Genomic DNA, 72,089 nt, shown 5'->3' on the forward strand with positions numbered 1-72,089 from the left:
TCTTCTTCATTCAAGATCACAAGAAGATCTGCCTACCCTTCTTCCTATCCTCTTACCTCAAGGAGTGTATCAGGAAATCGAGAACAACTGCTTCTCTAAAGTCTGCCATCAGGTATATTCCTTTTGGAAGACTGCTCTCAGACCTCTTCATTGAGAGCAAGCTAATAGAAGATCTGACGAAGGCAGGCTACACAGAGGATCTGACCACGGTCGTTGGTGATGTCTGTAAGACCCGGTTTTAGGGCATATTATTTTAATAATAATATTAAATAATATTCTGTGAATTGCTTGTGCTATATGTGATATTATGTCTTTTAAAAAGGTGATTAATTTTTAGAAGAAATATTAAGTCCTAGAAACCTCTAGAAGTTGATGAGCGCGACGATACGAGCATTTTGACTATAATATTGCTAGGGTTCGGCGACGACGACTTTTAGGTCAAAATCGACCCGACGGCAGCGATGAGTTGGCGAATCGAGTCGTGGGCCGCACCTTATGGGGAGGTGCTGGGAATGATTTTAAGAATATTCTAGGAGAGAATATTCATTGGTTTTATTTTTGAAGGTTTTATTTAAATAAAATGGGGTTTTATTTAAATAAAATGCATTAAAATAATTTTAACCTATGGTTTAATATCAAAATTAATTCTGAAAATATTTTTGAGGCATCATGGAGCTGGAGCACGAATTTTTGGAGCCAAAAATTATTGATGAGGATTTTTGATTTTAAAATTGAAGTTTTGATGCATTTAGGAGGGAAATGGTACATTTAATGCATTAATTATTTTGGGGTTTTTATTTAAATTATTTAAAAATTTTTGGTGAAAATCTGAGCAAGGAGAGGGTGTGGTCGGCCAAGACTTGTGGAGGAAGAAAAAAGAAGACTTTTGCAAGAATTTCCTTTTCTAGCTAGGTTTTATGATGGAGAAAAATTAGGGATGTGATTCCTTGATTTTCAATTTAATGGGGGATTGATTTCTAAAGTTTTAAAACTTCCAAGGATCCCTCCAAATCTGATTTAAAACTCTTGTGACTCAGATTTTATTTCTTCAAATAATTAGGGATTTAAATGCTATTTTTTGTGGGGTTTAATTTAGGAAATAAACCTAAATTTGAGGGCTAAAAGTGGGGAGTTTTGGAAAGTTCTAGAAAACCTAGAATGGGCTGAAGGAGGGGCGGTTTTGGGCCTCACTTGGGGAGGAAGTAAAGCAATTAATGCCTTGCTCTCACCTCTCACTATAAATAGAGAGCTCCTCCTCCTCATTTTTCACACAAGCTCACTTGCTCTCCTCTCTCCCTAGCCGTGAGCCCTCTCTCTCTTGCCTTCTTTTATTTATTTTTTTATTGCTTTAGTTTCTAAGCCTTGAGCAAGGTCATTCTCAATATGCTCTGTGGTTGCAGCTTAAGCTGATCTGCCAAAAACCAGAAGAGAATGATCTTGATCGAGTTGCTTAGGAATACTTATGATTTTGGGGGTTTTTCTTAAGAAAATTCATGATGTTCTTAAAGTGTTCTTATGATCTTCAAACAATTATTTTAGAAAAGAGGTTTTGATCTTGGGAGGATTGAATCTATGCGAAACTTATGTTTTTCTTCGAAAGTTCTTCAAGTGTTCTTACGATCTTCAAGCAAAATGTTTTAGAAAAGAATGTATGATCCTATGAAAGAAATGATTTTGGCTTTTCAAGGTTTTTGGGGGGAATTTCGTGATCAGCAAGGGGATATGCTTATGATTGATTCGATTGTCCGATTAGTAACGTTACTCTGCCCGTTCGTTGGTAGGAAATTTCCAAGTGTAGATCTAGCTTCAAGGAGCAACCCCAGACTTCTAGGAAAGCCTACCTTTGAGGTAAGGGCACTTCGGCCTCGGCCTAGATAAATTGTTTGTGATTGTGATTGTTAGCAAGCATGATGCTAGGACTATTGATGATGTATGTGCTAGATATGTTATATGATGATGATGCAATAAATGCTAGCTAGTGTTATTATGAACATACCTATATGCCTAGGGTGTTAGATATATTTATTGTTATGCATGCAAGTTATTATGCGATGATATGTTGTTCATAGGAGATGAACGTGATGGGCTTAGGGCCTAGTGATGATGACTGACTTGCATGGCATGCATTGTGGACCAAGTGACCTGGATTGGGCTTGGTTGGCCACAACTAGTGACCTGGATTGGGCTAGTTGATGGTGACGTTCAGGGGATGGACCTGAACAAAGGACGAACGTGAAACAGCAGTGCGTTGGAGAGGTCCAACCCCGATCATCAAGTTGTTGGGTAGCGGTGCGTTGGAGGTGTCCAACCCCGATTGTGGAGTCGTGTTCGTCCTGCCTTTCCATGAGGGATTGGCTTATGGATATCCAAAGCGTCTGCATGCATGTGCACGAGCATTGACTAACAATAAACTATGAGATAGTACCCTACACTTGTTAAAACTTAGAATTATGAGATAGTTCCCCATACTTGTGCAACTTAGAGCTTGATATAGTTCCCCTATTTGTGAATGTTATCTTAGAGAAGAACTTGTGATTGATAGGGTAGTATACCCTACTTATGATATGTGTGTGTTAGAAGTTGACCCTTGCTTGTTTGCTGTTTGTTGTTTGGGGCGCTTAACGCCTAGACAACAAGCATGCGTGTGATCAGTCGAGATGCGGTCATGCACCTGCTTGATGTGGACGACGGCAAGGCTCGAGACATCGACCGCGCGACCGATGGTTCAGCTATGGGATTGGCGAGAGCAGAGGATGCGAGACGATATGATGCGAGCGTTGGAGGCCTTGGAGGGCACGCGGCCTATGAGTCGGGTATTGAGTGGGATAATTGAGTCTGTACTGGGGGTGAGGTCGAGTGTTGTTTTAGGGCTCGATACCTTCTTAAAGCCATCGTGTATGTGGATGAGCTTAACAAAGGTTGAAAGCACTAGTTTCCTTCATTGAGTCCTGATGTAATAAAGAAAAAGCCTTGGTCTATTTAATAAAATAAAGTTTATTCAGCATTCAGTCTACCTTTTATTTATTATCATTCAAAGGTTTTATTTTGACAAAAATTTACTCACGTTTTTGGAAAAAGTTACTAAAGTGACCCTCGAGAAATCGGGGCGTTACAATGTCTTCACCACCACGTCCATGAAGAAGATGGGCTTGATCAAGACAAAGGTTGCACCTGCTCATGAAGACACCTCTGATGAAGTCAGACAGAGAAGAGTCCCTCTGATTGATTATCCTCTATGGTCTCAAGCAGATGATCCAACTGCTATTTTGTGCTATATAGATTATTTGAGGCAACAAGGTTATGAGATAGATGTGGACGAGTTCTTCAAAACCCTGCCACCAGCTCCAGAGTTTGACTCTCCTCCTAAGAAGAAGAAGACAAGAAGAATGCTAGTGGAGGAATCCTCTGAAGAGTCTGATGATGTTGATCAGAAGAAGAAGAAGGCTAACAAGCCCAAGAGAAAGCATGAGGAACCCACCAAGCCAGATGCTCCATCTGATGGTGATGATGATGTTCCTCCTCCACCAAAGAAGAAAAGGAAGCAAGTGAGAATAGTGGTGAAGCCTACTCGTGTGGAATCAGCTGCTGTAGGCACCAGAGTTGAGGCTCCTGCCAGAGTGACTAGGTCTGCAGTGCGATCATCAAGTAAGTATGCTGTTATAGATTCTGATGATGATTTAAATTCACTTGATGCACTCCCTATTTCTGCACTTATTACTCGACCTGCTATCCCACTCACTCCTATTCTAGAGTCCCAACCAGCTGAACAAACCACTTCTCCAACCACTTCACCTAGATCTTCATTTTTCCAACCTTCTAATGAAGAAGCTCCTCTTTGGAACATGCTTCAGACGCCAAGACCCTCTGAACCTACCTCACCCATAACCATTCAGTACAACCCACAAGCTTCTGAAACCATAATCCTAGAACACTCTGAACCTGAACCCAGAACCTCTGATCACTCTGTCCCCAGAGCATCAGAACGTAAGGGTCGCAAAACAACTGATACAGAAACCACAACTCTCTGTCCCTCTGTATCATTTCCCACAAATGTTGCTGACTCCTCACCCTCAAACAACTCCGTATCTCTCCGTAAACTTGACCAAGTTAGGAAAGAAAAAGAGTCTGTCATTCCTGAGTACTACCATACTGTGCCAAGTCCAAGGAGATACTCTGGACCTAGACCTGAACGTCTAAGTGACCCAGATCATCCTATCCAAGTTGTACCTCTGAATGCAGCTGACCCTTCATCTCAACCCATCCAACCTAACCCTGTTCAACCAGAACCATAAAACTGTATCTAACCATTCCTCGGTTAGATCTCCAATTCCTGAGGTTGAAACCTCTCAGCCTAACCTTGAGCCCAACACTTCAAATGTCCAAACTTTAGATGTTGGCTCTCCTCAAGGTGCTTCTGAAGCCAATAGCAGCAACCACCCCACTTCTCCTGAAACCAATCTCTCCATTGTTCCCTATACCTATCTCAAGCCAAACTCCTTTCTTGAGAGCATCAGTGTGTTTAATCATGAAGCATCATTGATGGTTCGCAACGTGCAAGGTCACTCTGACCTCTTTGAGGACCCAGACTCTGTTGCTGAAGAATGGGATCAACTGTGTGCTTGGATGATAGCTCAAGTTCCGACGATGATGAGTCATCTCACAGCTGAAAGGGATCAGAGGATTGAAGCTGCTAGGTAGCGTTTCAACAGAAGATTAGCTTTATGTGAACAACAGTTAAGGGTTGAATTGTTTGAAGCTATTGAAGAAGCAAGGAAAAAAAAAGAACAAGCAGAAGAAGCTGCTCGTCTTAAAGCTGAACACATTGAAAATGCTAAGTTAGAAGCTCTGAGAGAAGCTGGAAGACTACAGGCTGAAGCTGATGCTCTCAGAAGTCAAGCACTTGCACCAGTGCTTTTCACAAATGCTGCTTCACAGTCTGCTCAAGTTCCTCACTCTGATCAAGCTACAACGTCTGCTCCATCTCAGTCAGACTCAAGGATTGACATCATTGAACAAAGGCTTGATTCGCATGAAGTTCTCCTTCAGAGTTTGAAAGAGATGTGCATGGAACTTCTAAGGAGGACACCTAAACCCTAGCTTTAGGAACTCTTTTCTTGTTTTTATATTTCTTTATCTATATACTTTTTTCTCTTTGAACTATTTTCCTCTCTTCAGTTATCGTTTTATTATGTGTTGCATAATATTTGTTCATCATCAAATTTATTTTCAATCATACACATTAATTAACAAACAACTTCTTTTTATTAATGAATAAGCTACTTCATACATTGCTTTGCTTAAATTAAAATGGAGGATTTTTCCTCAAATCTCTACATTTCCTACGCATTGATGCCTTTTCAAGCTCCAGACGATGCTGACTATGCTCTAAGAGGACTAAGCTTTGGCGCAACTCCTGCCTCTCAGGACCCTCCGTCACCGTCTCCAGTGCCGCCTATATTGCTCTGATCTCCTCATACAGCTCATGCTCCCTCTGGAAGCAAATTTGCATTTCTTCCATGAACCTAAGGAAGCTTCTGAGGATGTTGTCCAACTCTGGACTCAGGCTCATGCCTAGTAGCCGGTTTGTCAAGCTATAGACGCTCGGTTCTTCTGGATCGCGAACATTGATGAAGAGATCTTCATCGAAGGCTTTCTTCCTCAACTACTCGATGCATGCTATGAAGGATGCCATTGCTCTCTTATGATCAAGGAAATGAGATGTGAAGACTATTATGGATTAACCGCTTTTTATAAGCTACGTTAGGTCTACAGAAGTTAATGCCGAAGCTGTTTCTCAAGGATAAGTTATTGGTAACTGAAGCTTCTCTTTACTCCCATGGCCGGTGGTAAATGTTCTGCATATGCATTAACTCATGTCATTCATTCACTAATTTCGTTTTAATCATTTATTTTTTTAATTCTTTCTCCATCCTTTTAAAACTTAGACCTTCTCTAAGGGGGAGTACCTTGTACTTCAAACTAAGTTTTTCACACCCCAAGCTTTTTGCTTATGACAAAAAGGGGGAGTATAACCCAGTTTTTGATGTGTAAGCTGTGTTAGTGTGATTTCTTTTTATTTTGGAGAATTTAAGAGTTCCACCTTTATGACCATAGATGTGTCACTGGGCAAATACAAGGAATACATTTCACTTCTTCTGAAGTGATATTAATTTGACTCTGATACCCTATTCGTGACTCTGAATACTTATGCGCTCTGACTATTCCAATTCATCTATGTCATGCGTTTTCACTCTGAACTCTTATATTTTTTTTTTAGCTCAGAATCTAGACATTACTAACGTTTTCATTAAGTCTTAGATTCAGGGGGAGCTAAGCTCAGAATCAAGCAGTGACTTGAATTCAGAATGAGCAAAATAAACCATTCACATCAGGATAAGTCTAATTCTATTTCTCTAAACTCTGAGTGAATTCAGTTTATTGTTTAAGAATTGTTCATCAAAATACTTGGTTTTGTCATCATCAAAAAGGGGGAGATTGTAAGATCAAATTTTGATCTAGTAGTACAACTCTATGTTTTGATGATTACAAGTTAACCTTTTAGTATGAACAATTATGGTACTCTAACGTGTTTTCTGAGTGTGCTCTTAACAGGCTCTGACCTTGACACAATCTCACACAAATCAGAAGCACTCTGCTAAACGATTGACCCTAGCAACGCTTTCGCAATCTCTATGTTCAGTCTGAACAGTAGAAAAGCTTCAGAAGATCTGAAGTAAATCAAGCTCTGATAAGGACTCAGCTCACTTGAAGTTCTGATGATCCAGACGTTCTGACAACCCAGACATTCTGAAGGCTTAGAAGTTCTGATGGTGTAGAAGACTCTGAAGATCCAGTAGCTGAAGAGTGAAGACTCTGAAGTCCAGAAGCAACTGGCTCTGAAGACCAAGTACTGATCCTCTGAGTTGAGAATCAGAAGGTACAACGGTCAAAGGATCCATGCTTCCCTCTGACTATGATCAACAAGCTTCACAAGTTCCAACACGAAGCGCTCCTCTGTTCAGAAGTCAAACGAGGTTAAAGGTCAAGTCACTATCCAAAGTACAAAAGCAATTGTACTATCCTGACGACTTAACCTAACATTCTCAGCCATAGCAGAAGCTGGAAATTCCAGAACTGCCCTCCAACGGTAGCATTCCCATGCAACGTTCAAACCCTAATCCTTGGAGTATAAATAGAGGCTGAAGATTGAAAGATGCGGCTAGGAGAATTACACACGCGCAAGCTATATTCAAACCTTCTAAGCATTCTTTCTTCATTGAATTCATTGTGTTTACTACAAGCTTTTTAGAAGCAATCTTTAGTTACCTTTAGGAGATCAAGGTTGATCGGATCCTAGAGAAGACTAAGAGAGTGAATCTTAGTGTGAGCTAAGTCAGTGTATTGTTAGTCACTTGTAGGTTTCAAGTGCAGTTGTAACAACTATCTGATTAGTGGATTGCCTTCATTCTAAGAAGGAAGAAATCACCTTAACGGGTGGACTGGATTAGCTTGAGTGATTCATCAAGTGAACCAGGATAAAATCCTTGTGTGCTTTTCTATCTCTTATCTTAAGCACCTCTTGTGTCTCAAAAGATTTGTTAAAATCTTAAGGTGGAAGTTTTATTCTGAAAACGTTATTCAAACCCCCCCCCCCTTTCTACCGTTTTTCATACCTTCACGGCCCAGTGAAGATCCAAGCCTCGTTTGAATGTCTATATAAAGGAGCTTATAAACCCTAGCCATACGCGGATTCTGAGAGAAATATATTGATCTTAGGGTTTATTATTTGTGAGTCCTGTTGTGAGTATTGTAACAACTTAGTGCTTCCTGTGCTATTGTAAGTACTAAGTTGATGTGTTTAGTTGAGTGCTAGTCTCATCAAACTTGTTATTTCTTTTGACAAGTGTGATCACTGAGGGCAGTGATTGAGAGAAAGAGAGAAGGTGTTCTCATACTTAGGGGGAGACTTAAGTATTAAGCCACTGGTAGCAATAGGTAGAAAGGTTAGAACTGTGGTTGTTCTTGGTGAACCTTTTGTACGTGCTTGACTATTATAGTGGATTATCTTTCTCGGGCTGTAGCCCTCCAGACGTAGGTGATGTACACCGAACTGGGTTAACAACTCCTTGTGTTCGTTTGTTTATTTGTTTGTTTATTTTTGATACTCTGATTGTGTTTTGTTGTGTTACACATTGTTGCAACATTGTGTATCACTTCTGTCCTAGGTGAATACGAATTTCACATAGAATAGGTAATCCCAAAACAAGTCCCTAATCTACAACTTAACTTTCGTTCTGATTGTAGAAAAGCATAAAGAAAGCTTGCATTCAAGGATAAACTCATAAACACATCAATATAAATAGGAATTATAACTTAAACTTCATAAGGCTTACAAAAACCCAAAGCATAAAGAACTTAGCCAAACATGGATATGGAATGCATACAAGTAATGAAAAGGAACCAGAGTTACAAAGTCGGCCTAGAAACCTCACACAAGCACCAGAAGGTATCTCATTTTCTAAGTTATTGAAAATGACAAAAGTTACTAACATAAAACAAATAAAAGTTATTTATATCAAAAACTAACGAGGCTGGTCGCTCAAGCGCTAGATGTGGACGCTTAAGCGTCAACCCTTAAACCAAACCTCCTAGAGTATCTGCCATGAGGGCGCTCGAGCGCTAGTAGTGGGCGCTCTAGCACCAATTGCCAAAATTATGCCTCTGAAGCTACTGTAGGTCAGGGCGCTCGAGCGCTAATAGTGGGCGCTCGAGCTCCAATTGCACGCAACCGCTCTTCATTCCAGCCTTCTTCATTGGTCCCTTTAAGCCTCCAAGCCCTTGATTTTCCCTCTTCCATCAGTTTTCCTGAACTTACACCATCAAAGCACTTGGGAAAAATATCAAAATATCAAGCAACTTATTCACAAATAGGACCCAAACATGTGACAATTACTAAGAGACCCAAACTTTTACTAAAATGAGAAAAAGGTCCCTTAAGAACCACCAAATTACCCAAAATATGCAAATGCACAAATAATGGGAAAATTGCATGAAAAAGCATGAAACACTACATGAGACAAGGAAAAATGCTAGAAAGAAACAAAGAAAAGACCCGAAAAAAAGTAGGACTTGTTCTTACCTTGAACATTAAGATAGGGTATAGTACCTATAGTAGAGAGAGATTGCACTAAGAGAGAGAATCTAAAGAGAGAGAATAACCGCTCAAGAGAGAGAAAATAACTAAATCTCAAGTGTGTATTGATCAAATGAGCCAAAAGTCTCTTACAAATGGTAACCGCTCCCTATTTATAGTAGGGGAGCTGGGCCTAGTGTATTGTGACTGCCTCAGATGGGCCGGTTGGGCCTCGCGGGAGGAGGCCCAATTCCCAGCCTGGGCGACCGCCACTTGGCGAGTAACCCCTGGGCGTAGGCCCCCTAGGGGCTCGCCCAGTCCACAAGTCACCGAGCACGAAGCATGAGGGCTAAGTGTGTCTTGATCAAAAAATTACTAACTACGAATTCTATTGTGCAAAGGTATTAAAATCACCGACATGGCGCTCAAAGCAGTAAAATTTTACATGTCTATAAGTCAACGAGCGGCGGTCGTGGAGTGCTTGGTCGCCACGCTTGAAAGGCGATCGTGGTGAGTTTTGTCGCATAGTGCATTGACACGTTAGCGAAGCAGAAAGGTCAGTGTATCTTTGAAATCAAAACTGCCATCTTCGAAGCGTCACTTCACGTCATAAAGGCAGAATTTGAACCAACCACATGCCCGCACCACCTCCCAAGATTGCGACGTTTGCTTTCTTCTAGGTAACCGTACCCTCTCGTCATCATGAGGCACGACCCCCCCCATTACCCACACGCAATGAAACGGCAACTCAAACCCTACACGCGTCATGTGCCGTCATCAGTCCCTTGCCTATAAAGACCCTCATTCTCCACTACTTACCACTTTCGAAACCTCCACTTTTCTCATCCCTAATTTCCTCCAGAAGATCTCTGAGCAACCACCGCTCCAGCTCTGTTACCTTCCACCCCTTTGGTTATCCCTTGTTCACCTCCTTCCCTGGTGAATCTTCTACTCTATCTACCCCGTCTTGTTTTGACAACCCCCATTCCTTCCTATTTTCTTCAATGGCTTCCAAACGCCAAACCAGGAGCTCCTCTCGCTGGGACACCCCAACTTCTCCTCCGCGGTGGGCACCGACACCCAGGATGCCAATTTGGCCTTCCTCTCTTGGCAGGGTCCCCCTTGCTCCGTTGGAGATAACTGCCTTTCGGCTTAAAACCTTCACTACCCTTCCTCTTGCCGCCAAAACGGCCCCTCCTCCAGAGGCCATCGACCAGCCTTCCGAGTAAGAGAACCTCCATTCCGTTTCGGATCTCTCCTGGGAGATCGGGGGCTTTTGTCATGAGGTCTCTTTAGACAATATTTTTGTTTACAGTGGTTGTGCGAATGACAATCGCCCCTGGCAACATTGACCAACAGGCGACTACCGGAGTTTCCATTTCTTCTTCGTCTTTGACTACCTGTTTACCGAATTGGGGATAAGACTCCCCTTTTCTCCCTTTTACTGCTCTATTCTTCACGACATCAACATCGCCCCTTGTCAGCTGCACCCCAATGCATGGACGTTTATGAGGTGCTACGAAATCCTCTGTGATGCCATCCAATGCGAGCCATCGCCCACTCACTTTTTCTACTTATACGATGTAGACACCAAGTCCTTGCAGTCACGTGGCTGGATTTATCTGAAGGCCAGGCCGGGTCGTAAGCGACTCAACCCTTTTAAGTCCAACGCCAAGTCCAACTTCGCCCGGAGGTATTTCGAAATTGGGGTGACCCACTACTACCCCGAGGCCTTTACCCGGAGATACGGGTCCGCCCTCTTTCCTTTCTACTGGATAGAGGAGCCCAACAACATCGTTGACCCGCCGGAGGACTCTCTGATTGATCATGACAAGATAACCATCAACTTCTTCGCCAAAATTCCCATTCTCGACTGTAGCGGTGTTATTCATGCCGCCAAGAGGTCGCTGACTCCTCAGTACCTAGGTTGCTAACCCCTCGCCTTTGGATTTCTTACTTTTTGTATTCATTATTTGTTTTGACCCCTTTTGTCATACTTTCTTTCAGAGGACTTGAAGTTAACAAACGCTGAACTTTCGAGTGCCTTCGCCCGTAAGAGAGTCGTTCAATTCCCTCTCCGGTTCAACATTGTAGGCGGGAAAAAGAAGCCCAGACCAAAAAAGTGCCCTGTGCCAGATCTTGACAACAAGATTCCTCGCCCTCTGTCGAAAAAGAAGTCTCCGCTCACTACTGGCTAGTCCTCGGCAGGTACTAAGCCCCTTTCGTCGTCCGCGCCTGGGTCTGTTGTCACCGTCTCTGCCCCACAATGGGTCAAGATTCTTACCCAGGCCTCTCACCCTACAAAGAAAGGGAGAACCATTCTCTCCCAAGATGAGGTGAAAGTTTTGTCGGTCTCCCTTCTCCGACAAGCCGGTCCATCATCTCAAGAGAACCATCGGCCCCCGCCACCTCCTTGGAATGCAGACAATTCCCAACAAGCCTCTCACTCTGAAGGCGAGCAGGAAAATCATTCTCGCCTCCCTGTCCACCAAGACATTGTAGATCCCATCGCCTTCATTCTCTCGCAGGTTCGCCACGAGAAGTTGGAAGAAGAGGTACTGAGCAAGGGTTTGGACCACATGGCTGATGAAGCCATGGTGAGTATCCTCTATGCTGGAAGCATATTTGCCCATACGTTCAAAACGTAAAAATCTGCAGCCAAGGATGCTGGAGAGCTTCAACGAGATGTAACCCAACTCCGCGCTGCCCATTCCAAGCGTGAGGAGAGGTGCAAGGTGCTGGAGACCCAAGTGTCAGCCCAGAAGGTCGCCTTTGAAGAGAAGCTGACCAAGATGGGCCTAGAAGCCACCCATGCCAAAAAAAACTAGAGGCACAAAAACAAAAGGCATTGTTGGAGGTGGCAGCTAAGGAGGAGGTAATTTTTGCCAAAGACTTAGAGCTGGCGGCGAAGGACAAGGCGATCGCCGCCCTCAAGACCCAAATGGAGACCGCCCTGGCGGCGAAGGATGAGATCATCACTGCAACGAGGGCCCAGGCTAAAGTTGACGCTGAAAATCTTGAAAGCAGGTTGAAGGACGATGCCGCCCTCGCCGTTGCTGTGCAACGCGACTATGGATTCTTCCTCGCCAAGGCTCAAGTCCGCCATCTCTTCAGCGATCTTGACCTGCGTCCAATGGGCATGTTCAAGGCAATCACCCCCGACCGACTTGGTTGGTCCGGATGATCCTTCGGGGGTTGTTGATATCGACTTTCTGAACGCTGGGAACCAAGAAAATGTTAATAACAACGCTAACGTTTATATAGAGTTGAGAGTGATTAATCCATGAAATCATGGTTAGCTCTTAAACTTGTTGCACCACCAATGGAGCTCCATGCATGGAGATTAGTTTGCTAATTAGTGCTGATGGGATGGGCTACATGCATGGAGATTAGTTTGCTAACTAGGGCTCATGGTCAGACATAGGACTTAGCTACATAGGTTTCCTGGTTAAGGTTAATCATATTGATGAATAATAATCTAGCAATGAAGCATATTGTTTCGTCTTTCCGGCTTGGTCATACTTCGAAATGAGCTTTAATTATATCTTCAGAAAATAACGAGGGTGTCATTATCCTTAATTAATTTGACACAGTTCAAGGAAATGAGATTGTATTCATCTCTTGGACTTCTGAGTCAATTGATAAGAGTTTTTACAGGTCTCAGTCCACCGACTCGTCTCAAGTTATGTATCTATGAGACAATGTTTTCCATTATCATGAGAGTTAATCAAATTACACCTCAGAACATTGGGGATTCATATTTAGTCGTCATGGCTAAGTCTCTAGAACTTGTTATCATTATTGTTTCCCTCCTGGTCACATTCAATTTCATTGTTCATGAACCAATATATATATATATATATAGGGGATGTATCTTATGAGAAAGGTAATCTTAAGTGAGAAAATGAGAATAAATCACGACCGTTAGATCTAACAATCAACGGTTAAGATTAAAAGAATTTAATGGTCATGTGATTGTCACATGATCACTTAAAAAAGTCACATGACTTAATGATTTAATCTTAACCGTTGATGGTTAGATCTAGCGGTCGTGATTTATTCTCATTTTCTCACATAAGATTACCTTTCTCATAAGATACATCCTCTATATATATATATATATATATATCACATCACATATTGTAAATAGATATTTTTACAATACTAATACTGAGGTAACAAGCATAAGGTAGTTACCCGATCGGTGAGAGTGCGAGATGTGTGTAAGAAGTGGATGAATTAAATAAATAAAATAATATTTTTGATTCACTTAAAATGGATTTATAATTCACGTCATAAATTCTTTACAACTGGTGACCCGAGGGTTCATTGGGGTTTTTGTCAGTCTTTCTTGTGTTTCTTGCGTCTCAAGTAGAATTTTTAGTCTTTTTAGAGCATGTTATGCATTTGCACTCTCTTTTGTGTTTTTATTGATTTTTTTATGATTTTTAGTCTTATTTCCTTCTTTATTTTTATCTTGGTCAATTGTGATGTGTGCTTGAGTGTTGATCTTTTAAGGTTTTACGTCAAGCGTGGATGTTAATTAAGTTGCTTTGAAAGCTATAAGGAATGGAGGATTGACTCAAGAATGCTGATGGATGATAAAAAAGGATGAAGATGTTCTAAATAAAGGAAGGAGCAAAATAAAGGACTGCTACAAAAAGACTCAGCGCATATGCGCTAGGATTGTTGCGCAGCTTCTCCAGCCCACTAGAATCCAACATATATGCTCTCGCTGGAGAGCGCTAATGCACCAACATACTGTAGCCCAGCGTACATGCGCTGGTTAGTCATTACAGCTGAGGTGCGAGCTTTTATTTTCACGTTTATTTCTAGGTTTTTTGATACTTTTTACTTATGCTTTCAATTGAGAGGGGTTGCAGTTTTGGAGACCTTTAAGGAGATTCAAGAGAACCTTTCTAGAACCATAGGATTTATTATTTCTCTTGTATTTTCCATATATATATAAATATATATAGATTAAGTTTCAGTTCATAAATTCCTTTTCTATTTTGTTTGTATCTATTTGCACATAGGATTTTTCGCTAGTTTCTATTCAATTGAGAAATTGGTAGATTTTAGGGATTTAGGGAGGAATAAGAAGGGTATTTGCACCTTATGGATAAGGGTAACGAATTGTCTGTGTTAGCTTGAAACTGAATGAATCTTTAGTTAATTAGGATTAGGTATTAAGGAATTAGCTATCACTATTTTTTATTTCAAAAACATAATTATATTAATAGAAAAATGACAAAGAAATACATTCTTCCTCATAGGAATCGAAAGCTAGCAGCTCTAGAGGGAAAAACCTCAAAACAAAAACCAACCAATAAAAGCACCAGGAAAGAACCAAAAACCTCCCCAAAGACAAAGAAAAAACCAAAAGCACGAACCAGCAGCCCTCAAAGCCCCTAAAACCCAAAACCCCTAAAAACCAAAACAACACCAAAACCCCCCTAAGCTACCCTAAGGAATCCTGCGAGCATTGATTTGAGTTGCAATCTAGAACTGGGCGTCATCATCTGAGAAGTCATATACCGTGCTCGATGTCTTGTGGAATGGTGGGTTGGGCGAGCCCCTAGGGGGCCTACACCTAGGGGTTACCAGCCAAGCGGTGGTCGCCCAGCCTGGTAATTGGGTCGTCCTTAGCAAGGCCCAACCGGCCCAACAAGGGTAGTTACACTCACAAGGCCCAACTCCCACACTATAAATAGGGAGCGGTTACCATTTGTAGGGGACTCTTGGCTCATTTGATCAATACACACTTGTGATTCAGTTAATTTTTTCTCTTGAGCGGTGTTCCGGTCTAGAACTTCCGGTCAGGGCTAAGCAATTAGAAGACAATAGCAAAATATGACAAAGTATCAAATGAGTAAAAAAGTGTTGGATCCCCTGCCGCTTGGGCAGTGTCCTCTTTATATATCATAAGGTTTAGACCCGTTCATGTCATGGGTCGCCTGGCCCAATAGTACAAAGTTGGTAAGCCCACGAAATTACAAAGATCGTAAGCCCAATACCAGTACACAATCCCACAAGACACCTAATCTTAATAGGGGTTAAGATGTAGCGTGTCTTATAACATAGCCCACAATACAACTCATTCACCCTATAAGGTACAAAAGTAACAATGCTAAATCTAGACAAACTCATTAGCTTCAACACAGTGACTCCATAACTGTTACAATGAACTCTTGTAACAAGTAAAAAATAACTCATAACAAGTAAAGAAAGCTTCGCCCATGGCATCATTGTCACGCCCTTGTCAATTGCCGAAGTTACTTTGTTTGCTTTCTTTTCCAAGACTCTGACCAGAATCTTTACCTGTCGTTACAATGCCATGTCCCTGTCATAATTACAAATAGGATACGCAAATATTTTGAAACTTGAATCTATCCACTCTAACACGTGATGGAACAAAGCTTGATAATTCAGCATTTAAAACCCACTAACTTACTTTTTGCCAAACGACACCTATGAAACGGTAATTATTAGACCTAACCCCTTAAAACACATGACCGCTTACTCCCAAGAGACGTTTCAATGGTAAATTTCACCGGTTCACCAAAGGACACGTTTCTTCACCTAAAGCCTCAAAACATATGTGAACCGACGCGACTGTTCCTAGTTATGACTATAAAAACACCACCTATCCTCTTTTCTTACCATTTTCAACTCTCAAGTAATTTTCTTTAAAACTTTAAAGAGCGTTCACTGTCCAATTCTAAGAGCCTGAAGAGCTTTTGGGATTTTTACAAGAAGTGTCTCACATCTTCTTCAAAGCTTTGCAATCTTTACTCCTGGTAATTCCTCTTCCCCTTCAAATGTTTACTTATTACTTCTATTCTTCACACCCCATCTACTCATGCTTCTTCCCTTAAACTTGAAATCACATCAAAGCTTTTCTGCAACTTTTCTGCAATCAACCCATTTTGCCCAAAATTTAAAACCTACCTGCCGAACATACCTCACTGTGCGTGCCATAAACAAATTATTCGTAGAAATTTCCACCTTGATGACCCCCATTTCCTCTTAATTTCAGGAAGTTTTCCTCTCAAAATGGTTGCGAAAAATCCTCGTAAAGCACCTAGGAATCGTAAGAATGCGACAGTTTTCGACCCGATAATTTTTCTGAGAGTTTCCCTGGCCTAGATATCGCCTAAGAATACTTAGGAATTGATTTAGATCGAAGAAAAAGTTCGAAAACCCTATTTTTGAAAGTGGCCGAAACCTATTTGTTAGGGTACCGTGTCCAAAAATAATTTTTGGGTCTCTATGACCTGAGCCATTGCGTAGCTCTTTCAATTTTCGAAATTTTGGCTCCGGTTTCGTGTCATTCCGAGTTCTGTAGCTCGAGTTATGCTCGTTTTAGCGAACGAAGTCTCCGCTGTCAATTTGTGCTTAAATAGGAACTCTGAAGCTTTAAAAGCTTTCTTTACGATTTCGATTAGTGTTATTAGATAGTGTTGTTTCTAGTGAGGCTTGTGTTGATGATTGTGTTTCCTTGTTCTAGGTTCACAACTTCCATGCACAACTTCTACTCACGAAGGTAAGGGTAACTCAGTTTTAGCGTGTCTTTGAGTCTTGCCTTCTTTTATCGCACTGCCTGCGTTTGAGATGAAGATGTTTATATTGATTGGCATTGGATTATGATTATTATGCTTGCAATGTTGTATGCTTGCTTATATTGACTGTTTCTGAGGCTTGTGCCAAATGTTTTCTGAAGGCTTCGGCCGAGTAAACTTATTGAGACGTGTGTCTCCGTTTTCTGAGAGGCTTCGGCCATTTACTGGTTTCTGTCATTGAACTGAGTTGGTATGCAATTGAGTTGATTTATGTTTGTTGATAATAGGAATAACATGTGGTTACTCTGAATTGATCATTTGCTGGGCATTGTTGTTGACTGACTTGGCATATAGGCTTTGGTCCTTAAGTGGCAATGAGGTAGGTGTGGTCCCGCGTGATTGTCCCGTCTTTCGGGGCGTTATCAAGTGGTAGTGGAGTGGATATTTTCACATGACTATCCCGTCCTTCGAGGCGTTACTTAGTGACAGTGGAGTGGATATTTTCACAGGACTGTCCCGTCTTGCGAGACATTATCAAGTGGCAGTGGAGTGGATGTTTTCACATGACTGTCCCGTCTTGCGAGACGTTATCAAGTGGCAGTGGAGTGGATGTTTTCACATGACTATCCCGTCCTTCGAGGCGTTATCAAGTGGTAGTGGAGTGAATATTTTCACATGACTATCCCGTCTTTTGAGGCGTTACTTAGTGACAGTAGAGTGGATATTTTCACAGGACTGTCCCGTCTTGCGAGACGTTATTGTTTGATTGATATTGTTGAGGATTATTGATAGCTGATTTGTGTTTATATTGTTGAGGATTATTGATATCTGATGTGCCGTTATATTGTTGAGGATCATTGATATCTGATTAGTTGTTATATTGTTGAGGATTGATGATATCTGATTTGATGTTATGTTGTTGAAGTTATTGTTATCTGAATTAACCTATGCTGTTAAGTTATTGATTTCTGAGTTAGGTTATGTTGTAAGGTTTTGTTGGTATCTGTTTTAAAACCATATCGTTGATTTTGCTGATATGCTGATAGGTTTAATTCTGTTAAATATATGATTCGATTTCATGATCGTTAGGATGAGTTGTCATCTAACCTGAATTAAATTGGTAGCTTACTTACCATGGCATGTATTACATTTGAATAACATGTTTTTCTCTTTATTATGTGGTAATTGCATGGAGTTAACCCTTTCTGTTTGTTATTTGTTGTCTGGGCGCTTAACGCTATTAGGCGATGGAGAGCCTTCCGCTGAAGCTTAGCTGTTCGAGTTGGAGACCGTGACTGAGGGCGGTTGAGTAAAGGTGGATGAAACAGTTGCTTCTCCCTTTTTGGGGGACTATGTCTGAGTTTCTTCCTCCATCTGAAAACTCTGTTGTTTAAACCTTATTTTCGCCACTTGTCTAAGTGAGCGTACTAATTTTGGAACCCCGTTTATGGTGTCGTGAACTACTCTATGTTATGTATACTATTATGTCGGGAAACAGGTTATTTAAATAAAGTTATGTAACGTTTCCAACCCTATGGTATTTAGTCTTTTCATTTTCAAAAAAAATACCCTTGGATTTTAGGGATTGCAGAATAGTCCTTAGACTTTGTTAGGTTACTAATGTGACTCCTCAATTGAGAAATTGGGGCGTTACAGTGGTGGCGCAACCAGATGTGCTGCGGTTCGAAACAATCATCTGTTGTTTCCACTGCCAAAATCAACACTACATGATGTGTTTAATCTCGATCCAATCTTGATCATCTTCCTTCCTTCATTACATGAACACCGTGAAAAGGCAATTATCCAAGATGTGTTTGCGATGGTGTTTGTTAGAGGTTTGTATTTTGTGATGAAGTAGACAGAATATTAGGCTCATATTCAGATGGGTGTTTGTTTCAAGATTAAGGGCCCGTTTGATGGTCAGGACAGGATAGGATAGGACAGGATAATAATCATATCATGTTGTTATCTGTTGTTTATTGCGTTAGCATGATAGGATAACACTATCTTGTCTCCTATCCTATCCTGTCAATCATGTGTAAAAGTTATCCTGAAGGGGGAGCTAGGATAGAACAAGATAGGATATCAGTTATATTTTTTCTTTCAGTATCCTAACTCCAAATTAATTTATTTTAATATTATATAATTTATAATTTATAATAATATTAATTATTAAATATAAAAATATTAATTTAACTAAAATAAATAAAATTATGAATCATAAATAGTAAAATAGACTACTCACTTATAAATATCGATTTATTAATAATAATAGACTAATTTAATATTTTCATCTCCTATTATTTAAAAATTATTTATCTACTTATATAATAATTTAAATATAAATTATTTTTGAAATAATACTATATTTAATTTAGTTAATTTTTATTGTTTATCACGTGTCACAACTAAGTAAAAACCATTGATTACAAATATTGATTTTTTAATAATAATAGATTAATTTTCTATTTTCATCTCCTATTATTTAAAAATACTTATCTACTTATATAATAATTTATAATTTAAATATAAAGTAATTTTGGAATAATAATATTCTTAATTTAGTTAACTTGTATTAATTGTGAATTATCGCGTGTCACAACTAAGTGTAAACCAATTGGTTAACTACATAATTTTATGTAAAATATAGGCTATCTTCAAAACAATTAAATAGGTTATAGTTAATAAAATTTAAATTAATTTTTTTATTTCAAAATATAGACTCATTCATGTAAATGTAAAGAAATTAAATTTAATAGAATGATCAATTTTAAATGTATTTTTTATTCAAATATAAATTTGATACATTTTTCTTATCATATCATGTCCTTATCATGTGCACCTCAAACACAGGATATAATAAAAGTTTATCCTGCTCTTATCCTATCATGTTGCTATCCTGTTCACATATCATATCCTATCATATCCTATCTTGACCACCAAACGGGCCCTAAATTTCTTACAATTGTGGTGGTGGCGGCACAGTGGTAGCTAGGTGTGGTTTTGTGTGCGAAAATTGGGGGATAGGAAGGGGAAGAAGTGGATGGGTTTATGGGTGGTGTTGTTGTTGTTGGGTTTTCAGTGGTGGTGGTGGTGTTAGGTTCTAGGGAAAGGATGAAGAAGGGGAAGAGAAGGAAGGGGGTGGTGATTGATGGGTGTTCCGGGATGAACATAGGGAGCCAACTAGGTCAGGCCCTAACGGAGGTAGGAAACCCTTAAGACCTAGAATCTCTAGTGTATAGATGAACATGTGGATTACAAGAGGTCTCTCTCACTTTTTTTTGTCAAATCTCTCCCTTTTATAGGAATGGGACATGGAATTGGGCCATCGTGGTTAAAATGCTATTGGAAGGACTGTCCATATGAATCCTCTCTTTTCCTATCAAATTTCACCAGCATAAAAATAGGGAGACCAATTAATCCTCCAAGGGTAGTTGTATAGCAACCTCCTTCTTACGGTTTGCTCAAGTTTAATGTTGACGGAGTCTCAGAGGGAAATCCAGAACCAAGCGGGATAGGAGGGTTGATATGTAACCATGCTAATGGAATTCTGGGCTATTTTTCAAAGAATGCAGGGAACAGTCTTTGCTGCTGAGGTAAAAGCAATTCTCCACACCCTTCTCTTCTGTCAACAATTCGTGCTTAGCAATGTCCTCATCGATAGCGATTCAACGATGACACTAGGGTGGGCTCTCGTCTCCGAAGGATAGCTCAAGTGGTAAAGAGTTAGGGACATAAGGGTTGGGTGAGATAAAGGGAGAAAGGTCCAGGGTTCGAACCCTGAGGATGACTAATTTACTAACATTACTAACAACTAACATTTGTCTATCAAAAAAAAAAACTAGGTGGGCTCTCTCTCCAGATAGACGTCCTCTTGCTCTTCTAAATGAGTAAAACCATATTGATTTTCTAGCCAAACAAGTTAACTGTGTGGGATTCCAAGTTCCAACATGTTTTTCGAGAAGCAAATGTGAGGGCCGACAAGCTAGCAAAAGAATTGACACTCTTTGGGTTTGCTTGGACAGTGCAACACCTTAATGCCTCTACTGTTTTCTCCTTTTCTGTCATTTGAACTCATCGTTGCATCGTGCTGTTTCAGAGGCGGAAACCTTTGCTGTATCTTTCTCCTGTTTTTCCTTTCAATCCTAAGCTCCTAATTTCTACCGTTGCTCTTAGCCTTTATCTTTTCAATTGTTGGTTTGTTTTCTCTTTTTTTTTAGGCCCTTTCTGTTATTTTTCTGTTTTTGCTACTCTCAGCTTGTATCTGAAGCTTTGTATTTTGGTTTATCTGGTTCATCATTAATATGAGTTTGGTTTTTCTAAGAAAAGATATATGGATGACCTGAGGACCTATAAATGTAAGTAAAAATTAGTTTTGTGCAAGGCCCATGATAAAGTTTGGGTTAAATAACCCATCATCCAATATTGTTCAAACAATATTATATGCTTAATAATACATTAAACAGGAAGGGGTACTTAAAGTCATGGTATGTCTAACAAGCATAAAAAACAGAATAAAATATAATGAAGTTGTTCTGTTCAATAATTACCAACCACACGATACACAAACAGTTATTGTTTTATTCCATTATGTTTTGTTTTGTTATCTTTTGTTACCAAACCAGCTTTGTTCCCACATACTCCACATGAGTCTTCAATTTCCTAATTTCTTCCCTTTTGATATGTAAAATCATATGCCTTCCGCTGCCCTCTATCATGTAGATTTGATGCTTCATTTTGTGTGGAATCCATATATTCTTGCATTGTCATGGGTGATTAGATGGCTAGAACCAAGCTGTCATAAGAAGTTTACCATCAGAATTGTGTAATATATATGGTTCAGTTTTGTAAATTAAGTGGTAAAATTAAATCAATTCCAAGGTATCCAAAACCACCCTACAGGAAACAATGTCAAAATATGTGAATGGCCAAAAGTTACAAATAAACCCTTTTTCCACTTGATTTTTGGATTTGTCATTGAATTGAAGTATATTATGGTTAGCTCTACTGAAATCTTTAGCCTATGCTTACTAATCAATGAACTTGGGAAAAACACAACATCAACGAAAAAGCACTAGTGAGTGGAGGTAAATATCTAAATGCTAAATAGAAGTAACTTCATCTTATCTCTGAACCACCTATCAATTGAGCAAGATTGAGTCGTAAACAAACCTGCAAACAAATTATTTTCATAGTACTTCTTTTATATCTTATAATCTTATAGATCAGCTAAATAATAATGATATAAAATACATCTTAAGAAATACTCAAATTCTTAGAATTATTCTCACGGAATGCTTGCACAATATTTCATGTTATAGGCTACTTCTTTCAGGGTGATACTTTGAAACATCAGATTGAAAAACTAGTACCCATTCCAATAATAAAGCTGCAGAAAGACACATTTATAATAATAGGAAGAAAAAGGCCTACAATGGAAATTCACACTTACTTGACAATTAAAATATGAAGTGCTTGCAACAGCTGCAAGCCAGGCTCTGTCTTAAATATTAAAAGCAGAAAAACTCCCAAAGGTTTTTGCAAGCCAATAGCACTATCAATAGAAACTTGTAACAGTGGTTGCATTAGAAGAGAGCAAGTCCCTTTAGGCCAGATCCTGAAAAATTCATCAAACTTTCAACTTATTTGAACAGAAGAACAAAACCCAACAATGTTCACAGTGAAGTGCAAGTCATGCCAGAAAGGAGTAGATTTAGTTAATAAAATATGACCTTTGTTGCAAATATTAATTGCAACCTTATCACAGGAGGGAAGGAACAATATAATTGAGAAATCTTCTTTAGACTCAGTTCGGTCAGCTAATATATTCTCCAACCAACCAGAGGCATAGAGAAATTCTTATACAACCTTGTGACCAGTTGCTGCCATGTGACTACTACTAGGAGGTCATAAGTTCAAGTTGTGGACTGATCCTCTCGCAAATGCAAGGTAAGGAAACCAATAATAGACCCTTTTTTCAACACGCAAGGGTTCAATGCACAACATGATCATAATTAAGTTTCAACCATTGATCAAATATCTTTTAGGAAAAGCAACACTTCATGAAACAAAATGTTAGTTCCAAACTCAGTGCTTGTGATCCAGTCTTGAGTGAAAACTTGTTCAACCACGTATTTTAGTCTGAAATAATGAAATCTGACTAAAATATGAAGACGTTTTTCAAGCTTCTAGCATATTTAACAAGACAGAACTACTTTAATAATTAAGTTTCCAATGATTATTACCTGCATCTGGAGGAAAATATAGAGTATCTCTCACATAATAGAGACCACCATTTTCAACTTCATTCTCAAACCAACCAAGAAGAATTTCTTTTGGTGAATCATCTATTATGTTCCAGTTCAAGTATCCCCTTGCACATATATCTCATTGACTAAAAATTAGCTTTATTAATGGAAATTGGAAATCACTCCAGAGTACGGGGTAAATGAAGAAAAGCAAAAGAATAAGAAAAAAAAAACGGGATTGAGAGAATGAATTGTAATACTGAATCAAACAGAGTTCAATATTTATATGATAAACTTCATATTTAAGCTCCATATATATACAAACATGTATAATCTAACCAAATCATAACTGCCTCTACCAGGTCAGTAGGATGAGAGTAGTGCATATACTCCAGCACAATTCACATGCATTTTACACTTCGATTACTAGAAAATTTTATTTACTGAACTAGTAGTTTCAAATTTACATCATAGACAAAGAGAGTCTAATGTGGTACTTACAGGTGACCTATAAATGAAGGAGGCCCCAGCACCAATCAATCAACCAAACATGGGTTTCTTTTAGTTAACAATGACTGAGGACCAACACCATATATGAAAAACTTCATATTTAAGCTCCATATATACAAACAAAAATGGTTCTATTCTATGATAGAGAGCAGTTGAATTAATTACCAAAGCATGAGGCAAGCATGAAGCGAACATAAGATATCTATCTTTATAGCAGAGCTTCTGAAATTCAAAACAATACATTATACAAGAAACAGAGCACATAAATATTGTAATAGTAATCATTGGATTAGTTACCAATGGCTAGAGATTTAAGAGCATTTCTCGGTAAGACCCTTCTTTTTTTAGAACGAATGCTGTCAATCCATGCAATAATAAGCCGGCCGGGCCCTCCAAATCAAGAACTTAAATTTACTTGCTAATTAGCATAAGTATAGTGGAAGCATCAAGCAAGGAAGCTTCAGCCATTGATTCTGATATACTGTTATGGAGCTTAGTAAAAAAATAGCAAGTTTAAAACAGGTAAAAAAATAACAGGGACAAAAAGCACAATGCTAGAAATTATGATTCAGATACCGTCCGATATCAGGTTTGGTCTTAAAGAAAACCTGATATCGGACGTATTTTATGGATATAATAAATTAATTAGAACCTCACCCTAAGTTAATTTTACCATTGAGTTGTGTGATTTGAATGAACAATCTATATGCACCATATGAGAGCTGAGCTGGTATAGCCGCATCAGGATTTACATCAGATGATGGCAGCACTTTTTTCATCAGACAACAGTCGACACTATTACTAAAACAATAAACTTCATGTTTACTTTTCTGTTCCCATTCTATAAAATATATACAAGAAATATACTGCAAAAGAAATATCAAGTTCTAACTTCTAATATCCAATTTGGGGAATAAAATCAACTTAATCATGTCTGGTTTCAAATAATGATGCTTCTTTAAGCTTTGTAGATGAAGCACATTGACAGTACATTGAGAAAAAACAACGATGGTTATCTGTGCGTCTATATAGGCATCCTCCTTACATTGAATTTGGGATTGATTGGTTCTATTGAATATAAGGCCTCCTAGTCACACTAAAACAACTCCAACCGCTGCAACGAAGCTTCTCTTACCAAAAGGATAGTTATGTCAATACTCATAATGAACAAATCAATCATTGTTATTGTTACAATATCAAATATCAAAATGAACCTAACAAGTAAGAACACATGACTTTTAGCTATGGAGAAAGTGAGCCCATTGTGTAGTCCATCATCCTTTTCCGTGTGTATCTAAATTTTTTCCAGTAGACCTCTAGCAATGATTTCACGAAGAAGTTTCTCAGCCTTGTCATTCTCACCTTTTTCAAAGAGTGAATGAATAATTGTTTCAAAAGTTATAGCATTTGGAATACATCCCTCATTTTCCATTTTTGACAGTAAGGCCAACGCTTCATCAAACAAGCCTTCTTTACAAAGCCCATTGATCATAACAGTATAAGTATGGACATTTATATGATAGCCTTTAGTCACAAGAACCTGAAAAATCTCTTGCGCATTCCTAAGTCTTCCAGCTTTGCATAGTCCATCCAGAAGTATAGTGTATGTGCACATATCTGGCTGAATACCCTTGTCTATAATTTTATTGATTAAAGCAATTCCCTTATCAACATGGTGGCTTTTGCATAAAGCATCCAAGAAAGAATTGTAAGTGATTACATCAGGTGGTGTACCTCTAGCATGCATCTCATCAAGGAGCTCCCAAGCATGAGAGATTCTCCCTGATTTGCATAAACCATCAATAAGAGAACTGTAGGTAACTGTATCAGGAACAACCTTTTTGTAATCCATTTCTGCAAGGAGATTCAAGGCTTCATCCACCATTTTAATCTTACATAATCCATTAATCATAATAGAGTAGCTCTGAACATTAGGAGTCACTCCCCTCCGAGCCATAGCATTGAATACATCTTGGGCTTTATTCACTTCATTAACCAGGCAATACCCATCCATCAAGGAATTATAAGTAACAACATCAGGTTTCACACCTTGTTTCAACATCACAGCTAACACATTTTTAGCTTCTTTCACCTTCCCTTCCTTACATAGAGCATCGACCAATGTATTATAAGTATAAACATCTGAGTCGATGTTTTTTGTTGTCATTTCATCTAACAAACCAACTGCTTGCTTCACTTGACCAACAATGCAAAAGCCATATATTAAAGCATTGTAAGTGAAAACATCAGGAGGAATTCTCTTTGCAAGCATTTCGGAATATAAATTGCAAGCATCACTTACAAGTTTATCTTTACACAGGCTATCGATGATGGTGTTGTACATTACCACATCAGGTTTAATCCCTCGCCCTTCAATCCGCCTAAGCAACTCCAAAGCAGCTCTTGTTTCCCTAATTTTACATAGCCCATTGATCAAGGTCGCGTAACTGACTTGATTCAACAGAAATCCCTTTGCCAGCACGTCATCATGAAATTGCAGTGCTTTGGGGACCTTGCCATGAAGACAGAGACCTTTGATGAGAGTATTCAAAGTGATGGTATCAGGCTGATAACCTCTCTTGAGAATGTTGGCCAGTACAGAAAAGGCTGAAGTAATTTGACCTAGGTAGCAGTAGCAATTGATGAGGATGTTGAGAGTAACAATGTCTGGCATAATTCCAGTGAACTCCATTTGGTGAGAAAGTGAAATGGCGGTGGAGTAATGCTTCGTCTTAACAAGTGAAGTTAAAACCTTGTTGAATTCGAAGATGGGTGGGGTAGAAGGCATTTGAAGCATGCGATTGAAGTGTGAGATGGCATCACCAGGATTGTGAAAGGAAGAATGAAAGCGAGAGTGAGAGTGAAAGGAACGAAGGAAAGTGGGGTTGGAAAGAAAGGGAAACCTCCTAAACCTTAAACAAGCCATTGTTGTACCACTGGAAGAAAGGAAGTAGCGGCGGAAATGGAGTTCGGATGTGTTGTTCGCAGACTTAGAACAACGCTACTCTTCCGTTTTATGACCATTTGATTTATGAGTAGTTGAACCACTTGAATGAATAAATTTAGATTTTGATTATGGGATAAACTTTATTATTTTCTAAACATTTTTCTACAAGATTCAGCTTCTTTATTACTTCCACGTTAAAAAAAAAAGCTTCTTTATTACTTTAAAAAAGGCCTCTTTATTTTGGTGCCTCTATTGCTTTACGAATTTTATTTTATTTTATAATTTGGAGGGTCAGAGACCCTAAAAAACAACTAAGACAATCTAAGGGAAGATTTCCTAATTACATCATCTTGCAACAGACTAATAAGGAATTGCCGAACAGTTTGATCATTAAAAGTCACCTTTGTTACTCTATGACCAAGTCTAGAAATAGCATTTGCACTATCATTTGCTTCCCTATAAATCAGGTTGAATAAGCCTGGCCAATCTAGGAAAGTCAGTTCAAAAATCTCACTAATTAAATGAGCATTCGGGTGGGCGGAGGGACATCTGTTAGTGATTAACTCAAAAGCCTCGGAATCTAGTTCGACTTCTACTCAGTTGAGATTGAGATCCTTGGCCAGCTTTAAGCCTTTGATAACTCCCCCAATTTCTGCAGTGAGGGGGTTTCCCTCACAAAGTATGCTTGCAAATCCCTTAATCACTTTACCTTCATGGTTTCGAATCAATCCACCACAAGCTGAGAACTGAGAACTGGTTTCGAATCAGTTTCCCTTTATGAAAATCTTTTAGTTCGATGAGTGAGAACTGAGAAATGATGCAAAGAATGAAAAGTATTACATGTGATATATGAGTTATGTTTGTCCCGTTGGTAAATTAATTAGATGAAAACTTAAAAGCTACATAAATGATAAAAATGTTTGGTAAAAGTAGCGATTGCACAAATTTGAAAAATTGACATCAATGAACATACTTGTGCAATTCTTTTTATATTTAACATTTACTTTTTTTTTACACATCAATACATATATGATATTAATACTAAAATAATTATCACTTCAAATATTTTAAATTAGTTCAAATTATTTATCATCTCAAAAATATAATAATCTTTTTATTTTTTGTATTCATATTTTTATTATTTTAAGCTTATATTTTAATTTATTGAATTAAGAAGAAGGATCTTGAGAGTTTAACTTCCATGGATCTAGAGTCATCTGATTTATCCGATGCTACACCTGTGGAATATAATGTTGATTGTGTGATATCGAGAGCGACAAATGTATGGAAATTAGGCAAACATTGCGGCCTTGTCTTCCCTGACACGGATGAAAAGGCAATTGGGGCATGTGTGAAACATCTTAAATCTTCTAAGTCGGAGAGATATGGAGATGGTTAAGGCTCTTTTGAGATTGTTGGTCGAGGTGTGTGATGTTTCATTTTCCTAGTCTTGGGAGATGTCTTCGTAGTAGGTTTTTGGTCGCATCATGGCTTATGTCGTAGCATTTTCTCTTATGTTTTTCATTTTTCTTCGCTTTTCGTTTATCACTTTCTTGTTTTGTGAGTATGTTTTCGGGAGGTCCTATATCTCGACTTTGCTCTATTTTAAATAATCTTCTGTTTTAGAAAAAAATTAAGCTTGTATTAATCTAAATTAACAAAATAGTTTTATAATTTTATATTAAAAATTGAAAAGTAATTATTTCAAAATAAAAATAATTAGGATAAAAATGAGAATCCTAGAAAAGATGAAATTTTAAAATGGTAATGATGAAATTTTATTAAAATGATAAGGATAAAAATGAGAATCTATATCTATCTATCTATATATATATATAAAGGAGCTATTTTGGCAGCCTTAAAGGCAATTCCATAATTCTATAATTCATTGCACTACAATTTATTATCTTGCATGAGTATTTTAGTAAAGTTAGATATTATTTTCTAAAGATGCAATTTCAGCCGTCTATTCATCTGCAATCACATTTTCTCTCTTTCTTTGGCTTACTTTTTTATTTCTCACGAGACAACAAGACAACCTTCGTATTTTCAATCAATCACACAGAGTGAATCACCAAATTGGTCCTTAAAATTGTAGTCACCGTTCAAATTGGTCCCTGAACTACAAAAATGGCTTGAAGAGCCCTCCAAATTGCAAGCACCTTTCACGTTCGTCCTTTTCCTCCTTTCCTGTTGGTCCCTAGGATGGAATCGACGATGTGTCACGTTAAGTGACACATAGGCTCACACATGTGGCTTCCAATATTTTTACCCCAAAAACCTCTTTCAAACAAGTCCCTAATGACGTGGCAAGTTCCTGTTGGACCATTAATCAGGCAAATTAGTCCTTGCCACCTTTATGATCATAAGACGTTGGTTAGGTGAGGTTAAACGCCAGTCTTCTTCTTTACCTCATACGCTTCTAGGACATCACTCTTTGCATGAGATTGGTCGCATTCGCCATGATATTGTAATAAGTGATAGCATCTTGATCACCTTGGTATGACTGTTATAACTAAGTTTTTAGCTCATGAGACTAATGAGTATCATTCTCAGACAGCTTCCTAAACACCCTTGGTTGGGGACATAACATGTATGGTTTGCCAATTATCTACTGCATGGAATTGATTAACCATGCCATGATGAGAGAACTTTCTGCCTTTCATTTTGCCCGAGAAGGAAGAGCTATCCTTCTCTAGTTTTATAGCTTCCCCAATCAAGTATCTCATCGTGCATCTTCCCTCCATCATGAGTTTTACGAATTAGGCATAAGAGAAATAATATTTTCCATTTACTCTTTATTCACAATTATAAGACCCTTTAGAGACATATTTGTTGTTCCTTTATATACAACCCCCCTACTAAATTTTAAAAATGTTAATTATCATTTTCCTTATATGCCCTTGAATCTATTGAACTTTTGTAATTTCAAGAATTTAATTATCACTACTAATTAATTCTCTTCAATATTACCCAATACATTAACAATGAGTAATTATGAAAGAGTATATAAACTTTTCTAAAATCAATACACTAATTAACTTCATTGCATATTTTTTTAATTACCATAATTGTCTGAACAGAGTTTTATAATTAGGAAAGGAGGCAATAGTTTGTATACAAAGAGTAAGAGGTTTAGGTTCTAATGGGCGATCAATGCAATGGAAGCTCCTGATACCATATTAGTTTGGAAGAGAGAATAATAATTCCACTTTGATTCACCAATTCATACAAGCACCAATTTAAACACACAATGTCCTTCTATAAAGAAATAAATCTTCTGCTATAGATCTAATTCAAATATAGATTTATTACATAATAGGAAATGACTCATTTAGAAAATAAATCAAATCTTGTGACAGATTCAAATGAGTATTCAACTCACCCACTTTTCCAAAATTTGCTAGAAAGAAATTTTAAGCCTCATCCAAATGCTTGCAAACCAGTTTTGTCCTAACATACTCCACAAGAGTATTCAATTTCCTAATTGCTTCCCTTAAGATGACCAATAAAACCCTAATTTTGATATGTAAAATCACATGCCTTCAGTTGCCGCTTATCAAAAAAATAATATGCCTTCCGTTTCCCTCTATCATGTAGATGCCATGCTTCATTTTGTTTGGACTCCATATATTCTTGAATTGACATAGGTGAGTAGATGGCTAGACCCATGTTGTATCATAAAAAAATTAGCATCAGAATTGTGTATAATGTATAGTTCAGTTTTCTAAATTAAGTGGTAAAATTAAATCAAATATAAGGTAACAAAAATCTCAAAACAGGAAAAAAAAATGTCAAAATATGTGAAATGGTAAAAAAAAGTGTCAAAATACAATTTTTTTTAGAGAACAAAAGAATTTATTAAAAATCAAGAGAAAAGAACAACCCCACAACAATTACAAACAAACCACTTTCTCCTCATAAGTTTTTTAGTTGCAATTGAAGTATATTTGGTTAGCTCTATTGCACTCTTCCACAAATAGCAACCTGTCCTAATCAATAAACTCTGTCACAAGATTGAATTGTAAACAAACCTGTATAGCAGAGAATTTTAATTGTACTTCCTTAATCTTACAATCTACATATCAATTAAATAATATGATATAAAAATACATCTCAAAAAATCTCACAAGCCTTGCACAATATTCATGCTATAGGTTAATTCTTTGAAACATCAGAATGAAAAACTAGTATCGATTCCAACAATAAAGCTGCTGACAGACACATTTCAAGTAGGAAGAAAAAGGGTTACAATGGAAATAATTACTTGACAATTTATATATGAAGTGTAAATTCATAAAAAAAATATGTAAACAAGCTAATGCCTTTACCTCTTAGTTTGTTGGCCACAGCTGCAATCCAGGCTCTGTCTTTAATACTAAATGCATACCTCAAGGTTGAGGACAGCAGAATAAATCCCACAGGTTTTTGCAAGCCAGTAGCATTATCGATAGAAGCTTGTAACACTGGTTGCACCAGTAGAGAGTTAGTTCCTTTAGGTACCAGATCCTGAAAGTCAGAATCTGAAAAAAGTTCATCAAACTTTCAATTTATTTGAACAAAAGTACAAAACCTTACAATATTCAAAGTGAAGGGCAAGTCATGTCAGTAAGGATTAGATTTAATCATCAGTTTAATAAATAAGGCCTTTATTCCTAATATTAATTGAAGCATTATTAGGGAAGGAGAAATATCCTTGAAAAATCTTCTTTTAGACTCAGTTCCGTCGGCTAATATATCCTCCACCTAACTCGAGGCATTAAAAATATATATAGCAGATCTCCAGCTCACAATCGATCTCGATCTCGCGTAACCACGCTTCTCTCTTCAACTCTCAATCAATCTTGATCTCGAACCATGGATTCTTGCTTCAGCTCTCGATATCACGTTTGCGGCCATGGTTCTCTCCCGCTCTCGCTCGCATCCTAGGGTTCCTCCCTCGTACTTCTCTCGGTCTTCTTCTTGCTCGCACTTGCAACCCTAAGCCGTTGATTCGGATTTGAGAATATTTCAGGAAGCTTGGGCTTTTGTTTAGTCTACAAATCTGGGGAGTTTTTTTAGGGCTAAGTCTATTACTATATTCTTCTGCTGAAGAGAAGTAAGGGAGAGGATAGTCCTTTTCATCTACCTTGAGCACTGAAAAAGGACATTGTAGCAAAGCTATTGTCATTTTCACAATAGAGACCAAGGGCTTTATGCATCTAGTTAGGATCTGGGACAATTTCTTTAGTCACTCTGCGCCATCTAGCTTCAATTAATGTTGGTGTTACTTATGAGGTGAGCCAAGGCCAATTAATCAGAGAGAGAACTAGCACTGGTATCTGCTATCTAAAGGTTATAATTGATTCACAGCCTTTGACAGTGGCTGAACTTACAGCTTTGTTATTTGGTTCGGGCAGGTTTATGAAAATGTGAATTCCCTCAGTATTGTTGTGACTCTCAAAGATGATTTTTCAAAAGGATGGCGAGGCGAAGGTTTAAAATATACAATATCAAATATCTTTGTAAATTCCCTCAGTATTGTGAGTTGCAAGGATGGCCAGGTATATGCTGCATACACATCTCTATCTCAAATGACCGCAACATTTGATTTCAGCGGTAATTACTCACGAACGGGAACACCTGAAATAGAAGAATAAGCCTATATCACTTTTGTGGCGAATACTAGGGTGGTCCCTCCGGTGCTCCTTGTAATTTACCGGTTACTTTAGGTCAGTTTCGGTCACTTTGTGGTCTTTTGCAGAAATATTAAATATATATATATATATATATATATATATATATATATAAACATATATATGAAATTGCAATATGACTAGGAGGTTCAAGCGATGGAATCAGCATCTTGTAAATGTAAGGTGAGGCTGCCTATAATAGACCCACAATGGGTTTGACACTTCCCCCTGCCATAGCACACAAATAGACTCACAATGGGTTTGACCCTTCCCTTAAACCAACCATGGCTGGAGCTTACGACAAGCATCTTAGCAGAACCATACAACAAAAGCTAGCCGTTGTAGTTGGAGAGACAACGTCTTATAAACCCCACACTAGAATCCAATACTTCAAATGTGAGAGTCAAGTCTCATACCTAGCATATGGACCCTAAAACTTTATAGCAGCAGATTGCCTTTTTTTCATACCATCACGGTGTATTTGAAAATGAGATGTCCTTTCTAGTGAGCAAACTAGGGTTGGATGGGCTCCGACTTTATAAAGGAAAAGAAACACTTCATAAAACAAAATGTTAGTTCCGCACCCAGTCGTAGTGACCCAGTCTCAAGTTTAAAAACTTTCTCAACCATATATTTTAGTCTGAAGTATTGGAGGGACATCTATTCTAGACAATTAATATAGTTAAACTAAATACAAGGATGTTTTTCATGCTTGTAGCATACCTAACCAAAAGACAGCTACTTTCATAATTCAGTTTCCATGTGCATACTTAACCAATAGTATAAAAAATTGTTATTACCTGCATCTTGAGGAAAATATAGGGTGTCATTCAAATCATAGAGGCGAGCATTTTCAACTTTTTTCTTGAAAAAACCAAGTAGAATTTCTGTTGATGAATCGTCTGTTATGTTCCAGTAGCCCCTTGCACATATATCTCCTTGAATAAAAATTAGCTGAAGATATGGAAATCATTTCAAGATTAAGTTAAACGAAGAACAACATAAGAGCAACAAAAAAGTGCACGGGATTGAGGGAAAGAATTGTAATACTGAATCGAACAGAGTTCAATATTTAAATTCTCCATGAGCAGTAACCTTTCACTACAATGTAACCATCGAAATATATTGGTAACTACTAACTATTCTGACCAATCATAACAGCCTCTACCAGCTCAGCAGGCTAAGCAATACATATACTCCACCAGAACTCACATGCATTTTACACTTCGATTACTTGACAATTTTATTTTCTGAGCTAGCAGTTTCAAAGTTTCATCATAGACAAATATAATTCACCAAAACACAGCAAATAGCCAAATACTATATATAATTTATAATCACAAGTATCCATATCATTTTCTCTCTTTTTTTTTGGATCAACCTACCATATGTTTTTTCTTAGTTTTTTACAGTAAAAGTTCAGGGCACGAGGAGGTTGCTCCAATCCAAGGATAGAGCATTCCACGAGCCTCAATGAGAGCCTAATGTGGTACTTACAGGTGACCTATAACTAATAATGATAAATCTATGCCACATATCGCAGCAATGGCATTCAAATTTCGCAGCAAAATGTACGACGCCCAAGCCAGGTCCTCCTTCAATCCATCCACTATATCTGTTGACATGACAAATATTTGCTGCGTTCCATCTGGTAGAGTCGTCTGATCCACTGGTTGGGCACCCTAACAATTTCCCAGACTTGGCTGAGAACCAATATAATACATGAAAAACTTCATATTTGAGCTCCATATATTTTCAAACAAAAGAAGATCAATTAAAACAAATGTTCTCCTCTAATGTAAGCATGTTTTACCGAAACCGGAAGCCTTGTTAAATTTATGGAGCTCCCTATGTATCTTTGCAAGTCTTATTAAATGTATTAAATTCATTCAGGCTGGATGGAAGCATTACTAAACATAGATAAAAGATACCTTGAGGAATTTGCCAAGGTAAGGCAGCACAATAGAGAATGAAGCCAATGACATACCCAAAACCTCTGTACTCTACATGACAAAGAAAAAACACAACAATTAAATCCCACACCCAGAAAGATAAATAAATTTAACTGAATAAAAAAAAGGAAAATCACATTCAATATCTTTTGAAGAAAACGTCTCTTACAAGCTGTGCTGGTGTAACAGTGGCTGAGTCAGAACCAAGAAAGTGATTTAAGAGCAAAAGCGAACCAAAGCCATAACCAATCCATCTGGGCAAGTAGGATTCATCAAACCCAGGTATCCCTGAAGCAAAAACACCCCAAATATCAATGAGAAAACAATGTCACAAATGCACCCTTACACCATGTGTGTGCGTAGAGAGAGAGAGAGAGACCCAGTGTGAAGCGAAGAACGGAGAGGTTGAGCTGTTGTTGTTGGCTAGTGTTGGGTGGTTGAGGATCTTGAAGACTGGCACGAACCATGGTTGTGAATTTTGTGGAGCTGGTTCTGGGATAAAGCACCTTGGAAGGAACACAAGGTTTGAAACAGATTGAGCTCAAGCAATTCATCGTTTTCTTTTCTGGCTAACGTTTGTCAAATATCTTGTACTGTCTCAGAGAGTTTGTATAGGACAAGACAAGACCAATTCATCCTTATTTTTTATTTTAGTCCTTAAAAAAATTCAATTTTTCATCCCTTCAAAATTATGATTTCCGTCATTAGTTATTAGTTATAACTTTTTCATCCAAACTAGACGGAAACCCTAGTTAACGTAGCACATATATTATTTTAAATTATTTTGTTCCACTTAAACATGACACATCATACTTCACGTTCGCCCTTTCAGTATCGTCGCAAAGAGTGACAATTGCGGCGACGTTCATGGTGGAGGTAAGGGTTGAGGAGATAGTGTCGCGGTGGTTGAAGGGAGAATAAAATTGGTTTGGGGTTTTATGGGTAGGTTGCAATGGGGTTGTGGTGGTTTGGTTGCGCGATTTTCTAGTGAGAGTGGTGGCCAGAGGTTGGGTTTCTGGCAAACAATGATGAAGAAGGTGAAGAAGTTGATGTGAGGAGGGTGAAAATGTTGATTTGAGGATGATGGCGGTGTAAAGATGTTGAGATTAAGGTTAGTATTTTAATTTTTTATTTACTTAATTAGTATTTTTTATTTAATTATATTATATTTTATTTATTTAATAAAGTGGCATCCCAGTGGCAAAAACGTCGGTCCACATTGTAAATGAGAGTCACATAGACTAACAGTGTGAAGGATTTAACAGAGATATGACGAATGGACCCAATTGCAATAAATTGATCTCTGATGGACCTAAATCGCGTAACTAAGCCAATAAATTATGATGTTTTCAACATAATGTATACTTTACTCGTGCATGAGATGCACGAAGATGTTACTTGTACTCTTAACCGGTGGAGGATAAAGTGCAATATGGTGTGGGTCTTGCACCGGTGCAAGATAGGGATGGTCCAATTAGATAATGTCATCTGGCTATGTGTGAAATGGGTTACCGGATCTGCTTGTTAAAGGAAACAAATATTTATTTTTTCAATTAAATGTGTATATGACAAGAAAGCCCCTTTATATTTTGGTATCTGGGTCGGGTATTATGGATCAGGTTTCATGGATGGGTTGAATATGGGTTTGATGCTTCTCCCTGAGATGGCTTGGCACCGTGCAATCCCTGATTTTGATAGATTGAGGTCGCCGTAGCCTTGCGATGGTGGGTTTGGTCGGAGCCTTGCGATGGAGAATTTGGTCGGAGCCTTGCGATGGTGGATTTGGTCACTGTCACGGAACTACTTCTTCCACCGCCAGTCTTCTCCGACTGAGTGAGTATCTTAGAACTCTCTTCTTCTGTTTCTTTTAACCAAAATGGTATATTATGTTGAATCATGGTTCTGTAGTTTGACTGAATTGTAGTCTGGAAATGGTTTCGATTATTGTAGGATATGTTACCCTTGATTCCTGATTTGCTTCACACTTTTCAGTTGTAATCTGTGAGCGAAGAAGATGAATAGAGGAGATAAACCCCAGACAAAGATAAGGCAGCCCTGATCCCGAATGCATCATCTACTACCAATGCTTCAGGAGACCCCGTGGTCGAACTAGAGGGAGGTCCAAGTATAGGGGATCTTGCGCCACCAGTAAGCATAAAATTTAGCAACATCCTGACAAATATTTTCCAAAATGAAAATTTATATTTACTGAAGTAATTCATTGCTTTTAAATAGGACAAGAAGACGTGATCACAGCATTAGCTTACGCCATAGTGAAACTGGAATTGTTGATCTAGTGAGTTCACTTCATTAGTTGACTTTGTTGTGTTGCAAATTAAGTTTATGCCATGTTAGGATAGCTTAATGGATTTAAGTTGCAAAACAAGGATTTGTTTGTCAAAAATAAATTGTTTACATCTGAAGTAAAGAGAATATGTATCGAAATCCCGAATCATCATCTGATCTTTTGGGATATTTTGTTTCATTGCTGGATGTATGTATTTCCTATTTTGTAGGTTAAAACTTGATACTTGCATAATTAATCTACTTCAGCTGCTCCTTTTGGACCTTGTTTTATAGTATTACACATCCAGCCCATACAGATGTATTGGAAAAACTGGGTGACCATGTATGTCTGTAGTGGTGAATAAATTCTATCATGTATGAAAAGCCTCAGTCACAATATTGCCTCTAATCAGTCAGAAATTATCATGGTAGAATATTTCATCTATCAGTTAAACTCAAGATATCTTTTTATTTTATGTTAATAGTTATATAATTTATACATGTTCTGCATAATTGTTAGAAGTCCTATGTTGTAATGTGAAAGATTATTACATGTTCTGCATAATTGTTAGAAGTCCTATGTTGTAACATTGTTAGGTGAAAGATTATTACATGTTCTGCATAATTGTTAGAAGTCCTATGTTGTAACATTGTTAGGTGAAAGATTTTTTCATGTTCTGCATAATTGTTAGAAGTCCTATGTTGTAACATTGTTAGGTGAAAGCATAATTGTTAGAAGTCCTATGTTTTCATTGTGCTGAATGTTTGATTCTGATTGTATATGCAGGTTTATATTCCTTATGCTTGTAAGCTGCTATTCCAAGAGATGTTGGCCATTGCCATTGCTCCTAGAATGTTTACCAAGGAGGTGAAATCTATGAAAGACCAAAAGAAGAAAGGAGCCTGATAAATATGTTAGAGTAAAGCCACTTGGATTGTTCCATCCTGTCTTACACCTCTTGGGAATATGGAACACGCATGGGATCTGAGCTTATTATGCCTCAAAAAATTAAGGAGATCTGAAAACTGTTTTGTCAAAGCTGATTATGAGATTGGATGGTGTTGTTTCCACATGCATCGAGATCGATGCGGCATTTGTTTTAACTTTTCTCTATTCAATTCAATGGGTACTCCTTCCTACTCTCTGGATAATCAGACAGAGAGCTTGTTACTTATCTGCTAAGAAGAGATGGATTAGTGGATGTTGTAGTTAGATATTGAGAATATTTGTTATAGGTGTTGCCTTCTTGAATTTAGTTAGATATTTGAAAAAAATGAAGCTAGGAATTGAGAATATTTGTTATAGGTGTTGCCTTCTTGAATTTGTCTTGGCAATATGCCATTAGCTTTGTAGCTCTTATCTCAGACTCTGAATGCTGTGTAAGTTTATATAAAAAATTAAAAAGTTCATATGAGTTGAATTCATTGATTGACTTTATTCGTAGTTTGAATGCCTCTCAACACCAGTATGTACCTGATTGACTTAATTTCATAAACAATCATAGAATAAGCCACTCATTTTATGCATTAATTAAAATGACGACTTCACATAGCACACTTGGTATTGCTATTTTCATAAATGACTACTTCACAAATGACTACTTCACATAGCACACTTCCTATTGGTACCATGTATCATGCAGTTGTACTTGAAAATCACGATCCCTAAACTTCTAAAATGCATCATGCGGTCCCTAAATGTGGCAAAAGACATTCAAGTTAGTCCCTGACGTTAAATAATGTGACGGACGTTGACGAAATACTGACATGGATTTTTTTGTGTGAAAGCTGAAGCTTATGTGGCATTTGAACTAAAAAATTAATAAAATAAAATAGTTAAACAAATAAGAAAATAACTCAGTAAATAAAAAAACTCTAACCCTAAATTAATCTTCATCTTAGAAAAATATATTGACCACTATTGGTTGAAACTCGGAATGAAAATTTATTACAATCCCATATCACAATTATTACAATCAAAAGTAATTCACTCACAACCTCATTCTAAATGGGTAAATAGCCAAGTTGGTCCCTAAATGTGTCAGCCGTCTTCAAATTAGTCCCTAAACTTCTAAAATGCATCATGCGGTCCCTAAATGTGGCAAAAGACATTCAAGTTAGTCCCTGGCGTTAAATAATGTGACGGACGTTAACGGAATACTGACATGGATTTTTTTGTGTGAAAGCTGAAGCTTATGTGACATTTGAACTAAAAAATTAATAAAATAAAATAGTTAAACAAATAAGAAAATAACTCAGTAAATAAAAAAACTCTAACCCTAAATTAATCTTCATCATCTCACCATCTTCATCACCACCCCATAACCTCCTCCCATTCTGCTTCCAAATCAAAATGAGTTGCTGCTTCAGCAAAGTCACAACCCAAAACCCACAAAACCGAAAAGAACCAGCAGCAACCCCATGTGAAATCATCACTCCCCAAATCAAATCCAACCCATGAAGAACCCCCACACCGCTAGAAGAGGAATCAGTGAAGAAGGAGTCGCTCATCCAGATCGCCCCACCACCGTATTCAACGTCAACATCAGATCTAAAACCCCCACAAACCATTGCTTGCAGATCTGGATGAAGTTGTTGGTGGGGAAATGGGTTATGGGTTCAATTTTGCTAGGTTCTGGCCTTATGGGTTCAATTTAAATTGTATGCGTTATGAGTCAGAAATCGGAGGGGAACATGAGTTTTGGATTAAATTTTTATGGTTCTGGGTTCAATTCTTTCTGGAATAGGAAGATAAATTTTTTTCTTTCAGTTACTTTTTACAGATTCAGCCGATAATTTCTCCATCAAGGGCAGTGCTGGAGCTTAAGGATGTTGATTATCAATGGCACGAGTTTATTAAAAATGGAAACACGGTTTATGTTGGGTTACTATGGATTCCTGTTGTTTGGATTTATCTAATGGATATCCAGATTTGATTTGCAATATATTCATCTTTGAAAATGAAATTGTGGATTTTTTGGGAATCAAACCTTTCTCTAACACAAGAGGGAACAAAGGTTTGTTTTTTTATCAACAAAGAAGACAAGAAGAGGAAGGAGGAATATGATGGTTTTGAGTTTTGTAGGTTCGGAAGTTTGAGGGTTTTGAATTTTAAGATGAAGTAACTTGAATGCCTTTTGCCACATCTAGGGACCACGGGATGCATTTTAGAAGTTTAGGGACTAACTTGAAGGCAGCTGATACATTTAGAGACCAACTTGGCTATTTATCCCATTCTAAATATATATCAGGCACCCTATGAAGCACCAAAGACCACAATCTATTACAGTCAAAAGTAATACACTCAGAACCTTGGCTTGCTACTCATTTTTTGTATAAGGAAGACAGGCAGTTCTTGTTGTGATATGTTACAGGAGTTTTGAAAATTTAATTTTCTTCAACACTCCTATCACTACAAAAACCAGCGGTTCAGAAACATGGATCCAAAAAAAGCTAGAAGATGCTTATAATAGGTAGCATTTCCATCCATTTTACATGTATGTAATTATTGGGGAAACAAAGCATTTGATTAAGCAAGAATGATCTTGGTCTTAATTGGAAGAATATTGTCCAAGCTTAAAACTGTTTTTGGTTCGTGATGAGGTAAAAAAGGTAATCACTTTGTGTACAAAACACAAGATGGTAGTTAGCGTCTTGCCTTGCTATCATTATCATGTAACGTAAGTTGAAAGTATCAGTCTTAAAGCTGAAATCAAGTATATATGTTAAAGGCAAAGGTATAGCCTATAGGAAAAGCTTTTATTTAGATGTTCAGAAAAATAATATGAAAAAAATTCATTAATTCTTCATAATTTAAAACCCTGTGAACAGGGGCATATCTAGGAGGGGCTGACAGGGGTCATCGCCCCCCAATTTGAAATGTTTACAGACAATAAGTCTTTTTTTGTAGTTTTAGTCTCTCCCCCTCCCCCAAAAATATTGTTGTCATTGTAGAATTTTAGTCGAATTCCTCAGTTATCACAAAGTTTCATTATTTAAAACAAAATCAATTCAAAATCTGAAGTAATTAATGATCTTCTCAGAAATTTATTAGTTGTATATATCAAGAGAGAAATTGCTGAAAAAATCTATGTTGATACCATAATTGATAAATTCAGTACTATGAAAGAACGAAGAGTTGTATTTAAATAAATTTTTATTATTTAAAGTTTATATAATATTCAATGAAGATTTTTTTAGTCTTATATCTCGCCCCCCAACAAGAAAATCCTGGATACGCCCTGCATGTGTATCTAGTTCTTAAGAATTTCAATTCAGGGGTGAAATAAAATGCAAATGGCCAAATGTTTCACCAACACCTAACTTTGTATAGGTTTCTCAACAGCTAAACATGTCACCCAATACAGGGGAATTGATAGGAACAGATTGGAATTATTCAATACTTATACAAGCACCGGTGTTCGAGAGCCAGTTCTCTCCTACAGATTCTGGAATTTTGAGAGCCTAGTCTCTCCCTAAGACAACCACCCAACTTCTGAATGAAACAAATAAACAAACACAACTCATATTTAATATCCACCCCTGGACAGTTACAACCATATACAACTAGCAAATAATAACTTATCCAATTTAAATAAAAACAACCTCTAACTACTACTTCTGGGTGTAACTGCTACTGTAGGCACGGTTCACGCACACGGTTCACACAGTGCCCTATCAGGAATCCAATAAAGAGAATTACGCTGTATATTCTGCATAATCAAAGAAGCATCAGTTTGACTTTTCAAGGTAAGGGTGGATGAAGATCCTCTATCCCTATTTGGTGTCCTCTTTTTTGTTTCATCTATTAAGTTGTGTCGTGTGCGTATAAAAATGACAATTATACCCTTAGATGAGTAGGTTTTTAAATGATACAATATAACATAATTTCTATAACCATGCATCCTGAGCAAACTACAACATTTTTTTTTTTTGCTAATGTGGAGGGCTTAAAGCCCTAAGCAAACTACAACTTCTATAACCATTTCAGGATCTCTTAATAGCATTGTAAAATAAGATAAGATGTTGACTTGTAGGCATATGGCCATCCACGTAAAGTCTACCATGAGATCTTTAGACCATAGAAAGAAATATAATCATTTGTCTTGGGACCAAGAATAGCTTCATGATTGTGCAATATGGAATGTTTGCCTCTAGAAATTGTTCTATATTGCCAATGTGTTAAGGCCCTCAAAATTGCAGCCACCATCAAACCTTGTTATCATTCACAACAATAAAAGATTTTAAGAGAAAATAGGAGGGACATTGTGAAAAGGTCAGTAACATTTACTTGGAATACCCAAGCAAGAGAGACATCACAATTAGAACTTCAAATTCGTATAAATAAATAAATAAAACGATATGTAAAAGAGAACCTGCTCCGCTAGGGTTATGAGAAACGCGAACGTGAGCGAGAGCACTGGGGGGCAAGGGGGCGTCGCCGGAGGAGCTTGACAACCTCTGGCGTAGTACGTTCAAGGCCAAGGGGGCTCACACAGTCGCTCAAAACACTGTGCCAGTCCAGACACAGCAAACTGGTTTCATATAAGGATATATGCGTTGGTATCAATGGGAATGACCTAGGAGATGAAGACGATGAGGAGGACTACATCAACAACTCCGGGTCAGATGCTGAAGAGGAGGATGATGAACTGGAGGAGGGGGATGAAGAGATGGTGCCACAAGATCCCCTATACCCGGTCATCAAGATTTCCAAACAAGAGTTGAAGGAAGCCTGCAAGTCTTGGAAGAAAGCTATCATTGTCAAGCTATTGGGAAAATAACTAGGGCTTAGCCTCCTTAGGGTTCGCCTGGAGCGTCTCTGGCAGCCCATGGGTGAAATGGAAGTCATTGATCTGGACCATGAGTTCTACATTATTCGCTTCCGCAATGAGGCGGACTATGCTCATGTGTTTAATGGTGTTCCATGGGTTATTATGGGACACTATCTGATTATCCAACAATGGAAGCCAGGGTTTGTGCCAGAGGAAGGAGTCCCAGGGAAAGTTGCTGTGTGGGTGCGTATTCCAAAGTTCCCTGTAGAGCTGTATAGGAAACGGTTCCTGTGGCGGATTGGAAATAACCTTGGCAGAATGCTGCGTATTGATGAGCATACCATGAAGATCGCTAAAGATGGTGGACAATCAAATGTTGGCTCTGAGAGATGTAGCTTTGCCCGGATCTGTGTGGAGGTTGACCTAAGAAAGACACTTGTTGCTAAATTTTCGATGAATGATCAGACTTACAGGGTTGAGTACGAAGGTTTGAACTTGATTTGCTTCCACTGTGGCAGGTTTGGCCACCGGCAAGAGAATTGTCCTCTCTCTATCTTACCACAAGGTGTTGAAGCGGCCCAAGGGAAGGATACAGTGGCTCAGACACAACAGTCGTCGCCGACAGCGGAGTCACAACCGTTCGGGGAATGGATGATAGTCAAGAGAGAGAAACGGAGAGGTGGGAATGGAGCGAAATCAAAGGGAAGCATTTATGGTTCAAAATCAAATTTGAATTCAAATGATGGCTCTAGGTTCAATTACCTACGTGATCAAGGGGAGACTAGTTATGGCAATAATGGGTCTGTTTTGGAAGGTATTAAAGAGGTAATTGCTATTAATGAGGATCCCATCATTGAAGGAGGGGCTGCTGAAACTAAAGTGAATACTTTGACTCAGAGCAAGTTACGTAGCCAAGAGAATAATGATGTTTTTAATGGCTCGTTGACTACGCCAATGCCAACCATGTCAGTTATGAGTGGGCCGACAATCATGGGAGAAAGTAATATACATGTGGGTAATATGGAATTGAGTGTAGAGAATAATCATAAAGTGGGGACAACTGTTGGTGAAATCAATAGTATTGCACAGATGCATCATGAAGCTTCCAATTCTGTTACCAATTTGAAAAAAGTTGCTCGTGCAAAAGGTTCTAATAAAGGGGCCCACATAAAAAGATAGCAAAGGGAATTCTCCAGGTGGTGGGCGTCCAATAATGCTTAAGGGTATTCTTAGTAAGGACAAGAATGCACCCAAACAGGATATACCAGGTTCGCTTGCATCTGGCGAGCATGGAAAAACAAATGTGTCTTACCAGGAGTACCAGGACGTGGATTCTAGTGATGCTGAGAATGTGGTGCAGCATGAGAGAGATAGGAGCTTGGCCCCAGGCTCCACCAAGAGATCAGCATAGTTGCTTTGGTGTCTCGGCCCTCTCACCCCTTGGTTTTTAATGATGAACATCTTATGTTGGAATGTTAGAGGTGCGTGAGCTAAGGGGTTTCCGCTGCTTATGCAGGACCTCATCAGTAGACACTTTGTCTCTTGTGTAGCCTTTCTTGAGACTAGGGTGAGTGGTACTAAAGCAAGGACTATTGCGCGGAAACTTGATTTTCAAGGAGTTCACATTGAGGATGCTGTTGGGTTTTCTGGAGGCATTTGGCTCTTGTGGGATACTAATGTCATCAGCTTTGACATTCTCTCCTCTCATCGGCAATTTGTCCATACGAGAGTGACTTTCTTAGACACCTCCCAGGTAGCTTTGGCAACCTTTGTTTATGGGAGCCCTCAGCCTACCCTCAGGGATACTTTGTGGGAGAGCCTTATTTCTCTCAGCCATGGGCTTGATGTCCCTTGGGTAGTGATTGGTGATTTTAATGCTTATCAAGAAGCTTCTGACAAATTTGGAGGAGCAGGTTTAAACTTAGCATCCATGCAGCGCTTTAACTCGTGTCTCCTTTCCTGTGGTTTGTCTGATATGGGCTTCAAGGGTCTGCCGTTCACTTGGGAAGGCCGGGGGGTGAAGGAGAGGATTGATAGAGGAGTTTGTAATCCTCAGTGGCTCCATTCCTTTCCAGACTCTGTTATTCTCCATCTCCCCCAGTTGAAATCTGACCACAAGCCGTTGTTGCTTGCTGTGTCAGGTATCATGGAGAATAGAGCTTTCTCACGACCTTTCAGGTTCTTGGCCGGGTGGTTAACGCATGATGACTTCCCGAACTTGATGGCTTCGTCCTGGAACCCTGATGGGGATTGGCTTACCAACTCTTCGAACTTCAGAGGTGCTGCCACTACTTGGAATGATGATGTTTTTGGCCAAATCTTCCATAGGAAGCGTCGTATTATGAAGCGCTTGGAAGGGATTAACAACCGTCTGAGCATGGCCTTTGATCAGGGGTTGGAAAATCTTCAGGAAAAATTGTGGCAGGAGTACAATACTGTGATTCTCCAAGAAGAATTGCTTTGGGCCCAGAAGTCAAGGTGTCTTTGGCTCAAGTTTGGTGATAGGAACACGAGGTTCTTTCATACGACCACTATTATTCGAAGGAAACGGAATAAAATAGAGGCTCTTATTGATGATGGTGATAATTTACTGACTGATTTTGATGTTTTACAGGACTTTACTGTGAATTTCTTCAAGCAGAGCTACATAGACGATGGTGGTGGCCTTCCTCTTTCCACTACATGCACGTTTCCGATTGTCCTTGAGCAGGATTTGGCTTTGATTCAAGGAAGCTTCCAAGAGCTACATAGACGAAGGTGGTGGCCTTCCTCTTTCCACTACTTGCACGTTTCCGATTGTCCTTGAGCAGGATTTGGCTTTGATTCAAGGAAGCTTCCAAGAGGATGATGTGAAGGACGCCATTTTTAGCATGGGACCGTTGAAGGCCCCTGGTCCCGACGGTCTTCAAGCTGTCTTTTTCCAAACATAATGGAAGCAAGTGGGGGGCTCTGTGACTAGATTTGTTCAGCAGTGTTTTCTTAACCCTTCTTTGATCAGCCAGGTCAATGACACCCTTCTAGTGCTTATTCCCAAGGTGGATGCTCCTGAGCGTATTACACAATACCGGCCTATTTCGTTTTGTAATGTAATTTATAAGATTGTTACTAAGATTATTACAAATAGGCTGAGGGAGGTAATGGGGAACCTTATCTCTTCGAACCAGTGTAGCTTTGTTCCTGGCAAGCATAGCTCTGACAATATTGTTATTGCTCAAGAGATGTTCCACTCTATGAGATACCTGAAGCGGAAACGTGGTTGGATTGCGATTAAGGTTGATCTAGAGAAGGCGTATGACAGATTGAAATGGTCTTTCCTGTTAGAGACTCTCCAGCAGATTGGCCTGGAGGATCATATGTGTAGTTTGATTATGTCTTGTGTTTCCTCTTGTAGGTTTCAGGTTGCTTTTAATGGGGGTAGGTCTTCATCTTTCACCCCTCAAAGAGGCCTGAGGCAAGGTGATCCCCTGTCTCCCTATCTTTTTGTCCTCTATATGGAGCGGTTGGCTCACTCTATTGGTGATGCAATTAATAATGGAGCTTGGAAGCCTATTACACTCTCGAGAAATGGTCCTCCTATATCTCATCTCTTCTTTGCTGATGATCTCCTCCTGTTTGGTGAGGCCTCAGTGAGCCAAATGGAGTGCATAATGGGTTGCATGAATGACTTTTGTAATGCTTCTGGAATGAAGGTCAGCGTGCCTAAGACTCGCCTGATGGTGTCAGAGAATGTGGGATCGGTGGTAGCTAGACAACTTTCAGACATCTTTGGGATAGGGCTTACTACTTACTTGGGTGTTCCTCTGGCCCATCAGAGGGTGAAGGCCTCTAGCTATCAATACATCCTGGATCGTACGCAGAAACGCCTCTCTTCCTGGAGGGCTCAGATGTTGAATTTTGCAGGTAGAGTGACTCTTGCTAAGTCTGTTATTGCTGCCCTCCCAACTTATAGCATGCAAACGAGCCTCCTCCCAAAGGAAGTGTGTGGAAAGCTTGAGAGAATGCAGAGGGATTTTATTTGGGGAACCACCGATAGAGACCATGGAGCTCATTCCATTGCTTGGTCCAAGCTTTGTCTTCCCAAGCAGCATAGGGGATTAGGCCTCCGCAGAATGAATGATTTTAATAAGTCCCTTGTCATGAAGTTGGGATGGGGCTTGGTGTATACTCCAGACGCATTATGGGCTTGTGTTCTTAGGGATAAATATTCTTGTGGAAGTGACCATGTTCCAGTTGTCCATCGGAAGAACTGTGAATCACATGTCTGGCGTGCAATTAGGAGTACTTGGTCCGATGTTGAGAATAATCTTCGCTGGAAAATAGGTGATGGTTCTACTGCTCGCTTCTGGTATGATTCCTGGCTATTTTCAGGGACTTCCCTGATTAATTCTACCTCTCAAGAAGTTCCTCCTGTTGATGTCATTAAAACAGTTGCGGACTACTTTGATTTTGAGCTTGGAATGTGGCGTACTCATCTCTTTCACCACCCGTTGCCTCATGATGTGGTGTTTGAGATTTTAGCTATGCAACCTCCTTCTCCAAACATAGGTCCTGACCAGCTGTGTTGGACTTTCTCTAGTGATGGCCACTTTTCTTCCAAGACTGCCTATGAGGCCTTTGATCCTCCAGCTATTCAGGACCAGAATATGGACTGGAGGATGCTTTGGCGTTGGAAAGGGCCGTATAAAATCACTCACTTCCTGTGGTGCTTGGCTAACAATGGTCTTTGGGTGAACTTTAGACGGTGGCAGTCTAGAATGACAAGTGATCCGCGGTGCCCGCTGTGCAGCTCAGAGAATGAAACTGTTCTCCATATATTCAGAGATTGCTCGTATGTGAAACCCTTGTGGCTTCAAGTGGTCGATCAGCGTTATCTCGCGCGTTTCATGCAGGTGGAGTTGAGAGACTGGGTTTATGATTCCCTTCAGGGCCAGTTTCGGGTTATGGGATCATCAAGACCTCTGGACTTTTCCTTTCTTCTGTGGGCTATCTGGAAAGTTCGTGTGGAGGTTATTTTCCATAGGGGAACTTTTAATCTGCGCGGGATAGTTGAAGCAGCGCTAAGGTTCCAGATCGAGTATGTTTCTTGTGACCAGGATACGTTGGCTCGTTTGCAACATGCCCCTACTAGTCAACCGCGCCAAGATGTTGACGTCGGGTGGTCTCCCCCTTCTCCAACATGGGTGAAATGCAATGTTGATGGTTCTGTTAAGCAGCATACAGGAGCAGCGGGTTGTGGGGGTGTTTGTAGGGACGCTGATGGCAAATGGGTATTTGGTTTTAGTAGGAACTTGGGGCGTTCTAATGTCCCTTCGAGCGAGCTTTGGGGGGTCTTTACCATGCTCCATCTGACTTGGACCCGTGGTTTGCGTAGACTAATTGTGGAAAGCGACTCCCTTGTGGCGGTGAACCTTATCAATGGCAACTGCGAGAGGTCCCATCCCTACGCCTCCTTAGTCCTGCAGATCAAGCATATGATGCTAAAGGATTGGGAAGTCAAGTGTCTTCATACACTGCGTGAGGTGAATCAAGTTGCGGATTGTTTGGCTAATATGGCTCACTCCTTCGAGTTGGGTACTCATGTTCTTGATGATCCACCTCCTAGTTGTAAGGACTTGTTGTTTTTTGATTTCACGGGTGTTGTTTACCCGAGGTCGCGTCGTGTTTAGTTTTCGGGCTTAGTCCCTCCCAATATCCAAAAAAAAAAAAGAACTTCAAATTCATTTTCCTCTTTATGAGCTTGCAAATTACACCTATTTAGCTTCCAAAATACAATTTTGTATTATGTCATCCTTGCTCTACTTGATATGAAGGCAGTGATGATATTGGCAAATGGCAAGGTAGACAGTTCGTAAAAGAAACTTGACACCATATCAGCCTTCTATTGAAAAGTTGTTGCCAAAAAGAAAGGAAAAAACAGTAGTAGTTGACACTAGACACCAGAAATACAAATCATACTTTCTACTAATATGTGAGAAAGTAAACATAGATGCTGGATTCTTATACCAAGAGAGCCTACTGCTAGTGTTTCTTTGTATCTATTGCTTGCAGAAGATGAACATAAAAACACACAAGAATATAAGACTTGCCCAACACCAGATTTCATCATGTAAGACTTAACCAACACCACAGTTAAGTAATTCAGTTGAACCTTGCTGTACATTGGAAGGTATTAAATATTTAGCTGAAGAAAATGATAATCACATTTGAAAAGGTAATATACATTAAACATCTCAACTTTCGAGTACATAAAAAATGCTATGGCTAAGGAGATCACAACTTTCTGAAACATCTCACATTTTGTATACCAAGACTAGGGATCACAACTCTCGATGGAAAATTGATAAGTAGTCTTTGATTCTGCTATTCAGGCTTGACAGAAACAAAATTTAATAACACCAAATAGAACTTCAATGGATGATTGGAGCAGGTTCTGAATCACATTATGGTTCCTGACATAAATCTGAATCCTAAGGTCACCTTGAAATGACTCATCCTTTATAAATCCCTGGACCAATACTGAAAAAATGTTCAAGCTAGCCAGTGCCCCATTCTTCTTTGCCTTGTCAAGTGGCGCATGAGCAACGAATATGGTATCCTTCAACTTCTGAATTGCACAAATCCAACCTTAAAGAAAGAAAGAAAATACCCATTTTACAACCACTGGAAAAGAAGAGAAATTTACAGAGTATGTGATGAATCACTAACACCCAGTAATAAATTCCAATCAAGCAGGAGACTATGAAAGAAAGGCATGTATTGAACTAAAAAACTAAAAAATGGATACAAAGCCATAACAATAGCAATGAAAATGCTTTGATGGTTTCACCTTTCAAGTGATTCTTTTTGGTGTTTGAGGAAAAGATGAGTGTTGCTGTTGTTGTGCTGAAAAATAAGGATTTAAAGAAACTAAACAAAGAGAGGGAGAGAAAAGAGTACAAAATCAAGAGAGAAATGAAGTTATATAAGAAAACAAAATAGATGCAAGACTCTTCACCTGACTCATCTGTCTCAGTAGTTCTTGAAATGGTCAGTTGCTCAAATTCATTACTGACAAGAGAGCCACAACTTAAATCCTCTGTGATTTTAGAAGAGTTCCCTAAAATTGAAGAAAAAAGTCAATAACATCAAGATACGAAAGGAACTAATGAAAGAGCACAAGTGAGAGGCATACAGCTAGAATAAAAAGGTGAAACTTCATATTCAAACTAATGAAAGACCATAGATTTTGTACTTGGTGAAGACCCAAAAACCCACATCTAAAGCGAAATCCCATAGCACCAGAGGTCTCAGGTTCAAACTGTAAACCAGAATAAAAAAACAAACTCTTAAAATAATTAATTGCAAATCCTTCAGTGCGCTATTTTCCAGCATAAGTCTAAGGCCACCCTCAATGCAACATCATTGAGTTATAGCTTCTCAAGTGCATCCCCTAGATCAGGAAATCTGCCAATAAAACAATAAGGATAAGTAACATGATACCAAACATTGAATATAAGGATTTCAACGTCATAATGATTTGATTATGTTATCAGTGCTAAAGCAACACAGAAAGGATCAAGGACAAGGCTCTAACAACATTCCTGAGCAGTCATTCAGATAAATGGCATAGAAATTTATGCATTTGGTAACACAAAATCTCTATTCAATCACAAATTACATGCTAAGAAAATTATACAAAACACATGATAAAACAATAAACATATTCTCACAAAAAAATAATAAATATCTTGCAAGGATTTGAAGATTGAAATGCTCCGTATGGGATTCACTTATCCGCCCATGCCTGCCATTATGAGGGTTAACTTAACAGAGCAGCAAAAATAGGGGAACTGGATGAACAACCAACAGATGAACATACTCACAGGAAAGGGTTCAATTTATAAGCATAAATTTGGGCATTTGCATCAAATCAGCCAAGCTGTAAAGAAGATTGAGGGGGAGGTAGGGTGTAGGCAGACAACCTGTAAAGCAAAATGACCAGCTAGTTTTGAGAGCTTGAAGGTACCTAAGAAGCGTTAACTGTGCAGATTTAAGGAGGAAATCATGGAAAAGCGATATAGAAGAACGGGTGCTAGAGGAACTTCGTAGGGTTACAGCACCCATCTTTAAGCGAGAATCCAGCAAAGGGAGATACGGGAAAAGACGATACAGCTGTGAGTATAGCATCTGGGACACATTGAATAGGTGTGGGAGGACGGGTTAGGGCTACGACGGTAGATTTTTGCTGTTGTGATGAGAGGTTGATGCGACGAAGTCCGATTTTCTATGTCAAGAGATCCTCAAGCTTGGCGACCTAGGCGTACGAAAACCCTACAATCCACTCAGGGCCAGGATTGGCTACAGGCCCAACCCAAACGAAACTGGGACAAAAAAAGGTGTCCCGTGAATAGTGAAGTCAGGACTTTAAATTAAAGGTTAGGAGATATTTAATACTTTAACTAAGACAACCTCATTTGCAATAGCCTAAAACCAAGCTTTCCCATGGATGGTTCAAGAAGATTCCAAGCAACATTTGTTTGAATTGTATTCATGCCCTGGGCTCTTAACAGTCTATCTTTACTTAAGTTAGACAACCTCATCTACAATAGCCTAAAAATCAAGTTTTCCCATTGATGGTTCAAGAAGATTCCAAGCAACATATGTTTGAATTGTGTAAATGCCCAATGCCTAGGCTCTTGATAATCTATCTTTGGGTTTTCCTGATACTGCAAACTTTGAGAGAAACATGTCACCTTAAAAGCATTTGAGAGAACTATTTCACCGTAAAAACATTTAACTTGAACAAAATAAATTGCTCATGACATCTCATATCAATGGTCTTCATTCATCAATCTGATATCTAATTTATTTATCCTTAAGAGCAAGATTACAAGAGATCATGATAGTTTACTGCACTAGCTAAATTACAAGATTAACAAAAATGGTTATGACTCACAAGGGACTTAAACCAAATAACTTATGTATTCTCTATACAAAACAACAACAAAAGCCTTATCCCTCTCTATAATGAGTCAAAATTAACATGTACCAATTTTACAAGAACAAAAGAACTAAAACATGTACCAATTTTACAAGAACAAAATAACTTTCTGAAAACCTCCTATCTTAAACTACTTAGTTTAAACATTTAAATTAATCAGTTTAAGCAAAAGGGTGCATTTAAACATTTCACTCTAACGAAATTCTCGACTCCAACCTCTGCTCTCATACCAGTATTCATACCACTAGATACAGGTGGTGCTGATGCTGGATGCACTTCATTCTTCACTCCATAACATGCTTCTTGCCTCCATTGTCTAACCGCCGCATCTCAGACACAGCTAAAATCCCAGCAAACTACCGACTTTTGATTCTGAAACACAGTTCAGAAAAATAAAAACACTTCAAACACACAGGTAACAAATAACAATTAAAGTATAAAACTTCTTTCACGCCCAAAATTCACCCCTACCTATAAAGGAAGAAAAGATCGAGAAATGAACGATATGATAGTGATGTGATATATAAAAAAATAGGAGATAGAAAGAGAAAATGGATGAAAATAGGATGGAAGAGAAATTGAGGTGTTAATGAATCAAAACCATATATTGTCATTTTCTTTTCAATGTAACAGTTTATGTGGGAAGTACTGAGTCATTCTAACTTCTAAGCTCTAGTTAAAAATACCAGGAAGGTGAAGACCCTCGAGTAGGCTAAGAAGCTAGAAACTCGCTATCTACTATACACTTGTACTGTACATGAATAAGCATAAGAGAGCTGGTATAGCCATATAGGGATCTACATCTAATGATGACAACACTCTTTGCTCCTCAGTATACAATCTACTGCACTAACACAATAAATTTTGTGTTTGCTTTTTCAATTCCCATTCGGCAAAGTAACTACAGTAAATATACAGAAAATAACAAAATCAATGTTCTACTCTAACAATATCAAGTTCAGCAACAGATGACCTTTAGTCAAGAGTCAAAACTAAGGCAATTGTGAGCCCATTGTGTATTCCATCATCCATTTCAGTGTGTAATTATAAAATAAAGATTGGATGGTTGTCTTTAAAACACAAAATAACTTTACTTGTAAATAGAAAGCATCTTACCCAATCTTATTTTTCGAGTAGACCTCTAGCAATCATGTCATGAAGGAGTTTCTCAGCCTTGTCATTCTCACCTTTTTCAAAGAGTGAACGAATAATTATTTCAAAAGTTATAGCATTAGGGATACAACCCTCATTTTCCATTTTTGACAATAAAGCCAACGCTTCATCAAACAAGCCTTCTTTACAAAGACCATTGATCATAACACTATATGTATGGACATCTATATGATGGCCTTTAATCACAAGATCCTGAAAAACTTCTTGTGCATCCTTGAGTCTTCCTTCTTTACATAGTCCATCTAGAAGTATTGTGTATGTGCGCACATTCGGCTGAATACCCTGGTCTTTAATTTTCTTGATTAGTGCAATTGCCTTGTCAACATGGTGGCTTTTGCATAAAGCATCTACCAAAGAAGTGTAGGTGATTATATTGGCTGGTTGACCTCTAACATGCATCTCATCAAGAAGCTCCCAAGCATGAGAGACTCTCTCTGTTTTGCATAAACCATCAATAAGAGAATTGTAGGTAACTGTATCAGGAACAACCTTTTTGTAATCCATTTCTGCAAGGAGATTCAAGGCTTCATCAACCATTTTAATCTTACATAGTCCGTTGATTAAGATATTGTAGCTCTGAACATTAGGAGTCACTCCCCTCTGAGCCATAGCATTGAATACATCTTGGGCTTTATTCACTTCATTAACTAGGCAATACCCATCCATCAAGGAACTATAAGTAACAACATCAGGTTTCACACCTTGTTTAATCATCACAGCTAACATGTTCTTAGCTTCTCTCACCTTCCCTTCCTTACCTAAAGCATCGACCAATGTACTATAAGTATAAACATCTGGGTCTATGTTTTTCAATACCATTTCATCTAGCAACCCAATTGCTTGTTTCAATTGACCAACAATGCAAAAGCCATACACTAAAGCACTGTAAGTGACAACATCAGGAGATATTCCCTTGACAATCATTTCAGAATATAAATTGCAAGCATGACTTACAAGTTTATCTTTACACAGGCTATCAATGATGGTGTTGTACATTACCACATTAGGTTTAATCCCTCGCCCTTCAATCCGCCTAAGCAACTCCAAAGCAGCACTTGTTTCACCCATTTTACATAGCCCATTGATCAAGGTCCCGTAACTGACTTGATCCAACCGAAACCCCTGAGCCAGCACGACATCATGAAATTGCAGAGCTCTGTGAACATTGCTGTGAAGACAGAGACCTTTGATGAGAGTATTCAAAGTGATGGTAGTTGGCTGAAAACCCCTCTTGAGAATGTTGGCCAATACAGAAAAGGCTGAAGTGGTTTGACCTAGGTAGCAGTGGCAATTGATGAGGATGTTGAGAGTAACAATGTTTGGCGCAATTCCACTAGATTCCATTTGGCGAGAAAGGGATATAGCGGTGGAGTAATGCTCCGTCTTGACGAGGAAAGTTAAAACCTTGCCGAATTCGAAGATGGGTGGGGTAGAACGCATTTGAAGCATGCGATTGAAGTGTGAGACGGCGTCACCAGGATTGTGAAAGGAAGAATGAAAGCGAGAGTGAGAGTGAGAGTGAGAGTGAGAGTGAAAGGAAAAAAGAAACGAAGAGCGCTTCAACCTTAACAACAATGACGACGACATTGTAAGAGCGGTGGAGAAGGAAGCAGCAGCGGCGGTGTGTTACAATTTTCGGAGGGATAATAATAATAACAATAGATGAAGATGGATCCTGAAAAACCTTGTTTTGAACCTGTTTTTGCAACTAAAAACTGGTTTTGATTTTATAAAAATTCAAAACTAAAAACAAAATGAAGGAATCCATCCATAATATATACCTTCACGGGTTTTTCTAGGTCTAGTAATCGCATACGTGACACCTCATGATTGGTCAATTTTGAAGGTGTGAAAAACGACTAGAAGGGGGGGTTGAATAGCGTTTTCAATATAAAAACTTTCCCCTTAAGATTTAAAGTAAATCTTTTCGGTTTCTCTAAGATAGATGGTGCAGCGGATAAAGATAGAGAGAAGAGAAAAGCACACAAGTATTTTATCCTGGTTCACTTGATAAATCCCTCAAGCTAATCCAGTCCACCCGTTAAGGTGATTTCTTCCTTCTTAGAATGAAGGCAATCCACTAATCAGATAATTGTTACAACTGCACTTGAAACCTACAAGTGACTAACAATACACTGACTTAGCTATCACTAAGATTCACTCTCTTAGTCTTCTCTAGGATCCGATCAACCTTGATCTCCTAAAGGAATCACCACTAAGATTCACTCTCTTAGTCTTCTCTAGGATCCGATCAACCTTGATCTCCTAAAGGAATCACCACTAAGATTCACTCTCTTAGTCTTCTTAAGGATACTGACCTACCCGGTCCCTTAAGGAAAATCAAACAACTGTTTGAGGTTGGTGTTTACAAAGGTTTGCTTCTAAATAAGCTGAGTGTAAACCAAATAAGAATAGATGAAGAAAGTAGAGGCTTGAATCTTTTCTTGTATTGCAGCTCTTTGTTTTCTCTCGCTCTTCTCGCTCTCTTGGTCTTTCTTCTTTTCTTCAGCCTTTTATAGTCCAAGGTGCAAAGGATATTTCTGTTGAGAGAATATGACCGTTGGAGGGCATTTCTGGAACTTCCAGAACCTGCTGTGGCTGAACCTTGGTAGGTAGGCATTTCAGAATAGTACACTGCTCTTGTACTTCTCGATAGAGACCTTTGCCTTTAACCATTGACCTCTGATCAGAGTTATGCTTCGTGTTGGAACTCGTGAAGCTTGGTGATCAGAGTCAGAGGGATGCTTGGATCCTCTGACCTTCGTAACTTCTGCTTCTGGACCTTCAGAGCTTCTGAACCTTCAGAGCCTCTGGTCCCTCAGAGCTTCTGGTCTTCAGATCTTCTGATCCTCAGATCTTCTGATCCTCTGATCTTCTGATCCTCTGATCTTCAGATCCTCTGATCTTCAGATCCTCTGATCTTCTGAACTTCTGACGAATATATCTTCTGGTGTCAGAATCAGAACCTGTTTGTCAAAACACTCAAGACAAACATTAGAGTATCATAGTTGTTCATCCACAAATAAATACTTGTTATCATCAAAACATAGAGTTGTTCCACATGACCAAATCTTGATCTTACAATCTCCCCCTTTTTGATGATGACAAAACCATGTATTTTGATGAACAACTCTAAACAAATAAACTGAATACACTCAGAGTATAAGGTATCAGAGTTAAAACTTATCCTGATGTGTATAGTTTATCTTGCTCCTTCTGAATCCAAGACTCGTGCTTGATTCTGAGCTAAGCTCCCCCTGAATCTAATACTTAATATCAACGTTAGTAATATCTAGATTCTGAGCTAAATAATATAGGAGTTGTCAATATACTATAAGTTCTCCCCCTTTTTGTCATAAGCAAAAAGAATGAAGGTGGAAAAAAAATAGTAAGAGTAAAAGACGAAATACTCCCCCTCAGAAGTAATACCAAGGGATACTTGGCTTCTGATTAGCATATCTTCTGATGAGAGCAGAAGTGTGGTTCTGGTGACATCTCCGTTCTGGACAAAATTTCATCTTCAGATACTTCAGAATGAGAAGCTAGGAACCTACTCTTCTTCTGATGACGCAAGTCAGAAGTTGTAGTAGCATCTTCTGATGTTGTTGCTTCTGGTTCGTCAAGTTCTGAGTCTTTGTTTCTTTCTGAAACGGTCATGCTCATCTCTGCAAGCTTTTTCAGCTAGCTTTGACTTGTCAGAGTCAAGCTTATCATTAATTCTAACATGAATAGCGTTCAGAATATCAACAGAGGGGTTCATATCAAAAACCAATGATTCCTTGACCAAATCTTGCTCTACTGATGCCTCCAAGATCAACTTCACCTTCAGGTTCAAGTTTTGGATCTTGGGACATATGCCTTTCTCCCGTCATGTGTTGCTTGCATCCACTGTCCAGGTTCCACGGTTGGAGTTTCGATGGACCTATTGAAGATATCTGCAACATATATAATCTTATCCCTAGGTACCCACTTTCTGGGTCCTTTCTTGTTAGTTAGCCCAGAAGTTCTGACAACTTTGGGTCTTTCAACAGGATAATATACAGGAATTTTTGCATGATATTTAGACATGGAGAAAGATCCCTTTATAAGAGGAGGTTTAGCAGCTTCAGCAGGTACAGGGTCAGGCAATATGGTACCAGAGGGAACAAAGCATTCATAAAAAGATTTAGCTTTAGGCACAGAGGGCTCATTTCTAATTGGTTTAGAATACCCAATGCCACGCATTCCATTTCTGCTCACGCCATAGATCAATGAAGCCATCAAGCTTCTATCTACGCTTTTAGCCAGGAATCTTTGAAAAGATTTTTCATACTTAGATTCATGCTTACTATCAGAGGCATCGCAGGCAATAACTTCTTCTAACTTAGCAATTTGATTCTTAAGCACAGAGTTAGAATTAACTAAAGCATGGTTATCATTTTTCAAATCAGAAATAATTTTCTCATGTTCAACAGAAGTTTCAGAGGCAGCAGAGAAATTCTTTTTCAACCTTTTATGCTTAGTCAAGAGAGAGTTATATTTATCCATAATTTCAGACAAAGCATCTTTAAGTTCAGAGGTTAAGAAAGAATCAAATACCTCATTTTCATCGTCAGAGTCTGGATCTCCTTCTGATGCTGAGTCAGAGTCAACAGCTTCCTTTGACTCTGCTCCTTTGTCTTTGACAATAGCCATGAGTCCTTGAACTTCACCATCAGAGTCAACATCCTCTGACTCTGATTCATCAAAAGTCACCATCAGACTCTTCTTGGTCTTGAAATGCTTCTTTGACTTTTCGTCCTTTGATGAACCTTTGTATTTGCTCTGCCTGTGCTTCCAGATGCAGTTGAGCTTTCTGGATATCAGAGTCAGCTCATCTTCATCAGAATCTTCTGATGCTTCTTCAGATTCTTCTGCTTCAGCTTGGAGAGCTTTTGACTTCTCAGATTTAGCCTTCTCAGAGCGCTTCAGCTCATGGCATTTCAGTATGCTGATGAGTTCTTCTAAACTCATATGCTCAACATCTCTTGTAAGCTCTATTGAAGTCACTAAAGGCATCCAGCTTTCAGGAAGACTTCTGATGACCCTTATGACATGATCTTTTGTAGTGTAGCTTTTGTTGAGAGGTCTTATTCCAGCTACGAGCAACTGAAATCTGGAAAACATATCCTCAATGGATTCGTCAGGTTCCATTTGGAAGGATTCATACTGCTTGATCAGAGACAACGCCTTTGTCTCTTTCACCCTTTTGTTTCCTTCATGTGTCATCTTTAAGGAATCAAGGATACACTTAGCGGAATCACGATCAGTAATTTTCACATATTCTTCATATGAAATGGCACTTTGCAGAATAGCTCTTGATCGGTGATGATCTCTGAACTCCTTCTTTTGATCTTCACTCATCTTCTCCCTTGGGATTTTTACACCATGTTTATCAACAGGAGGGGTGTAACCATCAACAACAAAATCCCAGAGATCAGGATCAAAGCCAAGAAAGAAGCTTTTGATTCTATCTTTCCAGAAATCAAATCTCTGACCATCAAAGATAGGTGGTCTTGCACTGTATTGATATTTGCTTGTAGTAGTGGTGGAATCCATGAGTTTTTCACACTGGCCCGGATCTACTGAACACTGTTAAGTGTGGTAATCAGAACTTGCGCTCTGATACCAATTGAAGGTGTGAAAAACGACTAGAAGGGGGGGTTGAATAGCGTTTTCAATATAAAAACTTTCCCCTTAAGATTTAAAGTAAATCTTTTCGGTTTCTCTAAGATAGATGGTGCAGCGGATAAAGATAGAGAGAAGAGAAAAGCACACAAGTATTTTATCCTGGTTCACTTGATAAATCCCTCAAGCTAATCCAGTCCACCCGTTAAGGTGATTTCTTCCTTCTTAGAATGAAGGCAATCCACTAATCAGATAATTGTTACAACTGCACTTGAAACCTACAAGTGACTAACAATACACTGACTTAGCTATCACTAAGATTCACTCTCTTAGTCTTCTCTAGGATCCGATCAACCTTGATCTCCTAAAGGAATCACCACTAAGATTCACTCTCTTAGTCTTCTCTAGGATCCGATCAACCTTGATCTCCTAAAGGAATCACCACTAAGATTCACTCTCTTAGTCTTCTTAAGGATACTGACCTACCCGGTCCCTTAAGGAAAATCAAACAACTGTTTGAGGTTGGTGTTTACAAAGGTTTGCTTCTAAATAAGCTGAGTGTAAACCAAATAAGAATAGATGAAGAAAGTAGAGGCTTGAATCTTTTCTTGTATTGCAGCTCTTTGTTTTCTCTCGCTCTTCTCGCTCTCTTGGTCTTTCTTCTTTTCTTCAGCCTTTTATAGTCCAAGGTGCAAAGGATATTTCTGTTGAGAGAATATGACCGTTGGAGGGCATTTCTGGAACTTCCAGAACCTGCTGTGGCTGAACCTTGGTAGGTAGGCATTTCAGAATAGTACACTGCTCTTGTACTTCTCGATAGAGACCTTTGCCTTTAACCATTGACCTCTGATCAGAGTTATGCTTCGTGTTGGAACTCGTGAAGCTTGGTGATCAGAGTCAGAGGGATGCTTGGATCCTCTGACCTTCGTAACTTCTGCTTCTGGACCTTCAGAGCTTCTGAACCTTCAGAGCCTCTGGTCCCTCAGAGCTTCTGGTCTTCAGATCTTCTGATCCTCAGATCTTCTGATCCTCTGATCTTCTGATCCTCTGATCTTCAGATCCTCTGATCTTCAGATCCTCTGATCTTCTGAACTTCTGACGAATATATCTTCTGGTGTCAGAATCAGAACCTGTTTGTCAAAACACTCAAGACAAACATTAGAGTATCATAGTTGTTCATCCACAAATAAATACTTGTTATCATCAAAACATAGAGTTGTTCCACATGACCAAATCTTGATCTTACAAATTTCATTAAAAATCCTACATGACACGTATTCCTTCCTCTTAATGTACACCCTTCTTCTTAACCTACACTCATCTCTCTTAAAAAGCCTATTTAAGACTCTAATTCTTCATTCTTCTCTCCATAATTTGAATCTCTCTCTATCATTTGATTTCCACAACTATCAGCCTCTCTTGGTCTCTAGCCATTGATTCTCGGTATTCATCCTCATTTTTCATTCAATCGACCAGTTAGATCTGAATTTTTTTCGTTAACTATTAACAAGTTGAGCACTTTTTCTATTGCAGATGATGATTACCAGATTAAGGTTTGAGACTACAAGTTGTACAGGTATTTATCAATTTCTTAAAAACCATATATAAGACTCTCCAATTGTTTCTTTCTTTCTCCATCATTTTAGCATTGTCATCACAATTCTCTTTTCCTCTGTTTTTTTTTTTTGCAGCTTCTCACTATTCTTCATGATTGAAAGGTATTCTTCTAATCATTATTTCCATGCATGTTCTCCTTGATCTATTCTCATGTCGTTGTGTTTCATTTCTATTTTTTTTTTCTGACGATCGATCTCACTTGCATTGTGTTACATTCATTTTTTGTGACGTTTTCACATATTTGTATACATTTTTTCGTTTCCGGTTTATGCGTTTCCATTTTGTTTATTTTCAGGTTTTGCAGTTTTCATAACAAGGGATCTTGGAGGTTTGTTTAAATTTCGTTTTTTATTGCGGTTCCTCATTCGATTTCTTTGATGTTGTTTTAATTTTTTTTTATGTATCTTCATAGATCCTGATATTGTTTTGGAAGTTGTAATGTACAGAACTCACTAATGGAGGTTTATGTGACTTACAATTTTGCTGATCAATTTACATTAGCTACCATCACTTTATCATGAGAGAAAGGAACAATGCACTCTAATGTTGGAACTTTCGAATTGTGATATTTATGGCAATATGGGGCGTTTGGAAGCTATAATGTGCAAATCTCACCAATTTCGTTGTAAAAGTATAAATCACATATTTTAGTCTTAATTGCTTTTTAATTCTTGACTTATTTATAGTAAAATAGAACACGACATTATTGGTATTTAATTAATTTTAATTGTATTCAATTCATTTCCTTATTTATAACAAAATTAATGACGACATTAGGTTGTGATTAAAATTTTAAATTTTTGATTTCGTCAAGACAATTAATAATTATTCAAATTTGAAAACATTGATATTGAATTAATTGTTAGTCAAAATTGAGCAATAACTCTTCAATTATCAGTTTTAGTATTTAATTAGTCTTAATTGCTTTTTAATTCTTGACTTATTTATAGTAGAATAGAACACAACATTATTGCTATTTAATTCATTTTAATTGTATTCAATTCATTTCCTTATTTATAGCAAAATTAATGACGAGATTAGTTTGTGATTAAAATTTTAAATTTTTGATTTCGTCAAGACAAATAATAATTATTCAAGTTTGAAAACATTATTATTGAATTAATTGTTAGTCAAAATTGAGCAATAAGTTTTCCATTATCCGTTTTAGTATTTAATAAGTCTTAATTACTTTTTAATTCTTGACTTATTTATTGTAAAATAGAACACGACATTATTTCTATTTAATTCATTTTAATTGTATTCAATTCATTTCCTTATTTATAGAAAAATTAATGACGAGATTAGTTTGTGATTAAAATTTTAAATTTTTATTTCGTCAAGACAATTAATAATTATTCAAATTTGAAAACATTGATATTGAATTAATTGTTAGTCAAAATTGAGCAATAAATCTTCCATTGATAGTTTTAGTATTTAATTAGTCTTAATTGCTTTTTAATTCTTGACTCATTTATAGTAAAATAGAACACAACATTATTGCTATTTAATTCATTTTAATTATATTCAATTCATTTCCTTATTTATAGAAAAGTTAATGACGACATTGGTTAGTAATTTAAATTTTAAATTTTTGATTTCGTCAAAACAATTAATAATTATACAAATTTGAAAACATTGAAATTTAATTAATTGTTAATCAAAATTGAGCAATAACTCTTCCATTATTTGTTTTATTATTTAATCAGTCTTAATTTTTTTTAATTCTTGACTTATTTACAGAATAATAAAGCACGACATTATTGCTATTTAATAAATTTTAATTCGATTTAATTCATTTCCTTATTTATAGAAAACGTATTAATAATTACTATTTAAATTTAATAATCAAGTATTTAATGTGTTTCAAAATGTATTAATTTGTGTTGAATTTTGAGAAATAAATTACACATCGACATTCAATCAAATATTCAATTAATTTTCCAATTTTTCGTTAAAAAAATCAATTAATTATACCATTAACTCTTAGAATATTTAATCAGTTTTTATTATACCATTAATTATTTAATAAAAATGTGATCTTCTTTTCCCTTTACATATACAAAACATGTTTTTTTTCTTCAACGTAATGTATCTCTATTGATTATTTTTAAGAAAAAAACTCATCTTTCTTTCCATTTATATATACATAACGTAATTTATTAAAAAAATCGTACTTATTTAAAAAACTAAACATTGTCCCCATTAATTATTTAATAAACATCGCATCTTTATTTCCATTTTTTAATGCGTGATGGGAGTGTAAATATTAATACACAAATTAAAGAAATAATAATTACTATTTAAAAACAATAATCATGTATTAACAGCTTGAATGTAGACACTTAAAGGAATTGAATTATAACGAATTTATTACACATTAATACAAAGTCAAAATTTCAATTAGTTATACCATTAATGCTCAGCCAACATAAAGTTCAACAATTTTTTTTGAAATTAATGATTATTTAGTGCATTAATAACGGTCATTTATTTAAAAAATAATCATTATTCCAAATAAGTTTTAATTCCTTAATTACGTCAATTTCTTTTTTTACAATTCATGTTATGACCGCAATGAATTCAAAATGTCTATAAACTCAAACATTAATTATTAACTATTGACTAAAATATACCTTTTTCATAATTTTAATAAATGTGTAGTAATAATCTATGAATGTTAGTTCGTGTTAAATAAAATAATGCTGAAAATTAGCGTGCTTGAATATATGCATTAATTAAGTTTTAAACTACTTAAAACTTAAATTTGAAATTTGAATTATAGTTATCAATAAACAGTTGTATTTACTTTTTCAAAATTGTATTAAAGGAGCCGATTGAAAACCCATGAAACCCTAATTTAGTACAAAGTTAATGACAATTACTTACATTTATTCGTTTCCACGTAGAAACCTTTAATCTACGTCTACTAATAAATTCGGCATGTTACTACACCCACTATTATGCTAAAAAATTCAGATATTCATTCTCTTAGCCTAAAACCTGTTTCTCACAAGCAAAAAGTATCTATCTATCCCTAATGAATTCCCATTTTCTGCTTCTCCAACTATTCCCACATTTGAGGATAAAGAGTACATTGATGCAATCAATTAAGCATGTGAATGTAATGGTGAACAAGGGTCAGGACATAAATTAAGAAGGTTATGTGCTTAAATTCTCATAACAACTACTGTGAGCAGCCCATATAAAATATGGAATAACACTTGGAAACTATTGCATGGCTAAGGGCATCGAACATGAATATTAAGAACTCTTAAGCAACCAGGTATCACTCCAACTTTTGTTATAATTTGATCGATCCAAGAGCTTACTTGAAGAAATTGTCTTCTACAAATTGACAATCTTCTTCAATCTAATGGGAAGTCTGTCAAAGAATTTACAAGTTTCTCATATGTTGATTTATCCGAAGTTGATCACTTCACAATATAAATAGTTTTGGAGTCGAATAAATTCTGGATGACGATGATATCCATGAGATATCACAAATTGACTCAATTTATTATAATGTCCTTCATGTTTTAGTTTTGGCGTTCACTTGGGCATGGTTTTTTTATTGTTTTTTTCTTTGTACGTTTTTTTACACTTCTTCTTCATGTAATAGATGAAGGTTTTTGATTTAATAAATTTTTATCTTCTACAACACCGTTACGGAAAAATAACCATTCACACACACTTTTTTTTTTCGATCCATCGGAAAACATTCACGCGCACTATACTTCAAGCGTATAGAAACATATTACCATGTGAATAAAAAATATATAAAATTATTCAAACAAGTAATTAAAGTTCAAACATTTTCACCTAACAAATGCAAACAAAGGAAATTACAAAAAGAAGAAAATAATATAGTCATATAACTTAGTCAATCCAATCAATACCTAAAAAAATCAAATTAAAATATCTAAATAATTTCAAATAATAATTAAGTTTTTAATAATTTTAGGCAATTACTACTATTAATTTTAGCATGTTAGTAAATGTGAAATTCAAAAATTAAAAAAACACTTTCATAATTTGAAAGCAACTTTGATAGTAAACTAAGAAAAAAACTCTTACTGGTGCATTGGAGGTGTTTTTAAAGTGTTAGGTCTCTTTTTCTTTTATCTTTCGATGCACCCTTGCAATCTGATTCCCACGGTTGCTGATTCTCTTTGGATCTCTCGGAAAATCGCAACCAGATATAGTGAGTACTGTACCACCCCCAAAGCGATGAATTTGCTAACTGATTATACCTTCAGGGCTGACGGTGATGACGCTCACCTTGATATAATTGCATGCGCCCCTGATGAGCTTTGGGAAACCTGATATTAGTGGGAAAAACCATACATATTTTTTCAAAACCATGTTCTTTGACCTCGAATACAAACTCCCTCTTTCTGATTTCACTTGCTCTAGTCTATCTCTAATGAACATCGCCCCCACTCAACTTTCTGCTAACGGCTGGGCCTACCTTAGGGCTTTTGAGCTATTGTGTATCTGCCTGAACATTGTGCCTACTTGCAAAAAATTCTTTTCCTTTTTTGAAACTTCCGGAATGAAAGTAAAAGGTGAATATATCTCCTTATCTTCCGCCCGGGGAAGTGGACTATTCACCTTGTTCAGGAGCAATTACAAGCATTGGAAAGGAAAATTTTTTAAATTAAAAGAAACAGAGAAATGCAAAGACATTTTCTATTTTGATGAAGGCACCCCCCGCTTTCCCTTCTATTGGACTGATAAGCCTGAACTTATTTACAAGGTGCTTGAATCCTCTCTAACAATTGATGAAAATTTTGAGATTGACTTTCTGTCCACAATCCACTTAAAGCTCTATGATTTTTACCAAGCGTTCCGAGAAAGAAATTTATCAAAATTTGTTGGTAAGAGTCACATTTTAAATTATCTACAAGTTGTATCACCCTAAAGAAAAATCTGACTTTAGCTTTTCTTTTCTTACAACTTTCAGCCAAGATGTCTCATCTCTCAGAAGATGACATTCTCCGCTTTCACCGTGAACAGCAGGCGCTGAAGAAAAAAGCTTCGCCTGCCCAAACTTTGATTGAACCTGAAGGAAGTCACTCTCAGACAGAAAAGAATCTGCCCACGAAGAAGCAAAGAAAGAATCAAGCTTCTGAGACCCGCTGAGAAAACTCCATTCCAATCTTCCATGGAGAAATTCATGATTAAGAGAGGAAATCAATATGGATCCTCCAGCGCCCCGCCTCCCTCATGGAGGTATGCTCTTAAAGAATTTGAAGACATGACTTCCGAAGAAGTCACTTCACTTTGGGATTCTCGAATCAACTTCAACTCTCTGGTGGACGCGAACCTTGTTTTTGAAGCCGATCGGGAAAAAAATAGGAAAATTGGCCTACAGGAGGCATGTCAAGCTTTGATGACTAAAGGCTTAGAGATTGCAGCCATCTCCAAAATGATTGAGATAGAATCCCGCGGGTGTGTGATGGGCTCTCCACTACTAAAAAGCTTGAGGATCAAGAGAAGGAGAATGCTAAGCTGAAATCGGCCATGAAGTTGATGGATAAATCCAACAAAGTCAATGAGAAAAAAGCCGCAGACCTGGCTTTGGATCTTGACAAATTGAAAAAGACACTTGAAGAAAACCAAGCCTTGATGAAGGCGAAGGAAGAGGAAAACCACAAGATGAAGGAAGAGGCGAACATTTTGGCCTCTAAGAACAAAGATTTGAAGAAGTATGTTGATGATCTTTCTGCTGACACAGCCTCTCTAAAAGCCTCCATTCTATCTCAACTAGAAGCTGGCTTGGCTAAAGCTAAAGAACAAATTATGTTTCTCAATCCTGACCTGCCCATCAAAACTGAAGGCAGCGATCCTTATGCTAGGATCATGGATGGAAAACTAATCATGCCGAACTTTGAAGAAGAGGAAGAAGAAGAAGGCGAAGAAGAGGAAGAAGATGAAGAAGAAAGAAATAACAACAAAGGTGGAGATATTAATGACAAGGAGGGCGAAGGAGAGAACCACTAATCCTTCGCCAGAGAAATAGAAAATGATGTTTTGTTCCTCTCTTGGTCTTATACCAAAAGGTTGTTTTAGTTCCCTTCTTTCTAATTTCCCAGTTTTTAAGTACTCCGCTCATCCTGAATTGTACTACCCTATCTCTAAATTAATGCAAGAATGTTTATGTTGAAAACTTTGTTGTTATCGCTAAATCTCAAGTCAACATCATTCTCCACACTTGTATTTTTTCCCTATCTTAATGCTAACGTAATATTCAACTCAAAGGCTATTTCGATTTCTAAACTAAAAGTATTATATCAACAGTTTGAGAAAATGAAAATAATTCATTGCAAAAGTACCTTTCATCTGAATCCTTTTGATCGCAAAGCGCTGGGCTTATCAATTCTTTCGGAAAAAGAAAAAATTTTAAGTTTCTTTAACAACTATTCTTTGAATTCATAAGGCCTTTGCATTTTTGAATTGAATCAAAAATAAAAAATCAAAAGTTCAATTCATTCTGATATGAAAACTTGCTCGCTTGGAGACTTTGTGCTTAATTTGGACAAGCTTAATCCAAATTAAGGCTGTGCTTACGAATTCGTGGCCAAATGCTCTAGTTTTAAGAGACTTACTCTTTCTCAATTGCCTAGCGTCGCCCAATTGATAGACCTGAGTTGAAAATTAAATCAAATGCTGAGAGAGCACTCAAGAAACTTTTTAAAGGTTATGCCTCGTTAAAAACTCTCCCGCTTGGGGTAGAGAAAAGAGTGCATACCTGTGTATTCATTAGAATATAATGTCATGCCTCGTTAAAAACTCCCCCTTCTGGGTAGAGAAAAGAGTGCATGCTACTAAGTCTTAATAGACAAACCACATAGTCTTGACACATGAAACAAATACAGAAATCACAAAACAAACCAACACGATGTAGTTTTTGAACACAACAAACAAACTGAAACGAAATAATCAGAACACAGCTTCAACTGTAGTAATAACGCAAGTGTTGCGCGTTCCATGCCCTGGGAATCCTGCGCCTAGATAACTCCTCAAGGTGGTAAGCCCCATGTCCCAAATCACGCAAAATTCTGTACGGCCCTTCCCAATTTGGTGTTAGCTTTGAATCAGTAGGGCCCTTCGCCTTTCTGCGTAATACCAAATCCCCCACTTGCATACTCCTGGGCACCACTCAAGTATTGTAACGCCTTTCTGACCTTTGCTTAACTGTAGCTTCTCTTAAACGAACCTCAGCCTTCATTTCCTCTGCCAAATTCAAATCCACTAGAACATTTTCTCGATTCCGTTTTTCATCATACGTTGCCACTCAAAAGGTCATGGATTTCCACCGGAATCATTGCATCAACTCCATAAGCAAGCTTGAAAGGTGTTTCTCCAGTAGTAGATTGTGGTGTCGTGTTATAAGCCCAAACCACAGTTATCAACTCATCAGCCCACAAACCTTTTGCTTCGCCCAACCTCTTCTTCACACCATTCAAAATGACCTTGTTTGCTGCCTCAACCTGCCCATTAGATTGCGGGTGCTCCACTTAGGCGAACCTCATTTCAATTCTCATCTCCTCACATAAATCTCTGACTTTCTTACTTGTAAATTGTGTTCCATTGTCAAAGACAACTGTTGCTGGCACTCCAAACCTGCAAATTATTTTCGTCCAATAAAACATCTTAACCTTCTCAGCTGTAATCTTCGCCATGGACTCCGCTTCAATCCATTTTGTGAAATAATCTACTGCTACCAAAACGAACTTGACTTGAGCCCCAGCTGGAGTGAATGGTCCCAGAATATCAACGCCCCACATTGCAAATGGTCATGAAGAACTCATTGAACTTAGAACTTCTGGAGGTGCCCTATGGAGATCAGCAAAGACTTGACACTTCTCACATTTTTTGACATATTCCACACAATCGCCCTTTAAAGTTGGCCAATAAAACCTGCTCTCAACACTTTCGAAGCCAAAGACCTTCCTCCAACATGACTTGCACAGACTCCCTCATGTACTTCAAACATAATCCTTTCCGCATCTTCTTCATTGACACATCTCAACAGAGGAATTCCAACACCCCTCCGGTAAAGCTGTCCTCCCATCATCGTGTAGTGACTTGCCTCTCGAATCTGATCTTTTGAAAACAAAGCTAAGTCTGACCCATTCGCCTCCAGGCACACTCGGATTCGATCCATCCAATCTAGAACTACTCCGCCTGTCACCATCACAGCAACATCTTCATTCACACTTGGGCCCTTCAGAGTTTCTTGAATCACTGACTTGTTATTACCTGGCTTTTTGGTGCTTGCTAATTTAGATAAGATGTCAGCCCTGGTGTTTTCCTCCCTTGGCACATGATTAGCCTGAACCTTGTCCATCTGTTTTAACAATTTTTGAACTTTTACCAAATACTTAGCCAACTGGACATCCTTCGCCTGATAGTCTCCCTTTATCTGATTTGCCACAAGCTGAGAATCAGTCTTGATTAAAAGACAACGTACATCCATCTCCATGGCAAGTCGTACTCCTGCTATTATCGCTTCATATTCCGCTTGGTTGTTACTTGCCTTAAAATCAAACTTAAGAGATTGCTCAATAGTTACTCCGCCTGGACCCTCCAAAACTATGCCAGCTCCACTTCCTTTTAAATTTGATGAACCATCAACAGACAAAACCCATTCTACCTCCTCTGATATTTTCTCCTCTGGAGACATTTCATTCACAAAATCTATTAAACCCTGCGCCTTTATCCGCCCCTTCTTCTCAAATACTATACCAAATTCTGATAACTCGACAGCCCAAGAAACCATACGCCCTGCTAAATCAGGCTTTTAGAGTACTTGGCGCGGTGGGAAGTCAGTTTTGACTTTGATATGAAAACCTTGGAAATAAGGCCTCAACTTTCGGGCGGAGATAATTAAAGCTAGTGCATCCTTTTATATTTTTTGATACCTTGCCTCAGCCCCTTGTAAAGCGTGGCTTACAAAATATACCATTCTCAACTCATCCTTGCATTCTTGTATTAAGACAGAACTCACATCATTATCTGATATGGAAATGAAAATTGATAGCGGAATACCTGGAATTGGTTTTGACAAAATGGGAGGCTTAGCCAGATGCTCCTTTAATTGTTGAAAAGCCTGCTCACATTCATCCGTCCCCTGAAAAGCTCTGTTCTTCCTCAAACATTGAAAGAATGGAGCCGCCTTACTCCCCGAGCATGGTAAAAATCGTGACAAAGCCGCAATTCTTCCTGTTAGCTTATGTACCTCTTTGATTGATGTTAGGCTTTGCATTTCCTGAATTGCCTTGCATTTATCTGGGTTAACTTCAATTCCCCTTCTAGTAATCATGAAGCCCAAAAAATTTCCGCTATGAATTTCGAAAGAACATTTTTCCGGATTTAAGCGCATATTATGCTTTCTGATTTCCCCAAAGGCTTCAGCTAAATCTGAACGATGACCACCCATTTCTTCTGACTTGACCACCATGTCATCCACATAAATTTCCATGTTGCGCCCCACCTGTTTTTCAAAAACCCTGTCCATCAACCTCTGATATGTGGCTCTTGCATTCTTAAGCCCAAATGGCATAGTTTGATAGCAATAGTTTGCTTGGTTTGTCATGAATGTTGTTTTCTCCTCATCTGGTGCATATATTCGAATTTGATGATACCCGGAGTATGCATCCATCAAACTTAGCATTCCAAACCCTGAAGCCCTCTGTCAACCAGTTTATCTATGTTTGGTAATGGATACGAGTCTTTTGGACAGTGTTTATTCAAATCTGTATAATCCATGCACATTCGCCACTTTCCATTACTCTTCTTGACCATAACAACATTATCCAACCAAGTAGGATACTTCACTTCCCTTATAAAACCTGCATCAATCAATTTGTTAGTCTCTGTTTTCACTACAAGTGTCTTTTCTTCGCCCATCTTACGCTTCAATTGGGCAATTGGCTTTACACCAGGATTCAATGCCAGTTTGTGGCAAATTAACTCTGAATCAATTCCCGGAAGATCTCGCGCGCTCCAAGCAAATAAATCCATGTTTTCAGCTAACAGTTGCACCAATCTGCTTTCCTGAATTGGAGTCAAGTTTACTCCAACTTTCAAATTCCTTTCGCCCACTTTCACTGTCTTTGTTTCCTCTTCTGGAGTCATCTTGAAATCGGAGAAGCCCTCTCTCGGATCCAAACTGACCTCGTCTTGACCAACATCTACCCCAAAAACTCTATGTCCCTCCTTCATTGCTCTTTTTCCCATGTGACCATACTGCTTGAAACTATCAGAATAGCATTTCCTGGCTACCACTTGATCAGCTTTCAAAGTTCCAACTCCACCCTTATCTAACATATACTTAACTGTTAAGTGCCTGGTTGAGATAATTGCCCCAAGTTTGTTCAGTGATGGTCTTCCAATAAGCACATTGTACGGTGATGTACACTTTACCACAAGAAACTTAATGGCAAAGGCTTTCTCATTTTTACCTTCGCCAAACACTGTATTCAGCTCCACATACCCTCTAACAAATACTTTCTCCCCTCAGAAACCAACTAACGCCCCATCATATGGCAACAAATCAGCTTCTGTAAGCCCTAGTTTCTCAAATGCATCGCCATATATCAAATCTGCTGAACTCCCTTGATCCAGAAGTACTCTCTCAATTTCATAATCAGCAATTTTTAGCATCACCACAATAGGATCATCTTCATGAGGCTGAACTCCCTCAAAGTCTCTGACAGTAAATGTAATATCGGGCTGGTTGACTCCCCAACTTCCCCAATCATTAGCATAAACAACATTTATGGAATGAACATACCTCTTTCTGGAAGAACTAGTCATGCCTCCTCCCCGAAATCCTACAAATATGGAATGGATACGCCCTTTAGTTTCACCTCCAGCTTGCTTCTTTGGCTCTGTCTCTTCAATTTCCTTTCTTGTTTCATCACGCTTCGTTGAAGTTCCAGCTCCATCTGATTCCTTTCGCCCTTCCAACTGACGCATGTAGCCTGCCTTTATCAAAGCCTCGATCTCCTTCTTTAACGTGAAGCATTCGTCTGTATTATGTCCCGCAATTCAATGGTACTCGCACCACTTATTTATGTCCACGTTGCTCGGTGGGCGTTTCTGTTGCTTTGGGAAACGAATCGTGTTAGCCTCAAAACACATGTGCAAAGCTTCAGTCAAATTAACCGCCAATGGGGTCGACCTGTCTTGTTGGTTTCTAGTCCACGTCATCGATTGCCCATAACCACAATTTCCATAAGGCTGAGCACGATTTCGAAAATTAGAGCGGTTATCAAAACAATTTGAATTGTTGTAACTTCTTTCTCCTTTTGAAACTGCTCTGCCCGAGCGCTGGTCATTAACCGTCGTCTTTTTCAAATCCGATTGTTGTTGTTGGCCGGTAACCGTTGCATTCTTGCGGTTTCTCTTTATACGATCACTTTGCTCTTGCCGAAAAAAACCTTGCACCCTGTTTCGTAATTCCGCCATCGTTTCCACGGGCTTACGACTTAAACTGCTATTCAAACTTCCTGATTGAAGACCCAATTCGAAAGCCGCTATGCAAATTTATGGCATCTTGTCCTCCAAATGCACCGACAGTTGATTGAAATGCCCCATAAAAGATTGAAGGCTTTCATTAGGCCTTTGTTTCACATTGAATAAAGCCGCTGGAGTTACCTTTTGGGCGCGACTAGTTGAGAATTGCGACAAGAATTTCGCAGATAAATCCATGAATCCAGCAATTGAACGCGGTGGTAACGTTGTAAACCAAGTCATTGCTGACTTCTTTAGAGTTGAAGGAAGCATTTTACACTTCAAAGCATCTGAAGCACCCACAATGATCATTTTGGTGTTGAAGTACACCAAATGATCCTTTGGGTCAGAATCTCCAAAATATGAATCGGGAACCAGTGTTTTCAAATTATCTGGAACGGTAGTATTCGCAATGTCATCTATGAACGGTTGAAAATCTACCACCATCTCTGCCATTCTACGATCGCCCTGATGCAAGCCCCGATCTTGATTGATTTCAGCAAGTTGAGTTTGCAGTTGTTGATTGTGCTGGCGGAGATCAGTTAGATCCGCCATGATCTGTTGCAAAATGTAAGGTGGAACGTTATCATGATTAGCATGATTCTCCCTTCCATTCGCCCCATATCGATTCACCATTTTTAGTGAATTTGAAGCCTAGGATTGAATTCCTCGGCCCCACGGTGGGCGTCAATGTTCCGGTCTAGAACTTCCGGTCAGGGCTAAGCAATTAGAAGACAATAGCAAAATATGACAAAGTATCAAATGAGTAAAAAAGTGTTGGATCCTCTGCCGCTTGAATTGGGCGGTGTCCTCTTTATATATCATGAGGTTTTGACCCGTTCGGGTCATGTGTCGTCTGGCCCAATAGTACAAAGTTGGTAAGCCCACGAAATTACAAAGATCGTAAGCCCAATACCAGTACAAGTGGTTACTCTCTCTCTCTCTCTCGATTCTCTCTCTTAGTGCAATCTCTCTACTATATGTACTATACTCTATCTTAATGTTTAAGACAAGAAAAACATCCTAATAGTTTGGATACCAGTTTAGTTAATATGAAAAAAAA

At 38.2% G+C, this 72,089-nt stretch overlaps 4 protein-coding genes across 4 annotated transcripts; all 4 read right to left on the reverse strand.

The window, feature by feature from the left end:
• Positions 1–24,747: 24,747 nt before the first annotated feature.
• LOC130738275 (putative pentatricopeptide repeat-containing protein At1g12700, mitochondrial) lies at positions 24,748–26,298 on the reverse strand. The gene is made up of 2 exons (XM_057590226.1): positions 25,711–26,298; positions 24,748–25,605 (listed from the first exon to the last, which is right to left on the reverse strand). The coding sequence occupies exons 1-2, from the start codon at positions 26,248–26,250 to the stop codon at positions 24,748–24,750; spliced, it is 1,398 nt and encodes a 465-aa protein (XP_057446209.1). The 5' UTR covers positions 26,251–26,298.
• Positions 26,299–30,392: 4,094 nt separating this feature from the next.
• LOC130736592 (protein COFACTOR ASSEMBLY OF COMPLEX C SUBUNIT B CCB2, chloroplastic-like) lies at positions 30,393–34,622 on the reverse strand. The gene is made up of 7 exons (XM_057588406.1): positions 34,407–34,622; positions 34,197–34,315; positions 34,007–34,078; positions 33,617–33,757; positions 32,876–33,029; positions 30,732–30,923; positions 30,393–30,478 (listed from the first exon to the last, which is right to left on the reverse strand). The coding sequence occupies exons 1-7, from the start codon at positions 34,579–34,581 to the stop codon at positions 30,393–30,395; spliced, it is 939 nt and encodes a 312-aa protein (XP_057444389.1). The 5' UTR covers positions 34,582–34,622.
• A 17,567-nt stretch (positions 34,623–52,189) lies between these two features.
• Positions 52,190–53,984, reverse strand: LOC130738274 (pentatricopeptide repeat-containing protein At1g12300, mitochondrial-like). The gene has a single exon (XM_057590225.1). The coding sequence runs from the start codon at positions 53,825–53,827 to the stop codon at positions 52,190–52,192; it is 1,638 nt and encodes a 545-aa protein (XP_057446208.1). The 5' UTR covers positions 53,828–53,984.
• Positions 53,985–66,458: 12,474 nt separating this feature from the next.
• Positions 66,459–67,293, reverse strand: LOC130736594 (uncharacterized). Its single transcript, XM_057588407.1, has 2 exons — positions 67,034–67,293; positions 66,459–66,621 (listed from the first exon to the last, which is right to left on the reverse strand). The coding sequence occupies exons 1-2, from the start codon at positions 67,291–67,293 to the stop codon at positions 66,459–66,461; spliced, it is 423 nt and encodes a 140-aa protein (XP_057444390.1).
• Between the last annotated feature and the right edge of the window lie 4,796 nt (positions 67,294–72,089).

The sequence above is a fragment of the Lotus japonicus genome, chromosome 2, assembly GCF_012489685.1.
Source record: "Lotus japonicus ecotype B-129 chromosome 2, LjGifu_v1.2".
Taxonomy (NCBI): domain Eukaryota; kingdom Viridiplantae; phylum Streptophyta; class Magnoliopsida; order Fabales; family Fabaceae; genus Lotus; species Lotus japonicus.

Bases quoted from the DNA above. Each gene is read 5' to 3' on its own strand.
- LOC130738274 (XM_057590225.1), bottom strand. From the start codon at position 53,827: ATGTCGTCGTCATTGTTGTTAAGGTTGAAGCGCTCTTCGTTTCTTTTT.
- LOC130736592 (XM_057588406.1), bottom strand. From the start codon at position 34,581: ATGAATTGCTTGAGCTCAATCTGTTTCAAACCTTGTGTTCCTTCCAAG. The intron at 34,079-34,196 runs GTAAGAGACGTT...TTTGTCATGTAG, and splicing joins CTGTTACACCAGCACAGCTT to AGTACAGAGGTTTTGGGTAT. The intron at 33,030-33,616 runs GCGATATGTGGC...CCATATCTTCAG, and splicing joins GAAATTTGAATGCCATTGCT to CTAATTTTTATTCAAGGAGA.
- LOC130738275 (XM_057590226.1), bottom strand. From the start codon at position 26,250: ATGCTTCAAATGCCTTCTACCCCACCCATCTTCGAATTCAACAAGGTT. The intron at 25,606-25,710 runs ATTCCTCCTGAT...ACAACAAAAAAC, and splicing joins CCGAAATGCTTGCAAAGAGA to ATCGACTCAGATGTTTATAC.
- LOC130736594 (XM_057588407.1), bottom strand. From the start codon at position 67,293: ATGTGGGGCGTTGATATTCTGGGACCATTCACTCCAGCTGGGGCTCAA. The intron at 66,622-67,033 runs GTTCGCCTAAGT...GGTATTACGCAG, and splicing joins GAGATGAGAATTGAAATGAG to AAAGGCGAAGGGCCCTACTG.